Below are 72,089 nucleotides of genomic sequence, written 5' to 3' on the forward strand. Positions count from 1 at the left end.
GGTAAGAATAGAGAAGGAGGAACAGGAGAGAGGAGAGGCAGGGCTGGCATGAGTAACGCATGAGTAATCCCTCCTGTTCCTCAAAGAGAAGCCACTTGCAAATGACGGGATGAGCAAGGAGACCTTTGCAGGTGTGAGTGGGGAAGGGATAGATCAAATGGTTCCCAGCACAAAAGGCTCAGTGGGCTGTGTCTGCAGCTGCTCTTCTGCTGTTCTTAGCCATATGGCACCTAAAGGATGTCCTTAGGTGGGCAGGTGGCTCTGCAACTCATTCCTGATTTTGGTGGAGCAATTGCCCTTTTTGATCTGTTGTTTTTTTCGCCTGAGACCAAGTCAGTACACAGTGCAGCATTTTGTTTGGGTGCTTTGGTTCAGCAAAGTCCTCCCTGCCAAAGTGAGTTGTAAACCATAACAGGCTGTATAGTAACTCTGGAAGTTTCCAAGAAAAACTTAGTTCTGGAAGGTAATTTGGTTATTGCCTTCCAGCGAAAGAAGTAAAACGCAAACAGTTCTTGAATGAAAAATGTCTGAAGGGGAAAATGCAAAAGCATTTTCATCTCATATATGAGTTTCAGTTGTTTTGCCCTTCTAACTCAGAACAGAAATGAACAAATCCAGCATTTGGGGGGTTGCTATTGCCCCAGAGGCATGAGGAATGTCTATCACTCCCTTTGTCCCTGAGCCACCGAGGCAGCATGACCCAGGTCAACTAACTGCCCTGCTCAGCAGCAGTACTCACACCCCAAGCAGGCAAGGCAAGTGTCACTTGTTCCTTCAGTCACCCCAAGTGAGTGCTTAGCTGCCCCACTAAGCCACCTTCTTTTCTGATGACCACACCAAAACCTGCCACAACCACAATTGATAGCAAGCTGCTCTGCATGGTAAGCATATTTAGACCAGCCAAGAGTAGTATAACCCACAAAAGTGCAACCAGCCATTGATGCTTGTGTTTTTCAGAATATATACACTCGGGGGAAATCAAAGATTATTTTGCACTTTCTGCAGCTAAAGAAAACACAGTGATTTGCAACTCACACTGATTTATACTGACCTATTGGAGAAGCTACACACTGTGCCTCCCCTCACAGTAACTGATGGTTGTGTGGCATTAAACCCATCACGAGAAGCCCTTATCTGATGGGGCTGACATTGCTTAGAGAAGAACACGCAGGGCTTTCAGGGTCAGCAGGTTTCTACTGCCCATCACAAGCTAGCTGAAATGATTTCCAGGACATGGGCAGAAAAATCAAGTCACAGGAGAAATTGCTGCTAGTAAATCATCTTTGCTGCCTGGCTGGCAGCTGATGGATAATAGTTATCATCAGAAAGAGTGACTGATAATCAATTTAAGAAATATGGACAACATTTCAGAAAACACAGCCTCAGAGCAATTTTTTTGTCATGTACTTGCTAGTTACAGAGTAATCTCTTAAGAAATTAGTGTTCAGGAAACATGGCAATCGAAGGTGGAAACCGCAACACAGAACTCCAGAGTAGGTTTTCATATTTCTATTATACTATATTTTCAGTCCTAAACCAGGGGCTAGAAACTCTATGCAACTGCTCCTTGTCTTCTGTTGAGACTCAGACCTCCCCACAGGACAAGTAGGAAGTTTCCTAATCCATGTACAGGAAGAGGGAAACGTTTCACTTTCTCAGTTTCAGCCTACAACACAGTAGAATTAAGGATGCTGTTGTCCAACCTTTCCAGTGATTGCTGTGAACATTTCTAGGACGTGACAGGTCGTTCCCTGGTGACTTGGCTAGCTAGGAAACATTGAAGCGTTCCTTGATGTTCAGAGGCTACCTTCTGTATTTCAGTCTATGGCCATTGACTCTTGTCCTGGCACTGGGCACCCTGAGAGCCTGGCTCCATCTTTTTAACAGCCTCCCTTCAGGTATTAGGTCCACGATGGTACATGGTGGTAACATGGTGCTGGCTTCTCTCTATATCTGGGTACAATAATGATTTGAAGGGCAAATAAAATATCTATTAAATGCGTTCCTAAGGTGCCTTTCCATTAAGTAATTGCTTAGAACTGGCATAGGAAAATAATTCAGCAGGAAATGGTCTGTGTGACCATGAATAAGAACAGTGGCAGCAATCATTGCAAGCCCTGTAGTAAAAATATAGGAGACTTTTTCTTTTTTTCCAAAACGCAGGGCTGCTGAGTTCTGGGTTGCTTCAGAAGGGGAAACATTTCAGGAAATTGAAATTAAATACACGCTAATCCAATAAATACATGAAACAACCATTTTGGAGATGTTAAAAGAATTCCTGAATTCTTTGTACTGATTCAGCTATGGGGATGTTTCAGTATGAAGTCTGCTTTGCTTGAATGGGGGCTCATGTAGAACAGGAGAAACAATGGTTCAAACTCTGCCACAATCTTGGTAATTTCTGAAGTGTTATTAAAAATGTTAAAGCTGGTAGGGGCAAAGCTTATACCTCCTGCCTCCTGACAAAATTATTTCTGAATTTTCATAATTAGTTTTAACAAACAGAGCTAAGATCTGAGTGAAAAAAATAAAAGAAAAAAGGAAGAAAGAAAAAAGCAAAAAAAAAAAAGAAAAAAAAAAGGAAGTTGTTTTAAAAATGAAGCTCTCAAGGAGTGGAGCAATTCAAGGAAGATGGAACAGAAATGTTTAGGGACCAAAAATGTTGAGGTCTGTCTCGCACAGGAATTATCAGGGCTTTTGGTAGGATAGTCCTAACCAAGTTTGCCTAAATGCTTTTCATCTACTATAAAACCATGAGCCAACCCTGCCATTGCAAAGCCTACTGCAGCACAGGATGGCGCAGATAACTTGCAGACTTCAGTCCTGCAGTAACTAAAGCAGAGGGTGTCCCCAGAGATACGCGGTACCTGGCCCTGTACGGGAAGCATTATGTTTTCTCTTTATGAACCCCAAAACCCAGGCAGTGCTAAGGAATACATCACAGTTGCTGCTATTTTTCATTTTAAGCCTAATGGACATTTGACCAGTCCTGATTTCACTAGGACAAACATCCCAAAATGCAGGCCATTAACATCATCCCCTATCACTGGGAAAACAACAAGATGCAATGGAACTGACTCATTAAAGATGACAAATTAACCAAACCATGTGTTCTCCCCAGGGTGTTGCGTATGGCCAGCCCAGCACGAGCACAAGTGCCAGCACACAGGAGGGAATAAGAGTGTGCACACCGGCACGTGTGTATGCAGAGGGGCTCCAACTGCCTTCCAACCATACCCTGAATAACATGGAGATTTTTTGAGATGTTTTTGTTCAATTTTAAGTAATACTATTTATAACATGTAGATTGCATCAGCAGTCTATGGGATCAATCTTCTAGTTGAAAATTTTTCCAGCATCAAGCTATGCCTAAGTACCCAAGTATTTGTCCCTCTTCCCCTTATTACATAGGAAAATAGATTTCATAATGAAAAACCATCAAGGTTTTCTGGTACACATCTGAAAAAGTGCTTCAGAATGCCCAACTCGACCTCTTTGTGGCCAGACACTGAGATTTTGCTTCAACCCAAGAATTTATTAAGACTTACATGAAAATATTCCATCTTAACATAGTACACATTGGTAGCATCTGAATACATATTTACAGATTTATTTGAACTTTTCTGAACTGCAATTCTACAACCGAGCAACATATCCATAAGTGTTTCATAAACTTTCAAACACTTACATATTTATACATATAGTTTTTGCATATATATATATATAAAAATATTTTTGAGACTCAGGGACTGAGAATAGTCAAAAGGACATTATTGCTACATTTCCATATTTACAAAAACAATGCATAAAACCATTCAGAACACCAAGCCATTGCAAAATAAGTTTCAAAAATCCCCAAATTATAAAAATATAAATTTTAAGAACGAAAAAACCCAAACCTCTTTCAGCTAAGTGTCCATTAAGTACCGAGACATTTATAATTATAACAACTAGTTTGTCTACAGTTGCTCTGAAAGCCAACACACTATGAAAGAGCTTTTATAGCATTAAACTGAAAATGCTCAACAACAAGTATGCATAAGAGTGCCTCCAAACAACTGGCTAACTTTGGAAAGGTGCAACAGCCTATGTAAGTTCAGTGCAAATGGCTACTTTTTGACTAACTCTGAAAGACAAATTCCTGTAACAATAAACCAAATGCACAGGTATATAAAGAGTGTGGTATTCAACATTACCTAAAACATACTACCAGTGTGTGTATTTACAATTATCTTGCATTTGGGCAGTTAGTTACATATTTAAAATGCATGTAAACTCAACCAAAATCCTGGTAAAGTATAAGTTACAGAGTGCTTAAGTGCATTGTAAATAAATAGGTACTTAACTAGTACTCTGTCTCTGAAAAATGCTTCTCTCCATGCTAATTTCTAGGTGACAGAAACAAAGGTGAAAAAAAGAACCAGCAGTGTTTCTGATGGGAAGATAAAGGGGTTACACATTACTTAAGCACAACAGATACTGACCCCAAAGCCCCGTATCTGTCAAACAAGACCACAGGGATGTGTTGTTTTATCCCATTTAAAAATTCAGTGCTTCCCAGCTAAGCTCTTCTTCATTATGATCTCAGCACTACTATAGAGATAGAAAGATGAAATGACTTGTCACGGGGGGAATAGCCCTTTCCAGCAAGCATTATCCAAGCTGGCCTGTGGGAAATATTCACCTGGGTATGACAAGATAAGCAAAGGGCCCCCAGGACAGAATTTTTTGCTTCTGCTCTTTCCAAGATAAGATGACTCGTTAAACGGCCTCTCCTCCCAACACACCATTTACTGTAAGTGCCCCTCCTCCTGTATTTTGACCATCTCGGCATGTCCCACGTATCTTTGGTGAACACTTTGGGACACAGCTTTTATCAAGTATCTCATCCCTCTGGCTTCAGCTGTTGGGGATGCTCTGTGGTGGGATGTGACCCAGCGGGGACAGGCCAGTGGGATGTGGACCCACAGAAACCTAGTGACAGGTCTGCGTGGCTGACAGCACAGGTAGGAAATGAAGACTGAGGTCCACACTCTTTTCCTTGCCACTGGTTCAAGCCCCAGAGCCCTCTGGTGGGTCTGCTGCTGTGCAGACCACCACATCCTTTGGATGTACACCTCTCTTGCCCAGGTACCCACAGTCCCCTTGCTGGTCTCCGACCTGCAGTATCTGCCTGGGAAAGCTTCTCTGGCTTGTATGGATGTGGAAAGGGGTTTGCAAAGCAGTTAGCTTTATACGTTTATTTCTTAAATTCAACAAAACAAGATTAACTAGAAAGTGACTACATGCTTTCCAGGCATGGATCCAAAGAAGGATCGCTGCAGATTTGGTTTGATCTGTAGTCATCTCATTCCACACCATGGCTCAGGATTTTTTTTTTCCTTCAGATCTGGCGCTCTACTGCAAATACACACAATATAGCAAAATATATACAGCTTCAGTTAACATTGCAATGATGCCTGTAACCGTGCTCAACAGATTAAGTTTATGTGAAACAGTGTGTGGTAAAGAACAGTATTACAACGACATTTCAGCTACACAGTGGTAGTAGTGAGTAAAAGTAAGAGAAATTATCGAAGTCCTCCGTCTCTCATCCCCTGTACAATACAAACAGCGAGTACACTGGGGCTCCTCTTCTTCCAGGTGCCACTCAAACATCTTCACGTACCAGCAGAGGCTGAGTAGCTGAAGCACTGCTACCCACCGAGTTAATTCTCACGGAGTGATCTGTAGGATTTCCTTGACTGGAAGGTGGAGTTGAAAAGTTTGCATAGACCTGCAGAAGCCAAACACTGCTGTCAGTTCCCTGAAGATCGCTCTGTCCCTTCACATGTACCTGGAGAGCTCACCTTTGTGAGCCATCTCCCACTCTGTGCTACACCACCTGAGGAGCATCCAGCTCAGGTGTTTCTTTACAAATCTAAACACACAGTTTCAACAGGTTTTGGGCGTAACAGCATTTTTAAGAGTCAAGAACCCCAGTCTCCATTACTAAAACCACTGCAACATACTGTATTTATTTATTTATTATTACATTTAGCAGCATACTAAATTTAAACAACTTGAAAAAACACAGCTCTGGTTATTACTAGAATGCCCCCGAGAAACCTCGGTAATATTTTCTTCACATTCTTGTTTTTGTTTTAGTAATGCCTGCACCTGCCAAAAATATGCTACAGGATGCAATTGAACACCAGCAGCTTTCAGTTTCCTCTTTTCTCAAATTGTCAGGAAGCCATGCACTCTGTGCCCAAACAAGGCATCTAGAAGGTAAAAGGAAGCTTTATTTTTAAACCACAGTTTAAACTTGCTTTTCTAAAACCCAGTTACACTCACGCTTTTACTAGGGAATGGTCAAAAGAATGGTGAATACACTTGTCACAACATACCTCACAGATTATATAAATACAGCTAGGTGAAGTAAGAGGTAAGAGGCAGAGGAGCACCAAAAGCTCAACTCCTTCCTTCAGAAAGTTTTTCTAATTAAAGCTAAATATACTTAACGTCTTGAGATTTTTCCCAGATGAACAGATTTTCTCATAGTTTAAGATAAGATGAACCTAAGCAGTAGCACTACATTTTGTAAGATCAAAATTATTAAGTAGATTTTGAGTGAGAAACATCAACCATGCATAGAGTCTTCTCCAGCTGGTGGTCCCTGTTTCATGTACAGGCTTACACACCTACTGCCTAATGACACGAGAAGGAAAAAGCGAGTAGCCCATACGTCACTCCTATCACCCACACTTACGGTGCAGAGCTACATAAATAACACTGGAAAATTAATGAAGGTTCTTTATTCCTCTGAGTTCTGGTCTAATGTCTTGTTTGAAACTGTTTTGACTCCAAAAAACTGATGATCCGTACGGAGCCCAAACTTACCCGGGGAGCACTATCTGAAAGCTGCTGTTCTATCAGCTGCACGATCTGTTTAAATGTGGGTCTCTGTAAAGGATCAGCATCCCAGCAACTCTTCATTATATCATACCTGCAAAGATACTAAAATTAACTACTGCTGATGAGGAAACCTGAGAGCTTTTATCTCACCTGTATTGTTATTTGACAGAAAAATGTGACCCATTTGCACAGTTAATGTTGTTTAAATGAGTTTTAAGAAAAGAAATAGCAGTGCTAACACTCGTGCTTATGACAACAAAGGAGTCAGTGCTAACGAGAGTCTATGGACACAGTTTTCTTTGACAGCTTGCCAAGTACCAAGCCATTTACAACACAGTGAATTGGAGACAGCTCATGACGAAGGCAAGTGGCCAGTCCTCTTGCAGTCAGAAGTACAGCACAAACGCAGACGCTGTACAGCCTGATGATACATCTCACTGACTGCTTCATCGGAATTAAAAATGTGTAATAAATGCTGTGATCTGTCAATAACTTATTGACACGGAGCAGATACCAAGACAAAGTCATCAGATGGTACAAGGCATGAGTGTGTTACATTGCTTGTACCAGTACTGACATATACTACACTGGTTAGACTAAATGAATTATTTAAAACGTTAAAGAACTTAAAAGAAAAAAATAATTTAAAACAAAACCAAACAAAATAATAATAATAAATAATAATAATAATAAAAACACAAAACAATGGGACAGTATAAAGAGTCTTCATGCAAATGTGGAAGGTTCCCTTCCTTTGCATCGCTGCTTATGTGTGGTGACTGGAGGTGCTGGTTGCTCACTTACATTTCAGCGGGTGCACACTCAGGGCTGAACATCCTGTATCCCTCCTTGATCATTTTATAGAACTTGGAGTCCACGGGCATCCCTGGATATGGGCTGCTGCCTGTTGGGAGAACAGGTGAGCAACAGGGTTTCTACATATGGAGCAAAACCAAGAAGAAATGGAAATCCCTTAAAGTACAGATTTTGATGGAGCTTACCTAAAGAGAAGAGTTCCCAAAGCAATATCCCATAAGACCAGACATCACTCTCAAAAGTGTAAACGCAATTGAAAATACTCTCAGGTGCCATCCACTTCACAGGGAGACGAGCCTTTCCAGGGAAAAGGGATTAAATTAAGACGATGGTCATAAGGCATAAAAGATTTACAACATAAAATCAACCTTTTATACCTATTATGTGCTGTAAATATATGTGAATTCAATAGAAGAATCCAACCAAAAATGGAAATCCCTGGTTTTAGAGACTCCATGTGCTGCACTGTTGTTACTGATTCATCTCTCTATGGGGTCTACCAAACTTGTGCAGTTCCCTGCATTCTGATTTTCTGCTTGCTGGTTTATAAGGAATGGCAGGAAGTTAGAGGAAAATCATCTGTATGAACATGGCATGGTTTCTTATGCAAACACTCAAGTCTTCTGTGGACTGGCTACCTTACATACAATGCTTCAAGGCTTTAGCCAACAGTTAAGACATCTGCTTTATCCCCTTAGTGTATCAGAAAAAAAAAAAAAAAAGAAAATTAACCTGAAAGAAATATATATTGACATGTTTCATACATTTGTGTGGGAACAGACGAAGTCTTTCCTCTCCCTACTTTGCCCTTTTCTTGTCTGACTGTGGGAGCCGGCCAGGCTTCTGTCCTAAGCATTTATCCTGCCCCAGCACGCCTTCATCTGGGTTAAGATCAGGCCAGATGCAAACAGATGCCTTTTGCGGCCACTGCTTCCTCTCTCCCAGGGCAGCTGCAGCCTATCCTCTTCTGACCCTTTCAGGCTAAGTAAAATCCTGTTGTCAGACAACTCAGGAAACGTAAAGTGTGGCCTAGACACGTAAAATTTAATTACTTACTGCCCACTTCCCGCCTAAGCTGCGGATCTGCACTTCCCACTCCTACCAGCCTTGACGGATCAAGCAGCTCCTGACCTGACCCTGAGCCTGAAAGCAGCTTTCGTACAATAAATGCCACTCAATATTTTGCCAATACAGCCACTCCTGAATTATTTGTGTTCCCATTGTTCCCTAACCTCAGCTTCTAGCCATCCAGGGGCTGGTACCAACATTGTTGTCAACGACAAACACAAAAACACCTTCTCTCCCAGAGCCTACAGTGGGGATGCTGTAGGTACCCGGGACGTCAACAGACTGCTGGGTGACAGCAGAGCATCAGAGATACCCGAGATACCTGAGGGGCCATGAACCAAGAGGTTAACTGAGCGTGGCAAACCACTTCGGGAAGATATGTTCAGGTGTGTGATTTGCTCTCTTCATCAGCCATGAACACGCTGGAAACCTGGACAGGCAACCTTCAGATCACGTCAAGTCCCTAACAAGTGATTGACCCTTGACTGCTGAGCAGTCAGCTGGGATGGGGAGGACCTTCTTTTCTTTAAAAAATCGTGCAAGTGAGAGATGAGCGTACTGAAGGCAGTGGATAGCTGCACATGCCTGATGCAGACCTAAAACATTAATCCAGGCAGCAAAAATCAGTTTCAGATGCAAAAGACCTCTACCTCATAGCATACTTCTCCAGTTTTAATCACAGACAGGCTTAATTTTCTTGTGTAGAAGGGCTCCTTTTACTACTTTAAAGCACATTAAAGGAGACTTCAAGTACTGACAATGCAATCTGCATCGCTTCAAAGAGTCTGGTAGGTACTAGTGTAATGGGTACTCTTCTGCATAGGAGGTGTTACACTTTTTTCATTTGTTGTCTTGACAATATATGTCAAATCCTGTAATAGTACATTACAGGATTTGACATATATTTGCAAGTTAAAGCTGCATTTGTTATTCATACGAGGTTAAAATCTGTATAAGGAATCAGAGAAAATTAAGTCTTTTTAACATCTCACTATGCCCTAATCAATAAATTCAGACTTTAGAATCCAGTTTCTGTTGTCTGAGTGATGTTTTATAGCAAAAAACAGGATGTAGCCCTTGAATATTTAGATATTTCAAAAATAAACTATTTCAGTAACATACAAATACAGTAAAAGTTTCGAAATATTTTTTTTAGGGTTGACCTGTCAGAATATTGCAATACCAAAACTTGCAATTAGTCACAGAGCTGTAACTTCTGGTATATTCATATGTAACAGGGAGATGGTGTGTTATACTGGTGCAGCAAAAACATCTCCTCCACCATGACATGCATTCAGATGTTTTTTTCCAGCATAACAACATGTAAATATTAGGGCTTTTGTCAACACATGCATCTATGTCAGCAATTGCCCCTTTTCCCATTCCCAACCAACACAAACCTAACAGCAGGATTGGGAAATGTAGATTTCTGTCTAAGAAAGATTTTTTGCAAGTCGAGACAACAAGAACGCCCCTAACTTAAAACAGGTGGATAAAGTATCACGTATACTTACATTTCCTTTGACCACATAATTTGAGTCATTCCTTATATCTCTGGCCAGGCCAAAGTCACAGATTTTTGTTATTCGACCATGAGTGAGAAGAATATTTCTTGCGGCCAGATCCCTATGAATGCACTAAATAACAAACAGACAAATAAAGTTATTTTATAATATCCTTAATAGACTGTTGCTTGGTTACGTGCTTTCTTAGCTATAAACTTACTACATTATGCATTTTGTAGCAAGCTGAAAGTCATAATGAAGCCATATGTTAATAAGCGTACGCAAATGATTAAAAATTCTGGTGTAGTATGTTTACTATCATGACATTGATCCACACAGTTAGGGCTGCCTATGCATTTATTTTAGAAAAGACCACCTGCAGGCACTTTGAATTTTCCAGCAATTCACATCTGCAGCTAAATTTGAATGCCAGGGACAGAATTTTTTCTCCGACTTCTTATCAAAAACTAATTGGCCTGCTTCCTAACACGGGACAAATAAGAAGAAAATGTGGTTTGTCTCTAAAATAACTCCAGTCTTTTATTATGTGGCTACTGTGATTGAGGGGAAAGAGCTGAAAACTGGGAAAATTATGGTAACGATTCAAAGCATACAAGTTAGAAAACTGAATCCCACTTCAAAAACACTCCTCTGTAAAACTTAAGGTATTAAGTACTTTGGAGAGTTTAATAAGCAGGACTAAATATTTGAAAATATTGTCAATCTTCACAGGCCAGTATCTTTCTATGAACGTTACATGTTCAATGACCTTGCTAGCTTATGTTCCAGCATTCATTTGAGAAGTGTGCATGTTTGCCACTGCAGCTCTAGAGGGGTGGCTGACTTTTCCAGCAGTCGTGTTTTCTTTGTGTGCAACTAGAGTCCATCTGTATTTGTTAGAGAATGGATGTATTTCTCTAATGAAATGATCTCTTTTTCCATCTAGAAGGGACAGTGTTAAGCTCCTGCTGTGCTGATGGTATACAATACGCAGGGAAAGGCTGTCTAAAAAATAGCTGAATTGTTCAATTTTTTTCTGCATTTTTTTTCCTCAAAATATGAAACTTGTGGAATTCCCTACAAAAAATATATATTTAAAATATCAGGAAAGTTAAGCAAATAAAACTCAAAATGATAACTGCAAGTCACATAAGCAATGTAATCTCTGCCTCCTTGGCATGCTTACAGGAGGAACTATGTTTAATGACAATTAGTGTCCCAGGGGACCCTCATTGCATCCCAATCCATATCTTCACTTCACATATGTAAAGATGAGAGCATTAACTGCACTGAAGCAGTAAAGTGCTGGAATGGCCAAATGACCAGCTTCTCTGTCTTTTTCCTCCAGAAGCAGTGCAGTTTGCCTTGAATACAGACTTTGTCTATGGGAGGGAGAACAGTCTTGTGATCAAGGCACCGTGTGCTTGATAAGGGACTTATACCCCCAGGACAGACTCCTGTCCCCCCTCTCTCACAGAGGCACTTTTATGCCTCTGAGCCTGGATACAAGAACGAGTTGCAAAAGAGCAGCTGGCCGCTCTGTGATGCTGGGCTGCGTGGACCATTCCCGAGGGCATGAGGCAATCTGAAGCATCTTACCCATCATCCCAAGCCACTCTGCATTCCCTAGCTGAAGCTAAGAGCCTGTACGTACACAACGACTGAAGAGGCCAAGCACAGAAACTGTTAGCACAGTGTAACTTAATTGTGCGATAAAACCATTAATTCTGCACTGTCGAACAGATACTACACGTTACTTCCCAAGCTCATGGTGCTGTGGTGTAATATTCATTACCGCTTCTGCTACTCAACTCCACAGTGCCTGTTTGTATCAAGGGAAAAAATATAACAAAAACAATCACTGGGAATGATGCACAGTGAATCCTGGGGCTATTCTGGAGGAAAGTAAGAATAGAGAAAAAATATGTGTGCTAAGTACTGGACGTCCCAAATAGTGCAGAATGCAGGAGTCTGGTAAAGATCATTAAAATCTGTAATGTAACATGTTTGTCTGTTGGGTCTGTTTTGAAGCTGGCAACAGATAGTAAAAAATACTTCTAAGGGTTTGGAAGGAGAAACGGGGGAAAAAATCAAGTTTTATTGTGGACTTGCTTTGGAGCAGAATGAGAGCCACATTTCCCACTATTAATGCAGGTTCACAGAATTACCCTAAATTGCTCAAGGGTTGTTGTTTCGATTTTCTTTTTTTTTTTCCCTTTATCCAAGGTGCACCTGTACAATCCTGTCACAATGTTTACATAGTAAATAGCATTTTTGAAGAAAAATGTAGGAAACACCATAGAAAGATCGGAATTATGCAGTGTTTAAAACTTGTATTCTTTCTCAGACCCTTTCTGTTATGCAGTACCTCTCCCAAGAAACCTGGAGATGTCTGTTACGCTCAGTGTAGCCAATGAAGATCATTTGTAGGTCTCTAGGCTGATTCTATCTTTTAAGAAAATTAAAAACAAGATGTACCTTGTACATTAAGCCATAATGTTTTAAAAAAAAAGTATACAGTGTGATAACTCCCCTGTTTAAGGCAGTATTCAGTGTGAGACATGGAAGTGCAGCTTTGTTTAAAACTGAACAGATACTCAAGGCGCTTTTACGCAAACAGATCAGCCATCTCACTGTTCTTTAGTCTGTAAACTCTCCAGCAATGCCACAGAGAATGAATCTTAAACTCTCAAGATTTAATTGCTCTTGAGGATGTCCACACGTTAAATTTTTCTGGTCCTTTCATGAACTCCATCTATTTGCCGTACACCAGAGAAGCCTGAAAAACTAACTCCTGAAGGCTCACTCCTGCAGGTTTTGATGTCTCCAAAGCTATCAAAAGTTTTCACTTAACTACCTGTGTGCTACAGAAAACAAGTGAAGAGCTGAAGATCAAACCTGCAAGAATCACCTCCCAAGCTCGGATGAGTTCATCTGCTGTCTTCCAACACATGACATTAACTTACATTTTTAGAGGCAAGGAAGCTCATGCCCTTTGCCACCTGGTAAGAGAAGCTTAGTAGATCTTCAACATCTAGAGCAAGTTCATCATCTTCCAACATGGAAAGGGTAACATCCTGATCGGTGTAGGATCCTACACAATATAAATATCAACAGCTTTTGAGTGGACCAGGTATAATCATCTAGAAACAGTCTTATGTTAAACAGATCAGCGATCTGAATAAATACTACACTAGAGCCACATAAATAGCTCATTGCCCAAAAGCAAAATATAATACTGACACTTTATTTAAGTGTGGAAAAATAGAAGACACTGTAATTTAGCATATTGTTCTTTTTTAAGCCTTCTCATACTAATCCATGTTTCTTTAACTGTCCCCATCCATCAGAGAAAAGTATCATGAAAAAATCCATAAAGTCCTCCTCCCTACACTCCCAGCAGCAAACAATTTCTCATCACTGTACTCACCAGACTTTACTGGTCTTTTTTTATCAGCTTTTGGGGGAACTGCATATGACACTCCTGGTTTCATGTCCATGTACTCGTTGACAGCATCACTGCAGAGGCAGCAGATGAAATTAAATATAATTTAGAGAAAAAGGACCTCAAAAGCAATCCAAACAGAAAGATGACATTACACCGACCTTCTGAATACAATGCTTTACAGATGATTAGAAAACCATGGGCATGTAAGAAAGATGAGAAAAGGCTTGTACAGAAAGAGAGGTTCATCAGCACAGTTAACAATGCATCAGGTAAGCAAACAAAACCTTTCCTATGTATACTATTTATATAGACTTTGGCCTCTATAAACTAATGACCCAGTGTTTCACAGGACCTGCTAGGGCTTCCTTCTTCTGCTTGGGCCAGTTTCTACTAGCATTTCAGCAACTGAAGTGGCAACTGAAATGCAGAAGACAAATGGTAAAAAATATTAAGTTCAGAGCTTCCCGAGTCTCCGAGTGGATTCACATGTATTTCGAAAGGTCAGCCAAGGCTTGGGACAGTCATCTGCTGGTTTTTTTTTTGTTTGTTTGTTTTTAAGTTTTCTTATCGATATATACATTGCAACTGTACCAATTTTCGTACTGCATGGTTTATAAACATAAAGTTAGGCCCCTTTAGAAATGACAGATGCACTTTGGCATTTTTCACTTTCCTGCCATTAGAACTCATACCATAGTCCTTCTTTATCCTGAAGTATCTGCTTAGTTTATGAACGATAAATGCAGCCACATAGCTAACATGGAAAGTAGCTATGAGATCACTGATAGCTTTAGTCACCACCAAACCACAAACACATGTGAAACATTCAGCAGCTGCAACATTATGGTAAATACTAATACAAGAATTTGGTAAATACCCCCTCGTTAATACCTCGGTTTACAAAATAAGCCCAAACAGTGGTATCCCTGCACTAAGAAGAAGACAGACCTCCTATGGCAACTCATGGCTTTGAGTTCATGGTATCTGTGGTACCAACCTCTCTGGTATCACCATCTATCCATGCATTTATTGCCACAGTACAAACAGCTTCACTAGCACTATGCATTGCTGGGAAAAAAGGATGTTACCACCTCCTAAGGGGCTTCCTGGTTGCTTTGTGCCTGCCAACACAGAGTGATGGGCCCACTGGGGCAGTGAAGAGACTGAAAATAAAAAATAGGCAGGTATTGTAGCAGACCCTAAGTTTTGGAAAATTATGTCTCCCTCACTTTGCAAAAGGAAGGAGTTAGCAGGAAATATGCTTGGAAACATACTCATAAAGAACTCGGGCTTGATCTAAAACTGAACTGCTAAAAATATACAGATGAAGTAACTGAAAAATGAAAGTACAAGAGCAATCTCTGACATGGGCCGGAGCATCACACAATCCAGTGAGCTACCAGGGACAGCTTGCCTCTAACACTGTAAGGCACTGTTTTTGTTGTAGAAAGTCATTTCTGAAGGCAGGAACTTGTGAGAACCCAGAATATTAACACCACAACACTGGGGGGATTGTTATTCAAGCTGCTAAATGAGCACTGCCAATGTTGAACAGTAATGATAAACACAAATACATATGAAGACTGGAGCCAAGGAGCTGCATGAAATAACTACAGGAAATTTGATAAAGAAGTAAAACACAGAGTGTATACAATGAATTGAGCTCTGTTAGAATAAGCCACCCACTGTACAAATCATCTCTTTAACTAAATTGTTTCCTTACACAGCAAAGAATCTTCAAAGCCTGCTGCATGAAAGACTTCTCCCAGTTTTTCATCCCTAATGAACTTCGATATCCCCTCCTTCTCAATCTCCTGAAAACACAAGTACATTTCAGCAGGTCGCACTTACGCTGAGGGCTCTGCCTGGTGCAAAAGGTTCTCGTAAACAGCTGCTTCTGCGTGTTCTTCATGCTTTGGACAAATAAACGAATCTCGCTTCCGCCTCAGAAAATTTAAGAGATCACCATAGCAGCAGTATTCTGTAATGACCAGCGTGGGTCCTGTAGATGTACGTGAGGTTGAGAAAGCAGGTGAGCATTGTCTTCAAGGCAGAAAACCTTACACAAAGATAGCATTCAGCTAAGCACACAGGCTGGTCTATCAAAAATCACACTGCCTAATGCTGTGTAGACTTGAGAAGTTACAGACAAGCAACCCAGCATCTTCTCTTTCACAGATTATTGTCCAGCTAAAGCTGTGTCACTCCCAATTAATTTCCACCCCCCTCAATAGTATAGCATTGTACAAAAAATTAAACAAATAAGTCTTTTTCTCTTTCTTCATGTGATAATGTGTCTGGCCAGACACATCTGTTTGATTTTGCTCACTTCCTGAAGGAAGTTATTTGTTCCAAACATTCGAGTAATTCAAGCTTCAAACATTAATCCTTTTGATTCACTTCTGTTTACAGTAGAGCTTCACACTCCTTCAGTAATGTTTTGGAAATGATGTAGAGTGTTATATTCCGCAGTATAATAGGAAAAATCATTCAAACAGAACAGCCTGCTGCGACAGAAAACTACACTGCACAAGGTCTTAGAATATTAAAATGAAATCGGAAAGGAGAATCAAGTCATCTCCAGCACGGATGTTTATAGATCAAATATATGTTTTCTGAGTGAATGACTGCAGCTATGGCCCTTGAATATGTAATCATGCTGCATGTTATTTCAACTGTAAGGTTATTCTGTACCACCATCTCCTAACCTCAATAGCTGATTTCCATTTTTCTGCAGTTAATAATTATAGCTTTACTAACAGCAAAAACAGCATTTGTGGTGGGATTTGCTCACAGACCCCACATTTCTTCAGCTGTCTGAGACAGATATGCATTCAGGCCAGTGATTCTGGTTCACCAACTACTTAAAATTGCTTCATCCTATTTTTAAATCATTAGAAGTGAAAGTGAGAAACACTTTGCCTTTGTCTAAAGCTATGAATTTTTACAAGCTCCTTTTCTTTGAAAAAATGAAGCAAGAACTTAAAGAGCAAGTTCTTCTGTAAGGAACAACACCATTTTTCATACTCAAAAGCATGTAAGTTAAAAATACGTGACAGCATCACTCTGTATTGACACTTCAGCTGTTTTGTAGCTTTCATTATATATGAAAAACTTTTAAAAGCTTATTGTTTGTATTCATTTTTAAAGTTACTGAATATAAAATACTTGGGTTGTACAATGCTTCATTTGGGAATTCTCCTTCTCAACTTTCAAGTACTTAGACTTTAACTCCAGTGGTGTATTAATAGATACAGTTGCCATTCTATTTGAAAGACTGGAAGATCTGTTAAAAGGCTTTTGACTTTTCAGTCAAAAGACTGGAAGACTGTACAAGGTATGGCTGCTGATTTCCCCCTGAATACCAGCAAGTTTTATCTTTTCTCATTCGTGAGAAACAGTGTGGTGAACAAAAAAAAACCTTAAGTTATACGTTTTGTCACCTCTCAGCAAACTTCATTTTTAGCTGCAGCTACAGTGGTCTTGTCACTGTTAGCAGGATGAGCCTAAAACCTAGATTCAGGAATTCACAGATGATAGTCGTGATGATCTGCAACCTGCCTAAGGAAGACACGTATTTAAGATTTCCATACTTAGCAGCACTGAATTATCTTTGTAAGGTTCTTCCTTCTGGCAATAAAAAAAAGGAGCACAAATAATCAATATCTGCTGATAACCCTACCTCCAATAGTGCAAGCTCCAAGTAGATTCACGATATTAATGTGGTTACCAAGGTAACTGAGAACTTTTAGTTCTGACATCAAGGCTTCTCTTTCTGTTAAATGGGCGCTTGCTGTAAGGCAAAACGCAATGTTCAGTAAATAGCACACCTACCAGAAGGAAGTTAGAAAAAATTGGGCAGCGTACTACAGCAACTTACGTTTTAACATTTTTACTGCTACTGTCATTGCGGCATCGGATTTAAATAGACCATAAGCAGTGGCTTCTACAACTTTTCCAAAAGCTCCAGCACCAAGGGTTTTGCCTAATAAAGAAAAAAAAATCTTTATAAGAACTTGGAGCATTTCTTCCTGAAGGGTTCAGCATTTTATTTTATGATATTAGAGAAGATAGTGTATATACACCTGCTTGCTTTTTGTCCCCAGGTAAGCATGAGCAATTATCGCTATTTGCATTCCTGCACATCTTTTTGACAAAACCCTGCTGTGTTTAACCAAAGTCTCATATGAGACTTGAAGGTTTCACCTTGCAGATGAAGTTAAATAAATATAAACTAACCGAAACTCAACCGGTTTCTAGGAAATTCCCATTTGTGATCATAAGGAAGCTGTGTTGGGTCTATGTAAACATAGTTGTTTCCATTTATTTCTTCAACAACTTTCCACTGAACTTCATATTTGGGTTTCTGAAAAGGAAAGAGAACGGCTGTCACTCCTGAAGCTTCCCCAGGCAGCTCCCACACTTTAACAACTCAGGCAGAGGAGTTGCTGATTTTACCTGTAAATATATGTACACCAGGATCATGACTATGATGCACATCAGTCCAGCAGCGACTCCAAATGCGATTAGTAAAGGTGTGAAAAGGGTATGGGTACGTATTTGCTCTGGAAAGAAACAGAGAAAATCCTGCTTGAATACCAAACAAGAAAAGCTACATTTAAAATAATCAGGTGAAAAAGCTTTCCTTGATTCTTTCTTATGAAACACAGTCTGGGGCCTCCATTTTCCCAGATGCACTCCACATCCCTCAGAGCCACTTTTCCTGAATGACAGTGCAGGCCAACACTGGCACAGAAACCACACAGCGTGCTTCCCAAAGAGCCTCAGCTTCGGCAGCTCAGGAGGCACAACGCTGAGATCAATTAAGGGTGATTACAGTCAGCTTAGGGCACAGAAAGAAGCTTGTTAAGGGGACTTTTCCTAAATCCTAGTTTCTCCCCCCCCCCCCCCCCCCCCCCCCCCCAAATGTGTGATCTCTACAACCCAGTCTTTAAAAGCAGAGGTTGTACAGAGCAGTGAAAGAATACTGTTCTACCCCAAATCTGGCTTATTTGTTTATATGTTATATCTGGGTATAACAGGGAAAAAAAGCAGCAGCAGAACATGTGATTTTTTTCCAAAGCAAGCAAAGATTTACAAACACATTTCAAGTCATCTGTATTCTAGTGTTTTGTTGTGTTTTTTTTTTTCCTTTTTTCTTTTTCTCCTACAAACCCACAAATGCTGTTACAAAACTCATAAGCACTTCTGCAGTACGTTGCTGTTACTCCTTTTACAAAAGCAGTGCCCTTAGGCTCCAGTCAAGATTGGGACCACATTTTCCTGAGATGTGGTAAAAAACATTGAAAAATGCAGACTTTTCATGAAAGAGATGATGGCCTAAACATCCAAAACAAAGACAGGCAAAGAAAAAGGGACAGAGAGAAGGCAGCCTGGTGCCATGCTGCAGGTGCTTTGCCCCTGTGCCAGATCACACTGCATAGGTAGAAGAAAACAGCTAACTACTGCTTGGTAGTTTTGAAGCAGCAAACATACAATACCAGAATATTAACTGAATAGCGAAAGCAATACTTTGGCAGGCAGCACATGTACTGTAATATATTATCATACACTCAGCCACAGTACCATCAACATTATGGCAAAAGCAACGCACTTAAGAGATGAATTCTTGCATGACAAAAAGAGCTGAAAAGCACCAGCATTAACCATTCTTTCATGTTCACTGCCTTGTTCACTCCAGATAGTACCTTTAATAGCGAAGTTGAAAAAAGCAGAGCTCCTGTCACCATTGCTGGAAGCCTCGCAGCAGACGGTGCCGGTGCTCCTGAACATGCTGGCGTTAATGGTGCTCTCAACCAGGATCCTCTCGAAGGAAGGCAACGAGGAATTGCCATAACAGATTTTCACGTCCATGGGAGATATTGTTTGTGAATCAAAACACCTGGGAAAAACAACGCAGACAATTACCTGCTGTGGACTGCTACCTGAAATGAATGACAGGGCCTGTTGTGAAGGCAGCTAGTCACAGCCAGACCATCAGGTAATTACACAACACTACTCCACAACGGGACTGAGCTGAAGATTTTATCCTCAAAACCCAGCCTACTCACAACTCTCCTTGTCTCCTATGTAGTGGGTGAAACTGATAAAACAAGCCAAATGGACGCCAGGAGGTCTTTGCATTTGCTGTTGACTAGGGAAACACACAGGTCTGTAAGTCCACCGTGGGTTTTGTAACCATAAATTCTTATCTCCAGTTTCAGTTTTAAGCAGTCGTGGTCCATCTCCTACTCAAACACTTTCCCCAGGCATTGTTTTATTACAGCACAAAAAAATCCATGAAAAATCCATGACATACCTACAACACCACCAAGTTTATATGCAGCCAGAGAACAGCCAGTTTTGTTCTCTCAAGATGCTGCTAGTTAAACTAGTCAGAAGTCTGCATGCCTTTTTTAAAATTAACTGCAGTGTTAACAACGTCATATGTTCACTATATGAGCACACATTAAATAAATAGGATAATTATTTTAGGCATAAAACAAATTATGCAGGTAGGAGACATAACTTGCTAGTATGAGATCTGCAAGCACAGTGGAAGTCAACAAAATTCTTAAAAAGTGCTTCACAAATGCTCACTTCACAGTGAAACTCTACCGTCTTTTTAGAAGCATGGCAACTAGACATCAGGTTTTATTCATAATAACTCCAGACTTGTTTACTTGTCATATGCTTCATGTGAATAGAAATCTAATTACTTTATGTCTCGAAAAATTATATCATTACACAATAAGGCGAAAGATAACAGCCATATTCACAAGTGATTCTGTGATTGTCATTCTGTGAAATTGCATTGAGAATGTGTGTCATTTGGGGCCAAACTGATAAAAACCTTAGCTAGCCTGCAGCAGAGAGAAAATTTGGCTTTTATTTTTCCTCAGCAGAAAACGTTGATTATTCCCTCTTCAACAATGGAATACAAAGGGGAGTAATGAAATGTACTGCTCCCTTCCCCTCAAACCACTGCAAATAATGCAATACCTAAAATTATGAAAACAGTGATGCAACGTAACTGTTACCAAGTCATTTTTCAGTCTTAATTTTTAATCATAAATTGTGTATGTGGAAGGTAGAGTCATTTCTGGAAGCTCTGGTTACTTAACTCACCTCTGTTCAGTTCCTGGGCAAAAATACCAGTATATGGTAGGGGCTGGGAACCCAGCCGCTACACACTGGAGAACGCCATTGCTGAGAATATCCAAAGTGAGAATCTCTGGTTTTGCTGCAACAAACACAAACGAGAGTAACATTATTAGGGGAACACAGAATTTGCGATGCCATGTGCTCATCACGCTAGCAACTTGTGTGCATTATCACCTGTGGAGTCAGGTGAACTGAGCTTCCCACGGCAAAGGGCATCCAGGCCTGAACTGGTGTTCTGTGTCACTGTGAAAATCTCAGTTTGTACACTGGATGCATGGGCTGGATTTCAGAACACCTTACCTCCACCACGCATTGGGGTTAATGAAAGATCCTGAAACAACAGAGCCCAGAGCTTAACAAAACAGACGCATTTGTTTTGAAACAAGAAGGTAGTTCCAGTTCCTGCAGAGGATGACTTTACCAGCCTCTAAAAAAGAGTTTCTCCACAGTTGTACTAAATCTGTCAAACCGCATCTCTCCTGCATCTGCCCTCTTTATCAAATATTACGAGCATAGCCCGAAAAGGAACTACAGTGCAATGCAACCAGTACCTGTCCCCATCCCCACAGAAGGCATGCATCCCAGTAAAACACCACTACCGAAATGCCCAACTGGCTCACTTTCTGAAACGCTGCATGTAGAAAAAGCTAATATTTGACTGACTGTATTAGGTGTCCAAGCTATAATTCATGATTGCTCTGGTAGTTTACAAAGCTGCCTGGTTCCTCACGCCATGACACTGCACTCTTGTACTGCACCGGGGCTGGTGCTCCACGCACCTTAGAGCTGCTGGTTGGAGTATGATGGGAAAACAGACGGGCCTTCAGGCAAGGACAACACCTACTTGGTACTGGCAAATATTAGAAAGACGTATTTCTTGGGGAACTTGAATTAGAAGCCTCATCTCCCATAGTTATCTTAGCTTCCTTGCAAATTATGTTAAAAAATAAAGTTAATGGCAAAACCAGACTATATTCCAAAGATGTTGCTCACCTGGTACAAATTAATAGTCCATTATTAGTTAATATAACTTTACAAAATGTAAGATGAACTTCTAATGTTCTAGAAAGTTGCGAGACTGTATTGATGACAGTGGAAGAAAGCTGATTTATTTCAAATAAAATCCACACGCAAGACTGCACGGTGTCAGTTTTTAATGAATATTCTACTCACTGATTAAATTAGAGGCAATAAAACACACGTATACTCTCAATCACGTAGCATCTCCTCATGACTCATGTTACAGGAACCGAATGTTCTTTCGTTTCTAAATCCAAATGTTGTGTTTTATGCAAACCACCCAGAACCGAACATTGTTGCAAAATGTTGAGATGGGTTTTCAACATTACTCATTTGGTGCAGAACTTTATGGTAGCACGCAGCATTGTACACAGTCTTAGCACTCATGGAATATACATAATTCAGCTTTCTGAAGCTTCTACCAACATGGTTAAATTGCGGAATTGTAATTAGCCATGTGCAAACAATTTGTTTAGGTATACGCTATGTGTTAGGCAACGTTACAACATGATAAAACTCTGGCTGTGCGTCTGTCCCAGCACCTGTAGCACTTTCTTAAAAATGTCTTGAACTTCTAATCTCACTGAGTTTATGAATTGCTTTTCAGCTCTTATTAATGTTGATTCTGAATGCAGCAAAGAAGACTCGTAAGAGGTCACTTCTGTTTTAACTCAGTGCTCAGTATGACAACACTGTGGATTCAATTGCTTTTTATTACCAACTTCATCATCATTAGCACAGATAAATAAATGTCTACAAAATAGCATTTAATAGGTATTGTCTATTATCACAGTCAGAGAGCTTTCCTCCTGCAGTCACATTTTCTGGACTGGATTGTATCTTTTTGTAGTATCATGGTGACTCCTTGTTTGCATATTGCAATGACTTGATCTTGGCTTCTCTAATGCCATGGCCAGTTTTCTCCTTGCAGCATGAGCCCCAACTGCACAGATAGTGTTTTGTTGACTATAATTAAATCCAGATATTATTTTGCACTAAATACAGAGATACCAGTTTGAAGATTCTTCCACTAATTGCTAGATGCACAGTATCTCGCCACTCTGGAGATTTCTACAATTTCTTAATTGTAACTCAGTTCAGCATGCTGCTTGTCAAGTTGTAATTTTCTTTTTGGCTCCTAATGTCAGAACTCCTTCCTTCCCTACTTTATGTCACACTTACTACAACTGACTCCATTTTATTTTAGCAATTTAGTATTGTTTCAGATTAGCATATGCAATTGCTAAATGTGTTTAAATGAAAAGCAAGTATTTCTGCACAGGGTTTTTCATGTCTTTCAGCAAATGTTTCAGCATCGTTTTGTGTTTACGTGAAGATATCCTCCTGATTATGAATCCTGTTTTACCTGTTTGATTGCTTTCTGCTGATTACGTGCCAGAGCCAGACTTGTAAACACCAGAAGCTAGATCGCAGCTATTTATGCAAAATCCCAACTGACAACAATGCCAGGTCACAACACACGATTAGACCAGTACCTGGCCCACCCACACGACTCACCTTTGGTAGTTACTCTGCTATTTCAAAAAATATGTTATTTTGCTGTGCAGTTTGGGTTTCATACCTAAACAATGAGCATCTTACACGCTACTGAAAACAGGAGGTTATTTTTCCTAAAAAAATGAACCCTCAGAAGGATCAATCTGTTTCATCTCCCCTTTTCAAAATGAAAAAGATATTTGGAGTAGTTGCATCAAAATGCCAAAAGAAACTCTTTCTGAGTCAAGCGTATCAAATCTGTTTCAGCAGTGTCTGTAGTCAGCCAGGGCCACACTGAATGGTAAACAGGGCTCTACTGAGATGGCTTCAATGCCCTCACTGTATCCCAAGGCTGATCTTACTGCTTACAAGACCAGTAGCTGAAGCAAGGAAGGAGACCTGAACGCTGATGGTCGTACAGACAAGCCATTCAGAAGAACTACACCACGAACACTCTCCTGCCACAGCCATACTGATTCACCGTGTTGCTCCTAGCCTGGTTTCCTAGCCACGACCCACAGGGGTTTCAGCATTTATCAAGCAGGAGATTCCTCAAAAGCAGCAGCATGGAGCTCTGCACTGAGAACTGACATCTGATGGTGACAAACCTGTATTTATTTTTTTTAACGGTATTTTGCCCAGCCTGCTCCCAAGCAGCCTGAAGAGCCCACAGCCCCTTGCTCCAAGCACATATATGATGCCGCAAGTTGGAAAACATCATCCAGCCTCAAGGGAACTGATGGCTCCACGGGCAGCCTGCAATTTCTTCCATTCCTTCACAGAAACCAAACTTCTTGCTCAGCACTGTGCTCCACTATGCTGTACAACAGTAGAATTCCCCCTTGTGACTCTGACCCACTCTTACCCAAGGTGGCAAAGGACATTTGAAGTTGCCAGTGCCCTCAGCTCAGAAATCACAGCTAGGGAACTGAAGTGTACAACACCACAAATGACATTCACAGAGAAAGGAAGAAATGCCATGTTCTAAAAGGAGCCTAAGTGGCATTTCTAGACCCAAACTACAGCATTGCAAATATTGACACTACAAATGTTGACCTTCAGAGATAAATGGGAAGAATTCAGAAAGTAGTATCCATAATTTTATGCAGTTGTGGAAGTTTTAATGGTCCTCTGTATCAGCCCATGCCCAGAGAAGGATCTATTACTGCTAAAGCACTGCAACAACATATTTGCAGCACATCCGCTCACTTCCTACACATTTCATTGTCCTAGGCTTGAAAGCAGCACTGTCTACCTTGCCTTAATTTCTCCTTTCTGCCTGCAGTCCCCTCAAGCTTTGCCTTTAACAGCTGCCAATATTTGTCTGCTGAGAGCATGAAATTCTCTGACAGGATGGTTCTGCTAGGAAGGATGGAGTTCCCTGGACGTTTCATTTAATTCATTCTGAAGCTTAGCTTTTGTCCTGAAGAATGCTGCTTGAAACTGAGACTGATGCTTTTTTTTTTTTTTACAAGCATGTAAAGATGACAGCATGTGTGTTTGTAAAGCTACACAGATTTCTCTAAAACAATGGAGATGTACATTATTATGCAGATGTATTTAGATACCAAAAGGCACAAGTGAATAATTCTTCTGACAAGTTTTCAAACTTTGCATCCAACTCAAACAATTTAAAGAAAATTAATAGCTTATCTTGGCTGCCAAAAATGCAAATTATATGTATACATATAATCTCTGTATATCCTGATCCACGTTACATTATCAAAGTTTTATGGTGCATGCTCATTTTTGAGACCATCTTTCCAGGTGTTATAGTTTTTTTCCTGTGTAAACTATCTAACTGCTCTTCAGTAACCTCTGGAATACATTTGCCAGAATGTAAGGTCATGCTGGATTGTAGGTGGATTTGTGTAAGTACTCTGCACTTTTGTATCTTGACATTTAAATAGTTTTGCAGCATGTGCTTCACTTCAGAAAGCCTCTCATATGCTGAACCACACTGTGACATCTTGTGCATACATTATGTTGTATAAAATACAATGACTGTGATAATGAAATATTTCAGACTGTTCACTTTACTTACTTTTCACATAGACATTAAATGTTACAGAGGAGCTGGCATCTGAATTGGACACAAAAAATGTGTAAATGCCTCCCTCTGTTCCTTTTAATCGGGTAAGGTGAAGTTCACTCGTATAACTGCAAAGAGAAAGGAATTATTAGTGATGCTCACAGCCTGTGGTCAACGGGCAAGTAACACGGAATTGTTGCACAAAAAGCTAAGGTGGGAATTATTAGTGCACTTTTTTCTTCTGCCTGCACCATCCATACAGACACACTTACCACGAATTCACACACCGCTTTTGCCCCACAGCACTCAAGACTTATTTTTTTTTCCCCATGGGATTTTTGGAGGTCCAGGGCTCCAGAAAGGAACAGTGCATGGCAGAAATAAAAGCATAAACTTTTGTCCGGAGCATTGTGCTCAACTGTGGTGGTGGACGGTGTTTGTGGACACAAACTTTGAATTCTTTAACTTATTGAGCACAATGACATCTTGTAGGTGAATTGTGAGGCAGACTGGTCTCTCAGATGGTGCGCTTAACACTGCTTCACATCCAGGCTAGCAAGACTTCACACCCATCACTGTGGTAAGCCACGTGTATGGCAAGACCTTTTAAAACACGATTTTCTTGCCATCTACATTTTCATATTTCCAGAACAGACTCTAGTTTGCTGTTTCAAAGGGAAATCGATAGCACTTACAGCCATTCTTATTACCTGTTATTGCCCACAGTCTTGAACTTGACATAATGGTCCGATGAATTCTGCAGTGTTTCATTCATGTACATCCAGACTTCTTCCTTCGGTTTTGGATATGCCTCATATTCAACTGTTAAATTTCCATTTTGTCCTGCATTTATATCTATTGTGGTATTCATTGTTGCAAGCAAACGGACAAATCCTTTAGCTGATGGCCATAATAGGAAAAGAAAAACAATTTCAGGGCCATTTAAGAGATTGCCACTACTCTAACCACACTTACACTACTTCAAGATCAGTGATCAAATGTCCAACTGTGAAACGGGAAACCTTATCTACAAGGCAGAACTTGAACTCTCACCTGCTAAAACCAAGACCACTAGATATATATGGCAATGAGGCACACAACTTAAAGCAGCCTTGCATGCTTTAACAAAAAGAATTCCATCTCCTGGTGATAAATACCCTTTATTTGCTCTTGGAAAAATGCAAGCACATGCTTGATTCTACTCAAGTGTTTACATTTTTCAAAAAATCAGTCACTAACTGTATGGAATGAAAGAAACAGTAAAAAGGCAAGATAAATTGATCACTTATGACAATATAGTAGAGTATTTAATGATTCTTTGTCAAGTGTAATTAAGAACGACGTTACAAATGAAGCTATTAAAAACTGTAATTAGAGAAAAATGTACTACGTCGACAGGCCTGGATAGCAATTGTCTTAAACTAAGGCATTTCTGTTCATCTACTGCTGGGTCTTAATCTTTTCTTTGGCAGATACCATTTATCACTGGGTAGTTCTGTTCCAAAGTATCATGTGGAGCAGCATCCTTACTGCAGTGGCTTTAATTTCATTAATAAACTCATCAGCTTCAGGATTATTCACTTTGAAAGACAAATTTTTCAGTCCTATTACAAAAATTCATATGGGAATTACCAGTTTGACAGACAGACTACAATGACAAGGAAACATATTTCCTGGGAATGCTTGAATTTAGCCCCAAAATCAATCTCAGATCTCTGCCTCTCTCCACTTTCCAGTGATCAAACTGCTGTGGCCAGCTGGGCACCTGAGCTCATGAAAACTGAAGGCAACGGGCCTTGGTGAAAGCATATGGAGCTGACAGAGCACTTGACAGATGCTTCCGAGAAGAAAAGAAGACATACACTCATATCATAGCAAGCAGGTATGATACAAAGTGCGCTCTATTGTCAAAAAGGAAAAAAAAAAAAAAGGGTTTTAAATCTGGAAATTTAAGATTTTTAGTCCCTCTGAGACCTTTTTTCTATTTTCTTTTTTCTATTTTTTTCTATTTTCTGTGCAAGCACAGAGCCCCTATGCAACCCACATTCAAAACTGTGCCCAAGAGAGTGCAAAAAACATTTCGTAATCATGCTGTCAATGCCCAAAACAAAGTTCTATAAACAGTTTATAGTTAGATAAACCATTTTTTATAAAAGTAACTAAAACATTTACCAAAATACCACTATTTCTTAGAAACCTTTTTGCTAACATTAAAGCTGCAGTGATTTAGATTCTGATACAATCCAGTATGTTCTATACACCACTTCCCATGATCCTGGGAGCTGGCACGGTTTAGATAAATATAGTCAACTTGACAATGAACGGTGAAAGGATCCAGGAGACAGAGTTTATTTTATTTTAGGTCAAATTTGAGAGGGTGAGGGGAGAAAAGTATCTTGAAAATGAAATATTCCAGCTTTTCTCTGGCCTTTTTTTTTTTTTTTTTTACTAAGTACAAACTTTGTTTTTTTACTAAATACAAACCTGTTGCTTTATTTTCTACATTTTATAATGCCGTGCTTTATTTTACTCACCCGACTTTCCAAAGTCAACCCTTTTTAAAACCACATTTGCATGTGCAGTAGTCTTTAGAATTCCTCTAGTTAAGAACTTCCCTCCTTTTATAATAAAAGCTTTCACATTATTCTCCTCAGGGAAAAGATTTTCTTTCATACTTAACACTGTTTCACTCTTTTACATATGAATCTAATCTCTTTTGTGAAAAAAAAAAAAAAAAGAATATTAGGAAAACACGTTAAGAGCCCTACCCCCTCAAATGGTGTAGCAAGGTTAAGTGCACTCAAACCTCCGCAGCTATGCTGGAGATCTGACCCACAGAGGTCAAGTGCTTCTGTTTTCTTTAAGTTACTTGGGAAAGCAAAACAGGCTATGTTGCAGGGGTATTTGTGCACCAGAAAGAAAAATTTGGTAGGGAAGAGAATACAAGGCCTGGCACACAAAGAACAGAGCAGTCTCAGTTGTCCTCAGTTGCTACATCCTTGAAAGGTGAGGAATTTTAACTATTTTAGCCAACTACACAGACTTGGTCAGAATTATCAAGCGTATGTCCCTAATTAGACTATCAAATTAGCACTTTTGGCAGCTTTAAAAATTGAAAGGCCTGGTGTATCATACACGCTAATATACACCAGCTGAGATCTACATGAGTCTGTTATTAAACCAGGGGAGGAGGGGAGTTTGCTCACTGTTGAGGGATATTATCCCAAACCTAAGGAAGTGATGGATGGTGGATTTACCATGGTGGCGAGCTCCAAAGCAATTTTCGTGCTGCCTGTGCACACTTCAGTGTTCCTCACTGCATTATTTTAAATAGAGATACATATATAACTTCTCCCACATAAAAAAACATTGACGTGCCGACACCAGCGAAATTTCCAGTGCTTGGAAGGCAGGTACTGAAGATACGCTTTGTGCTTGTGCTGCCAAATTACTAAAGCGTAGGGATAGTACCAGGCAAAGGTAAATTACTTGCTTCATTAAGACTGGATTAAATTTAAAATTAAACCAGAAAGGATGAGAAAAACCAGAGAGATGGAAACAATGTTGGGTGGTTGTTCTAATACTGCAATCCAATCACATGCAAAGTGCTACAGAAATTAAAGTAGTTGCACACTCCATAGCCCTTCCTGAACCATTTCAGTATGATACCAGTCTGCAGTAACCTTTTAATAAAGCAATTTACTCATTCAGGTTTGGGGGAAAGGAGATAGAAGGAAGGGAAAGCTAGGAATCTTAAGATTTCTACAAGAACTATTTACCTAATGCTTTCAAGGTTACCGTGGCATTGGTTCTTCCAAAAGGGTTTTCTGCTTGGCATGTGAATTCTCCAGAATCATTAACTCCCACTGAACGGATGTTCAATGTTAATTTCCTTTCGTATCCATAATCACCCAAATTTCTGCTTTTGCTTGTAACAATCTGTCGGTAAAAACAATTAACATCTAAAACACTGTGTATGCAGCATCTTTCCTCGATAAATTAAAAATAGAAGTAATTATAACTTCGCTATATTAATATTCATAACTTTAAACCAGAATAATAAGCCATCACGACAAACCTGTCACTAGAATCTCTCCATGCAAAACAAGTGTGTGATCAGCTGTCTTTGTGAGATAATACTTCCTCAAGTACTAGCCCTTTTCTTCATTCTTTCTTTTCTTCTGAACTGCACTCTAAGGCACCCTTCTGCTGCATTTCACTAGGTGAACTGCCCAGGTTCCCACCTGATGTTTCAAGGCAGAGAGTGCTTTCAGCTCCAAAAAGATCTGAGGAGTCCCAAGGGCACACACCACCTTGTAGTCACATTCCTCCCTCCTCAGGCAAGAACAAGTGAGGCGTGTTCACCTGCCCTGGAACAGACCTGTCCAAAATACAAAGCTGACACCCAAATTTCTTCAAATACTTCAGTCCTGTGGAAAGAAGGGTGTCATGCCCGCAGCCAGATTCAGCTCACTCTGAACTTCTAATGCCAATGACGGTGAGGACCAACAGAAGGTTTTATTTGCACTAACATTCTTAGAATCATAGAATCCTGGAATGGCTTGGGTTGGAAGGGACCTTAAAACCCACCCAGTTCCAACCCCCCACCACAGGCAGGGACATCTCCCACCAGACCAGGTTGCCCAAAGCCCCATCCAGCCTGGCCTTGAGCACCTTCAGGGATGGGGCATCCACAGCTTCTCTGGGCAACCTGTGCTAGCACCTCACCACTTCACAGTAAAGAATTTCTTCCATATAACTAATCTAAATCTACTCTTTTATTTAGTTTAAAGCCACTGTGCCTTGTCCTGTTGCCACACTCCCTGATCAAGAGTCCCTTCCCACCTTTCTTTTAGGCCCCCTTTAGGTACTGGAAGGCTGCTATAAGGTTCCCCAGCTCTCTCAGCCTGTCTTCATCAGAGGGGTTGAAAATGACCATTGTGCCTTGATTTTCATAACGTTCAGAGGCTTCAGCTATTGTGAAAAGTGGCTGCAACTCTGAAGTTTGGTTCACTACACAAGTGGTGTCTAAAAATCACTGAACTCTCTAATGATTGCAATGCTTCCCAGAGAAATACAAGAGTGAATTTAAAGTACTGGAGCTTCATTTTCAACTGGGTCACTTTATGCCCCAAGTCCTCATTGCAGGCATACTGCAGAGAGACCTGCTGGCAGCATGCTTTACACAGCATCCTTTCTCTGCAACCCACTCTGCTTCTCAGTCCATAGCAATCCACATTTGCTAATCTTACAGGCAGCTGGACACTTCTTTTTCTTTCCAAAGCACTGAGTACATGATGACTCTAAGTCTACATACATGTGCTGGAACTAAAGAAAAAATAAATAATTTAGTTGTTGACTTTTTTTTTTCTGTGAGATTGTTCAGTGTGCATGGAAAGACTGATAAACTCACAATGATTAATCCAAATTCACTTGCTATGATTTTCTAGTAGAGTGATTTCAATTCTTGGAGGTGTCAGGAAGTGCTAGATGAATTTTATTTTCTCTACACAGTTTTGTTTCCTTCTGAGTAATAATAACCACCCACAGAAGTCTGTTTTATATGGAGGTGCTTGCTTACAGCAAGTCTCCTAATTTTCAAAAGTGGTGATAACCTTTGTCACACGAAGAAAAAGGTGTGTAGTTTTTTCCTTTAACCTATTCAGGTAAAATTCTGCATCTGTTTAAACATGAATTTTATGTATTCTGTTTCAGTACAAAATTTAATTTGGTAGTCAGTATTTAAAAGACAGCATCCCCTGCTATTTACCAGAAAGGACAGAAAGGTCAAATTTACTTGGTCAAAAATATTTTCCTCATGGCTTTTACTCATAAAATGAAAATGAAAAAGCACGAAAACATAAGGGAAGACCCGGATTTCATCAGTCATAACAAAGAAAAGCAGGGGGAGGAACAAGAAAAGTAATGTAGTTCTCAAATGAAAGACTTGCGGTTGACCTTGGCACGGGACCAAAAGCCCCATCTGCAGGTCCCACGCTGCCTTCATGTCACCGAGAGCTCAATAGCCCTCGGAGCCGCGAGGTGGGATTTGTGGAGCAACGAGCACTTAGTGAGAGAAGCTGTGCCAGATACCCACCCCAGGGAACCGGCCTCCAGTTCGCTATTTGCCTGGGGATACGTGATTTATCCAAACATCACAGCATCACAGAGACCTTTTTTCTGTGCACACATAGACTAAAAAATAATGTATTCTGGTCACTACCAGTAAAACTAAAGGTCCAGCCCATTAGCATGGGAGTGTATACGGGAGGAGTTACCAACAGGTCTTCACAATGGCTTTTAATCATTTAAATTTTGGGGTATAGCCAGAAGACTAAAACGTGTCCTTAAACACAAACCAGTGCCTGCTGATGCCTGGGCCTGCTCTTACTAACAATTTTTTGATACGCAGCCCTGTGTTTCAAGCACCGAGCTGCAGGACACGCCGGGTGACCAGGGGAGGGGACCTCTCTGCTGCTGGCCTTCATCAGAGCTGCGCTGCCAGTAACTAACTCTCCTGGAGTATTTATTTTGCTAATAATTTAATTTGGGCATGTCGGGCAGCAACTTCAGCGATCACTTCAGACAGTTCCCTAGTTCATTTTTCAGAACTTTCCCAGTTAGTGAAGCACACCATATAATTTAAATGAATTAATCATTCCTATGAATGCTTACTACTATTCCTGTCACATACAATCCCATGCTAATTAGCAGGTATTTCACTGTTAATGATAACGACTAGAATATGTAATTTGCAGTCCATGTGTTGATATTTGCAGCTCCCATTGATTGCAATGTGATGTGTAGGCACTCTGTGCTTCCGTATTTAGGCAGCCCAACAGAGGTCACCTAAACTTCACATTGAAGTGCCTAACTTTAGCTTCTGTTTGGAAAGAGCAGCCAGCACTGATAATTTCCCTCCCAGAAATTTTCAATGATCCTGGAGATTTACATGGGCACGGGCCAGTCGTTGGACCCTCACCAGTTTGTAGGATGTTGTATCTTTGGAAAGGCAGCAAATCCAAACCGATACCGTGTCAGGTATGCAAGACAAGCACACGAACATTTACAGACAGGCAGTGTACCGTGCTGAGGCATACATGATGCAGCTAAAGGAACTCACCCCACTTTTGTGAGAGATCCAACTAGCTTGTACGCTGCTATCCACATCCGTGATTATGCATGTAACTTCAAATTCTTCCCCTTCTTTGAGAAGCTCATAGCTTTTGGATAAGGTAATGACTGGAAGAGCTTTGTGAACTGGAAAACAATTTATAAGTGCATTACTTTTCATTACCTTTGGAGTTTCCCAGAGGGGATAAAAATCAACAGTCATTAACTTTCCAATAAAATTTCAGGCCTCCAAGAGATATTCAAATTTCTTTAACATATTACACAGTTGTTTCTTTACAACAAGCACGTTTCAGCTTCAATCTCCCTTCAAATTAAACTTAAGGTTAGACAATACTTGTTAGAGCTTAGCAACTTGCATGAATAAACTTGAAAATGTTGAACCATCAATGAGACGATGGGACATTCCATGACAGTGATTAAAATGTTGCACTCTATAACTGAAAACACAGCCAGGATTGGTCACTGAAGAACCACAGCCTAACATTAATTGCAGCTTTTAAATACAAAATAGAACAGCTGACTCAAAGTACTGTCCAACAGGTCCCTGACAGGCCTCTGGTGGACCTTCTTGGAAGCTTCTCTCCCCATGTAGGACAGGTACAGCTCAAGGCGTTCAGCACACCCGCCTCTGAAAGCGCCACAACCTCTGCCCACCATGAAGGTTCAGAGGCAGGGATGGCTGGAGCCAGGACCACTGACAACTCTGTCACCTGAAAGGTAGGTGGTTACAAGCAGCCAGGACTGTCTGTTTTGAGAAATACTGCAGACCTACTGCCCTGTGGGCTAGCTGTACCCCTGTTGTGCTTTGGGGTGCCTTTTGACAAGTCAAGTACTCTTGAGGACTACGCATCTCTTAGCAAAGCTTTTCAGCTCTGGTGCTTCCACAGTTTTCTTCTGTTTTCTCAATCCTTTCCTTAAAATTTCCTCATTTGTGAGACTCCAGGCTTGCACCAGTAGAAGTGAACCTTCCACCAGGGCTCTTATGCAGGAAGACTCAATTTCAAACTGTGACTGCAGAAAATCAGATAAGGCATTCTAGACTCTCTTCCTGTCTCTGACACAGACTTTGTAGTTGTATTAAGCAAATTACATGAAACTTAGGAAAATGCCATGCTTTTCATCCATTCATATTTTAACAATAATGTTTTCCTCATGTTGCTGCAAGCGGCTATGGAAGGGAACAAAGAACCATGTTTGCTCTCTTCAGATATAAATGCCCACATAAAAATCACACCACAGCAGCACCCAAGAGACATGAGGAAGCCAGTGCAGAATGCATGCTGTGTTCTCACCCACCAGCAACTTCTAAGGAAAAAAGAAAAAAAAAGCCATAATGCCCCTCATTGTTTAGAGAAGGGCTGGACATAAGCACTCCCTGTGTTACAGTAACAGGGTGGTGTATGTTTGAGTACGCCCGCACAGTTCCCTGTTTCACGGACCCTCTTCTGTCATTCTGCACCAGAAGTTCAGGCTACAGGGTTTAAGTGCCATACTTCTGATTACAAAAGCATTGCCTACAAAAGGTGAACACTTAAGTCTTGAGCTAAGGAGAAAGTGGGGACTGGTACGGATTTAACACTACAGCCCAGTTATTACAACAAATGACAACACCACAGTACTGCCTTACTGCTGGTGGCCTTCAGCAGATGCTTCCACTCAGTGCACACTTCCTCCCAGATGCAGAACATGGGCAGGCTGCCCAGGTCCTCCAGGCCACCTACTGCTGCCCACCATCAGTGGGCTGCTGGCAATGGATGCCAAATTAGTGCCTTGTCGTCTGAAGTCACCATTGTATTAAGCAAGTACAGGCTTCTACCCCATAAAAAATGAAATAGTCCAATATGACAACTTGCATTCTTCTATGTCAGAGACATGACAGTTGTATCAATCAACTGTTAAGCAGTTTCTTTCTTTGGCCATTCCTGAAAAAACAGTTGGAAAAAAAACTTGTTACAGAACAAACACCAGAGACAGCAAGAATGGACTTGAATTTTTTTAGTCAAAGGAGAATGCCAGAGATGCCTGTATTGATTAAACTTTAGTTCTCTTCTCATTAATTAAAATTTCTTATGATTCATTAGAAGCCATTAAAATTCTCCCTGTTAGATTCCAAATCACCAGGAAGAAGATTTCTTCAATTTGCCATATCAAGCTGCAGACTTGAGTCGGCACCCGCTGCCAACCCCTTCTCACCGCTGAGGAGCCCAGGACTGAGCAGGGCACACCACCAGAGACACGAAGAAGCAAACACCACTGCGTCACCTCCCTCACAAACACGAGGGGCGATGCTTGCTGTGGCTGACCATCACCCTGCTCCTAACTGCACATGTGGAAGGAGCCAGGGGGAACCCACTGGACACCTCTCTGAAAGCACAAGGATGACCCCTGGGATCCCCACCTCACACTCCCTGCTCAACAGCCACCACCCCAACGTGACACCTTGGCCAAACGACAGAAACACACTTGCAGTGACAGAAACAACACAGCAAATGTCTGCACAGGCAAGGGACGCTCCCTCGCTAGGCCTCACTGCAGCTCCAGCATCGCCCACACGCGCTAAAGGAGACACGCTATCAGCTGGAGCAAAGGATATTTAAGGAGCCCGAGAACTACATGGAGAGTAAACTGTTGTACTTGCCTCTGAGGAAACACCGAGACAGTCTCTCCCTCCGTTTCTCTTGGGAGTATTTATAGAGCAGATTAACAACATGTTGCGTGATCACAGGCTCTAAATCGTCCACACAAAGCCTGCCTGTATTGCACTGTGCAGCCAGGCATGGGGCTTCTCCTTCCCAAATCCACCTACCACCCTGCCCTAGGGCACAAGGGCATGTGAAGGTGAAATACAAGGCCTCATCAAGGTGTTCGCAGAGCTAAGCGGTGTATCTGGCTGCCCAGCCACATCACATTCCTCATTTGTACTGGGAGCACAGTTGCTGTCATGAACAGCCTCACTTATAAAGATGGAGACAAATGATGACCCTGTGCTCCCCCAAGATCTGTCTCTCTGCTGAATCCCTCTTCTTCAATGTGATCTATCGGTTCTTCCTGCTGTCACTTATGGGCAACAGGCATGTGAGTCATGAATCCAAATCTCCACTTTGCCTGCACAAGCCTGTCCAAACCTCAGGGCACTGGTTTGTCCCCCAGGTTTAACAGCACAACCCAAATTTCTTAAATGGTGAAAAGAACACCTGGAAATCACCTTGAACAGGAAACATGAATAATTGTGGCCAAACCTGCCCAGCATAGCCACAACCCATGTCTCACATTACATCAGCACCCTCACAAAACTTGCCCAGAACAAGCTTCCACCAGCTTTCTCTGGGCTGCCTACAGCAGCCAGAGGTGCCACAAAGTAATCCCTTGGTGCTGAAGCACATCTGAGTAGAAGATTCCAGAAGTCTCTACATGAGCCACCACCTCCAGCCTCCCTGTGGCAAGCTCAGGACACAAGGGGAGATCTCTCTTTGGAGCACTTCCCATCAATTCCTGTGAAGATGAAAATCAGGTGCTCTACAAGAGGACAAAAATCCTGTGTTACCTGGCCTCACATTCAGGAAGATGTGCTCTGATATTTTCTCGACTCCATTATGCTTTGCCAGGCACTGGTAGCAGCCCTTGAATGACCTCTGTACGTTCTTTATAATGATGCCTTTCTGTGGATTAGGAATGAATGTCATATTTTTGGGGAGAGGTTTGCCATCACATTTTCTCAGGGTGAAATTTGAAACATCTGGATCTGTTAGGGGGCACACCAGCAGGATGTCACTGTCTTCTTTTCCGTAGATGAGAGAATCAACAAGGAAGAGAACATTTGGATCTGTGAAGGAACACAAAGACCTGTAAGAATAGCTGACATTGCAGTGGAAACTTCTGATAACCTTAACTCTGCAGCTGGGCACGTATTTCAAAGAAAGTTTTACATTTAGCCAGTAAAACTGAGTATTACCCAATTCATGTTTACTAAGAGACATTAACTTTTGTCTTAAAAGAGCAGCACAACAGGAGATGTGCAGTAGCATTCAGTACCAGACACGCTAAAGAATAATGTGCACTAAAAATAAACCTACTGCTTTTTTTACTGGGGGATGGAATTTTTTTTTTTTTGCTTTGTGTAGTTCCAAACCCCCATCATCCACCCCCAACAACAGTAAACAGATTTTCACAGACCATTAAAAGTAATTTGCTTTTAGCTTGTGGCAGGGTTGTAAGGTTTCATGCCCACAGGAGGATTTTGAAGAAATTTATGAGCAAATGGAAGTTGAAAAGCACCAAAATTATGGTTTTCACTTCTGTAAAATACATAATCTAAATGAACACACATTGCTACTAGAGGAAGCACCAAACAATTTCTCTCTCTCTCCTCCCTGAAACCAGGGGTATTTTTAGCCTCTGTAGAAAAACCTAGGCATAGAAACGGCATATCTGATTGAAAAATCATCATGTAATCTTTCACAAAATAACTTTTCTAAAGCATTTCATCTTGGCCAACCACAGTACACAAACATACAGTAATTTAAACACTTTTACAACCAATATTGAAGCCCATGATAGCTGATGACCTTGAAACACTAAGAACCTGGCCATTAATAGCAAACACAAAAATAAGGGATGATGTGGTGACAAACACTCTGTAAAAGCATATTTCAGCTCCCATCTGCCCTCTCCACAAGGTAGCATGAATTAGAATTTTAGAAACAGTTTTCTTTCTTCTTGTAAAGTGGCCTTGAACAACTTGAGTCTCTAGAGATCAACAAACTATGACTTAACAGAGAAAGACTGAGAAGTCTGTTAAGATGACAGATAATATGCATTTGGTTTAAGACAAGATGTATCAGGCTGAATATGAAGCATGGGACATTTAGGTAGGCCATTAGGGAATGCTTTTTATCACAAAGGTTGTTCATTACAGAACAGAGAAGTTAGTATCTGGTTTCTAAGTGAGTGAGGAGTAGTTTTAGCCCTTTCAATACTGCTGCCCAGGAAGAAACCACCAACTAAAAACATAGAAAACTGATGCTTTCATCAGTCTACAGCTAGAGAATGGAGACTACTAACAGAAACGGAAGTGTAAAGTACGTCTGAGCAGACCTGAAGTGTGACATTTTGCACACAGAGATATGCTACAAATAGCTGTCACTCCTAAGCTAGAAAACCGCTTACTGGAAGAGCTCATCTAAATGTCCCTAGTCTCAGCAAGTTTACTGATTAGTTTCCTCACAGTCCAGTTCCTCCCCAATACAGACAGCCAAAGTATCTTCACTGTACAGAAAGCACGGCTCACTATGGAAAAAATCAGAAGTTCTTGAAAATAGAAGAAAGGAGCAAAGACCTGTTTCACCAACAGTTGAACCTGCAGGGAAGGCCTTGTTGGGGTAAGCAGAATCACTGAGGAGCTCTCCTCCCATCTTCCATCCCCCTCTGGAAGGGAAACGTCATGGTCAGAAGACATGGAAGGATTTGCCATAGGGAATCCAGGCTCAAACAAGGCTGCTCATAGTCATGTTCTTTCCTTCACAGCTTCCCACCCCAGGTACACATTGGGAAGCACCTGCCTTCTGGGCATAACTCAGGTTCCCAGCACAAGTTGTGGAGGTGCTTGTCATTGCTCATGTCTGAAAAGACTTAAGATCAAGGGATTTTTCGGTCTTACCTAAGTGTCTGAACTAGCTTGATCTTCACTGAACTTATTTGGACAGGGACACAAACTGCTTCTGTAGATACAACACAGGCACTTTCTGCCAAAGCAGAAAGGTGAAAGAGGCACATGCCTGAAGTCTGTCAACACTGTGTCATCCTTGATCACAGGAACACAGAAAACTCATTGTTAGTAGATCAAAATCAGCATAAGAGATAAACACCTGTCACCATTTTATGTGCCACTTGGGACTGTGGAAGACTGAGGCTTTCCTTCTGCAGCTTTACTTTTGGTCCTGTTTTCTCTTCATTCCCAGCTGTACAAGCAGAAACTGTGTGGGTGCTTGTGGCAACCTCACAAGCAGCTGTGCTCATGGCACTATTTTCAAGGTGTCATAAGATGTCACTGAAACGCAGCTATAAAGGCTGCCCTATTAAAGGCCTTATTGCAAAATAATGGCCAACATCACGAACATTCATTTTACCACCAAGAATCTGTCAAAGTGAAGCTTGCACATTTTTCACACAGTTAAGGCACAGAAGTTAACAACACACTGCATGAGGGCCACACAGCTTCTCTATGTTTTGGTAATCATGCTCAGCAGGAGGGTTGCCTGCTATCCTAAGGTGAAGGAGTCATTTGAGTAATGGAAGACACAAATGTATCTATGATCACAGCTGTCTTAGATAATTACCATGACCTTGAAGAAAACAGTTGTGGAAGATAAAGTCAACAATGTTTGTCAGGTATGGGTAAAATACATGCCAGATTTCCTTTGGTCATAGTCTCAAAGAAACACAAAAGGTCAAAAAAATCATTCACGGTAGCTGCATGGCTATTTGGACAACTCAAGGGCTTTGCACTTTAAGCTGTGTGCCCATCTGATACCTTCCCTTGGGAAAATACTCCTCACTGTGCTGTGCTGGTATCTCCCCACCTTGGAGAACAACTTTGCAGTAATTCCTAAAGGACTGGTAGGGTTCAGGGGAAGCTCTCTGAGGCAACCTCTGCTGAATCAGGAATGCTGTCTCCAAGAACGTGAAAGCTGTAGGACTTCTTTCCACCAACAAGGAAAATCACCAGAACTATGTAAAGCAGAAGCAAAGCAACTGTCTTCCTTACAAAGGAAAAGGGAATGCCAGGCATGGTAAGCTGGCAGCTTGAGGACAGCTGATGAAGCCACAGATTGGGAGCAAACAAAAGAACAGAAGAAATATGAAGAACACACTGGACAAAAAGGAAGATTTAGGAAAATGTGTCAGAGCAGAGGAATTTTTTCCCCATCTAAGATGTTTCTGAGCAGACACATGGTAGATCAGGAGCTAGAGGCAGAGGAACCATTTGCTGCCTGCTGGACTAACCCTGAGAGCGCAGCCTCAAAAAGCCAAATCCTATAGCTAACTGCCTCAATAAATCAAGAGCTTGGGGTCAAACCTTACATGACTCCATACTGATGGATGGCATTGAATTAAAAAAGACATTTCCGTACATGCTTCTTGTTTCCTCATGGTACAACTGACTCACACAACTGATTTAGGTCTCTTGACTGGCTTCTACATAGAGAGCTCCGGTATAACATCTCACCACAAAACAACAAGGATGTAAAAAGAAACTCATCCAGAAATTTGCTCTGGTGAAAAAGCCATTGCAAGCAAAGCTGGGAGTAAGTTTTCTTTCTGCTGGGCAGGGAAGAAGTTTTCTCCTATCAGTCTGTGCTCTCCCCTTGTGCCTCAAACATGTTTCCTCCTCCAGCATTTATGATCCTGTTATTTTGGGAGTGAGAAAGGATGGGGGAAGCAAAAATAAAGCATTCAGTAATAGTTACCTTTAACAAAAACATAAAAAGAGGTGACAATACTCCCTTTGCTTTTGCATATGTATCTGCCTATGTCTCTGACTGTTGCATTTTTGGTGTACCACTCTTTCTCGTTGGAACTCCTTGTTTTTGCTGATGGGTCTGAGTTCTGGAAATTCCAAGTCACGGGTCCATCCTTGTTGCACTTCAGCCTTAATTCCTCCCCTTTATTCACAACCAGTGAAGATTCTTCATGAGGCAGTGAACCACCTAAAAAAAACACACAAAAACACAAAATACAATGCCTGTCAATACAATGCTCTCTTTTTTTTTTTTCTGCAATGAAATTGTTATTTATAGTTATATACATACAGTTAATATTGTTGGAGTTGTTTCTTAAAAGTACTAAGCTGCAATGACACTCTGTGCAAGTATACAGCCACCTTTTGCCTTGCAAGACCTTCTGCACACATAGCAAATAACCACTGCAGATGGAAAATGGCCTTTAAAAAACCTCTTGAAACTAGTTTCAGATGCGCCAGTTTCTGCAATGGTTTGGCTTTTGAATGGGAACAGACCCAAGCTATTTAAAAATTAAATTCAAGAACATATGAGCCTGATTCTACATGGCAGCACTTTTAATCATTCTTTGTCATTTACTCAGTATGTTGCCAAGAACTAAACTTTCCTTGCTTAACAGTTATCTTTTTTTAACTGCTCTCCCGTACTCAGAAGCTCCACTCACACAGTTAGAAACGTCCAGTTTAAGAAAGAAACCATCACATACTTTCCGCACTTTTTCTTGGGGTAGTAATTTGTCATTTGTTAACAAAAAAAAAAAGTGAAATATCCTTCAAGCTTCCATCCCAACACTACCAAATCATTGTCACCAAGGCACTGAGCTCCCAGTCACTAACACCGCTGAAAGTGAGTTGTTACCATCTCTTTCACTGAATATACCAAAACGCAACTTTTTTTAAGTTCTCAGAAAATAAAGGTGTGTAAAATTACCGGCCTCAATTCACAATTCCCAACCACTTCCCAGCTTACACGGTGTACTTGGAGAAAGAAGCACTTTCAGGCTTCCCTGGCTCCACTATTTACATCAGTCAAGCAGAGGGTTGCTGTGTTAGCGTACCCCGATAGGGAAGTCTTAGTGAATGTGCAAAATGGAGTTCATAGCTGAAAAAGCATGTAAATTCTTACTACTAAGTACTTGCTTGAATATCCAAATGATGTACATAAGTACTGAGGCAGTATTGAGGAACCAGCCCTTCCTCTTCCAGAGCTGCTCTTTTGTCCTACAAGCAACCCTTAGCTTCCAATGAGTGCCGTTAGCTAACGTCCCCCTCATGTGAAGCACAGCTGTGCATGACTGTACAACATCCACATCTAGAAGCAGAGTCACGCCACCGAAAACACTGTCTGCATTCAAAAACACTCTCCGGGCTCATTTCTGAGGCTGAATTTCCCTGCCCACACAGATGACAACAGACGCTCAAGCAAAACAATCGGATAATTAGCTGGGATGAGATTATGTAGTCCAGACTTAATTCACTTATCTCACAGCTTTAGTTGTTCTTAAGGTGCATACTGGAGTGAGACCAGGTCAGGTAACTGCTCCCCTTCCTGACAAACCCAGCAGCTAGGACAGAGTGAGCTGCAAAGGATCGTCAGACCACCTGCACAGTCTAATTACTTTGTTTGTGGTCTGGGTTTTGCAGGGAGCCCTCATTCTCCCCCCACCTTCCTCTGATTAAAATTCATTTATCAGCGCTCAACACAACAGGCAGTTATTTTTCCAGTGTCACCAGAAATTTTCCACGTGAAGCCCACTAACCCTGCATATACATTTCCATGACTGAATGCATAAGCAAGCATCCTAGAAATAATAATTGACCAAAAAAAAAAAAGCAGAAAAAAATCACTTCTAATTTCAAACCTGCCACCTCAAAGAGCAGGTGTGAGCCTGTGGCACGGCAGCTCAACCGAGGAGGGTAAAACTCAGCATCTCAGGAGCGAAAGTCCCAGCCAGCAGTGGCTTGGCAGACAGGAGGGCAGAGGCGACCTGAGAGCAGGGCAGAGGCAAGGAGACCTCTGATGTGCAAACCCCTCAGATCAGAGCAAAATAGCAAAAGTGCAGGGCTTTATTACCCACTCTGGCACTAGATTCTCAGGCCGCAGCCGTGAGACAAACACCAGTGCTCCCCTCCCTCATGCCGTGCAAGGGCAGCCCTCCTCCACGAGTACAAGGGGCGATGCTTGCAGAGGCCCAGTGTCACCCTGCTCCTAGTGCCACACGTGAAAGGAGCCAGGGGGAACCCACTGGACACCTCTCTGAAAGCACAAGGATGACCCCTGGGATCCCCACCTCATACTCCCTGTTCAACAGCCGCCATCCCAACATGACACCTCGGCCACAGGGACAGAGACACACAGCGACAGAAACAACCCAGTGAACTTCAGCACAGGCGAGGGATGCTCCCGCGCTAGGGCTCACTGCAGCCCCAGCATTGCCCACTGTAATGCACTGTGCTGCCAGGCATGGCGCTTCTCCTCCTTCCCAAAACCACCTACCACCCTGCCCTAGGGCACATGAAGGTGTAATGTAAGGCTTAATCGACGGGTTGGCAGAGGTAAGGGACAGACCCAAGGCAAGTGGTGCATAGACTAAAACCATAACCAACCTACAAAAGGAGTGTGGATCTGTCTGAACCATACAGATCACTGTGGTGTGTGCAAATGCTGAGGGATACTGCAGCAACAAACCTGTCCCCTTCCGAAGACCAGCTCTTTAATCCTAACAATAACCATCACCTCGTGCCCCTCTAACGTGTAGCACAATACGGCACAGTTGGACTTGACATGTGACATCCATGTCTGAAAGAGGGAAACGTTTCTCAAAAAACATCCCCATTTGCATTCAAGAAAATGAGTCTTTTCATTTCTGAGGCTGAATTTCCCTGCCTGCACAGATAACAACAGATACTCAAGAAAAACAATCAGATAATTTGCTGGGACGAGATTACGTAGTCCAGACTTAATTCACTTATCTCACAGCTTTAGTTGTTCTTAATGTGGATTGAGAGCGGGTCAGGTAACTGCTCCCCTTCCTGACAAACCCAGCAGCTAGGACAGAGTGGGCAGAAAAGGATGGTCAAACCACCACAATCTAATTACTTTGTGGTGTGAGTTTTGGAGGGAGCCCGTCCCTTCCCCATCTCCCTCTGATTTATATTTGCTTACAAACTGACAGGCAGTCCAACAGCAACTGTTTTTCCAGTGCCACCAGAAAATTTCCACACAAGGTCCACTAATCCTCTACACAAACTCACACGACTGAACACATAAACAAACATCCCAGAAATAGTAATTGCCAGAAAGATTAAGAAAAACATCATTTTGTATTTTTATGTGATGTTTGTGACGTTTACCTACTCTTCTCCTTAGCATTCCTCATACCCATTCAGGTTAGGAGTTTAAATTGTGTAACATTTATTACCAGACCATCTAGCAAGTTGGTGGGTAGTTTTTACAGGTGGTAAACAACACAGCGGAGCATGACTTCATCCAGGGGCACAAGAAATACATTACATACTGGAGCCAGGGAAAGAAAGGCAAAGATGGAATGAGCATACTGTGGCACCCCACAACACAAGCTACAATATTGTAGTTGAAGCCATCATGCACATTTCAAGACAATGTTTTTACGGTTCCTTTTACACAGCCTACAACTTCTCTGCCAAACAATTTACAAATTGATTTAATGCCTTGTGCAAGGAATTCCCACAACCTAAAGTTTACCTGTCACCTTCTGAAACAAGGTGTCTTCAGGAGAAGGAAATATGGCAGTGTAAAGACAACAGGTGGCAAAAGGAAGGACTACCAGATGTGTTTAGTGTTATGCACCCAAATATCGCCTATCTTTAAAAGAGAATTAAAACAGTGCTTAGAAAGAAGGGAATGACTTTGCATCTTCTTTTTGCAGGAGTAATTACATAGCAGAAATCTGAGAGTTTAACCACCAACTGTAATCCAGTGTATTAATCCCCACAGCATATGTTCATCTGCCATCTCTTGATCTTTTCACAGACTGTTAATGCCTCATGTCTGAGACTGCTCCATTTGTACTGCACCTGAAGAACAAGGGTGCTCTTCCAGGCTCACTGCTGCTCTTGTGCACTCCAGTAACACCAACTATAAACACATAACCATAATGGTAACACTAATAACTTGGGAATCATGTCTGTGGGCATCCTATATGCTAAGGATGGTAAGAGATCTCCAAGTGCAGAACCCCATGGGATGCAGTCTGCTGTCTCCTCCCAGGGCTCCATGTTGACCCCAGGAAGGACCATGACTTTACCAGTCACCAGTGGGACTGTCAACTCTCTCAGCAACAAGATGGAGGAACCCACGGCTATGTCTCAACTGAAAATTCCCAGGGGTGGGTCAGGTACAGAGAAAGGATGCATCCTGGCATGCTGATGCTCTCTCCCTATCTCCTTACATCTTGGAAAAGGAGGTGAACCACAATCTCATTATTTAGCTGAGTGTCCCAACCTCAGTGATGCCCACCTGACCACAGGGGCCCCACAGGACAAGGGGAAGAGAGGAAATCCATCCTCTGCTCCCACGGCTCCTGTAGACTACCAGGGACAGATAATTGTACTGTTGGCCACGGTCCCACCATGAAACATACAACCCTCCCCATGCACTGCATAGCCAGAACACCACACTGGGGCTCTGAACGACCCTCTGGAGTTGTCCTCAAGGGCAATCAGCAGGTAATTATGCTAGCAAAATAAATTGGCAATGACAAATACTTAATAATTAATGATGTAAAATAAAAATAAAAAATATGCAAAGCTCAGAGCTGGACAGCCCAAGACTCATTTTGGATGTTCTAAATCTGTGTCCCACAGCCAAAACCAGTCAATTCCACCCTAGCTTCTCCATGTAAAATAACAAATTTGAGGTAAGAACTACAATGCTGGGATCACTCGTGAACAAGGCTGTGTAACTGTAAAAAGCAGCAGAATACATGAATGTATTACAAGCAGTTTCCTAAGCCCTAAAAACGGAGGGAGGGGGAGGAAAGAGGGGGAGTACAGCACTGGTGAGTTTTGCCTGCAGAAGGAACATCTGGAAAACCAGGCTGGAGGAATTAGAAAATGAAACGGCTCTAGATAATACCAATAGGAAATTCAGGTCAAATTGCAGGGATATGATTAAGGACAGCAGAATGTTCCTGTAACAATTAAGGGATGTGCAAACACAAAACCTTTGGCTAAGGAGTACACCAACCTGGAAAAAAGTTGTTTTTATGCGGGAGTTTTTTCAGCCTCAGCCACAGGGCTGCCATAGCAGGGGAAAGCACATCAGGTGCACATCCCCATCACGCTCGTAAGCAACTGGAGATCGTCTCCAGCTGCCAAGCAAACAAAGGACATGGGACTGCCATGGGATTAGCCGAAGAGTCACACAGAGAGGATTTTATTCCTAGCTCTGCCACAGGTTTCCTGCAAAACCTTAGGCCAGCAGCTTAGTCCCTCTGCTTCCTTTTTCAACTCTTACTTAAACATTAAAAGGAACAAGTTTGTAGCATTTCAACAACACAACAGATAGCATGCAGAGAAAAAAAAAGAAAAAAAACAATAACAACTACCAAAAACTGTGCCTTATCCCACTCCCTTCCAAGTTAAACTTATCTCAAACATCTTCCAAGATGAGGGCACAGCACAACTTCACATTACAGCCACAACATATGAATACCTCATTGCAAGGACCCCTAATCTTGCTATTGTCACGCAGTGTTGTTGTTTAAGGACCCCCCCCCACACACATTTGGAAACCCAGCCTTTCTCCAGCAGCTGCAGGTGGAGCAGCACAACAACAGCAGAGCTGGGCACTGACTTCGTTTCAAGAGATATCACACAGACTTCACTCATTGCATTTTTCAGTTTCTCATCTACAACAACATAAGAGAGCAGAAATGAGAGATAGGCTTTATCAGTTAAAGTAGTGGCACTGTTGTAGATACAGTGGTCTGGGGATATCAGCACAACATAGCTTGCAGGGAGGTAATATCCTCTTTCAGCATGCCCGGTACTGCTGGAAAAATGAATATGTTTTCAAACACACAATTCTCCTGCAGGTCTGAAAGAGCAGAAGCAGAAGTGACTCTAACTCACATGCAAAAGTCACAGACAGAAGAAGCCTCTTTTTCTGTATTAGTTGGTCTAATTGAAGAGTATCACCTTTCCAGCTCCGTCTCTTATTTGTTAAAGCCACTAGGCACTTGATATATGTTATTGTACAGCCAAATTTAAGACCATTTCAATAAGATTTTTTTTCCCTGCCATTTTATGCCCCAAAGAAACAAATAAGTGGAAAACTCACATGTTAATCACACTGAAGGAACTTTAATTTACTCTGGTGCATAAAAATCTCCCAGATTTTTTCAAAGGAGAGATGCTATCATATGCTTACTTGTTTTGTTCCACTTCACCAAACAGACACTCTCCCTTATGCTAGATGAAAAGTTTTGCAATGGCAAATGTCAGTTTTCAATGATTTGATCTGAAAGCTGCATCACATACCACTACAGCTACACTGCGGGGGAAAACAAGGCTAGCAGTATACCCTTTTACTTTGCAGAAGAAACCATCCACACCAACACCCAGGCTAGTGTTTTCCTCAAAGACGTAGACCAAAAATAGACCAAAGACATGATTGTTCCTCACAAGCATAGCTGACTCTCAGGACATATGAATGCCACACGAATGCCATAACTCCTTACTAACAGAAAGACTGACCTGCCCCTCTGCCCCAGTTTCACTTTGGAGACTGAAAACTAACTTAACCGTCAGCAAGCATGTATTACAGGGTTTAGACTGATTAGGCTGCCCTGCAGACCCAAGTGTTTTGCTTCTAACTCATCTAACAGAGTCACTGCCATCTGCAGACCAACAGACTTTTCAGTGTTGTGCATTTCCCAAGTAGAAGTGCTCTCCTTCCCAGTGCCTGTGCTAGCACTTGCACTGAAGTTTTGCATCCTCAGAGGCTCCAAGTTACCAAGCAGAAAAACGGGGGAGGATGAGCAGGGGCTTTGGTGTTTACCCAGCTGCATGAGGGCAATCACTGTCTTTTCACACAGCATCCTCATCGTCCCCTCCCCAGTCCCAAGCCCTTCACCCTGCAGGGGCAGAGGGGCAGCATGGGCTGTGGGGAGGGCAGGAGGAGGGAGCTCGACAGCCCAGTGCTCAAAGGAGCAACCAAAGAATTCTTCTGCAGCCAGAGGAACAGAGAAATGGGTATCTCCCAACACAAAGAGCAAGTGTGAAGCCAGGCGATTCCTACCCATGATAAACTCCAGAGAGGAAATGGAAGGAGCCTGGAACAAAGGTTGTCTTTATCATCCTTGAAGGCACAAGCGTGAGGAACCACAGGGGTGGCTGGACCTTGGCTGCAAGACACCCCTGCCACGCCACGTCCGTGTGCAGTGCCATCCCACAGAAGGCATCAGCTCTATGTCCTGGGATTGCTCTTACACAGAACTGCATCACTAAGCATCTCACACCCTGGGAGGGGACTCCACAGAACAAATAAAAAGCTCTGAAAACTGCTCAGATAACTGAGAATACACCTGTTTACTTCCAAAGAGAGATCATCTGCCCTCCGAATGACATGTGGTTAATCGGAAACAGAAGCATCAGGGCCAGGTGGCAACACATGGTTGGGCAGAAGACAAATCCAGCCAACTCTCCAACCCCCTGCATACCCCACTCTCCAAAAGGGACATTGACAGGAATGTCAGGCAGGACAAGCATGAGCACCCAGGCTGATCCCCTGCTTGTGGGCGGAAGCCAGCAGGTTCTCCTGCAGGGTCAGCAATTAGCAAATGCAGCTAATTGTACTTTGCTCCCTTATTTCAGAAGCAGGCCGAGCAGACCAAGCTCTGCACATGACCTGCAAAACAAACGTGCAAGAGATGGCTTTTACAGAGCAAAGCTTGCTCAAGGCAGAAGGCTGGGGGAGGTACATGTACCTTCCAGAGGCAAAAGACATACATTCCTCTTCCCCCAGCTTTGTTTTTCCTTGCTGGAGTGAGGAAACTCAAGCCATGCAAACAGGGCACTTTCCCCGTCTACCAAGAAGCTTGCTTGCCCTTTCTGATTGCCATGACTTACTCTGCTAATACAGCTAACAGAGGCATTTCTCAAAGGCAGACACGAAACTCTGGTTTGGCACACATACCAAATCACCTTGGCAGCATCAAACATCATGCTTCTCTCCATGGTTGTACATGACACCTCCCTGAATATTCTTTTTCTGGGTAGTCATGGCTTCGGGGCTGTTTCTTTTTGTAAGAGCATGATATGAACTATAGCAGCCTAGTCATTCATCTTGAAGCACAACGAGCAGCAACCTATTCTAGGTGATTAATCCATTTTATTACATGATGTTGACACGCTATGGTCTCCCGCACCCAAACTTCCTACCACAGAAGGAATCTACAAGCAACGTGTTCACAAGCAAAACCAGACTTAAGATTTTAAACAAAACGAAAGGTCTGATCTTAAAGCGACTACCCGCTAAATCTTATTCAAAGTAAAATTACAGAGGACAGATAAATAAATGTGTATACACACATTTAAGTAGGATTTACAGAAAGAAAGAGTAATTGCTTGCCACAACGCTTGTCAGTTTTGAGAAATATACAGCATTTAGACTGATCCTTACTTCTACACAAATATTTCTTTTTTCCCTCTCTAATTTCCAGAATTAGTTATTAAACAGCTGTTCCCACACTTTTTGCAGCTGGTAGACACATAAAATATACAAATTATAAAGTAAGTAAGGAGAACAATTAAAGGGAATCAAAAAGTGCACTAATATACGGTATATTCAAATTCAGCTGTCATTCATCCAGTCTGTTTCTTTGATAGCTTTTTCTTCTCACTTCTCTTTGCTGACATTTACATTAAAAGGTGCAGTATCTTTCAACTTCCATTTTGAACAAATGTTCCTTGTAATGAACAACATGGGCTTGAAAGCATGTTTTCCGAAATTCAGTGAAAAGGTAGTTTTAACGAAGATAAATGAGAAAACTGGAGAAAAGTGAATCGTTCTGCAATCTGAACTAATTCCTGTTTGGAACAGGCTCAACTGAGGAAGGATATGTAAGACTTTTGGCAATGCAAATTATAATTATTTAAAATCTTGGCAGTAATTTTATCAAATAGTAGCAATTTCATTAAAAGGTGCACTGGTAATCATCTACATAAGGCCTCCAGAGGGGAAAATATACCAATAATTGCATAATTATGTTATCATTGCTCTTATGATGGACCACATTAAATACCACAAAGAGGAGCATTGCTTTTTACTTTCTCTAGGTACTTAGTTCAGTACTTTTTCCTAGAAGATTGCAGCAATAAATAAGAACTTCAGATTAATAAACATGCTCACCAAATTTTGCAGAAATGGCAGAGCTACTTTTTATGCACATATTACGCTGTATTCTCTTTTCCCTCACTGAAAGAACTGGCAGAATCATGAGATAAAATTTGTTTTCAGTGATAAGGTGGATAAGGTATTTATATAGCTCTTACTGCAGTACAAGTCATTGCATCACACGTAATGCATCCGTGTGGCAAATTAATGTATTTGAGAAGCCAGTTTTGGCATATTTCCACATTTGTCCATATAAACTAATTTCATCCATTCAGTGATTTCTAATAAGCCTGAAATAAGTTAGATTTCCTTCATTTAACTAGTGCACAAGCTTTGCTGCTAATTAGGATGTTGTGAAAAAATTGTGTAAAAGCATTATCTTACCAGCAACGCCAACTCTAATACACGTATTTTTAAAGGGGGACATAGCGTTAGAGAAATATTCTTGCACATGTCTGTTGAAACTGTGAGTACAAAGACTTCTGGAGGATTCATTCACAGGTTCTTCAGAACCTCTGAGGGTGAAGAAATCCAGTTTTGGGTAATCATGCTAACACCAAGCAAGACTGTCAGTGACAACGTCTTGGAAGTGCCTTGAATATAGAGATTAGGATATATTTCTGACAATCCAGTTTCATTTCTCAAGTCATCTTCTAGCAAGGAGATACATAACTCAGCCTTTTAACTTAATCTCCTGTGTCCGCAGAAGTCCCACATATATTTTTCTTGCGAGTTGTACTTTACCTCCTAGTTTATTAACATAGCCCTACCAGAAACTGCATACATGGCATACACGTAGGAAGCTACTTACTCAAACAGTTGTCCTCCTTCCTACCACAGAAAAGATTAATGGACGTGCACGAGATGGCATCCTGCTGTGAGTACGGTTTGAATACCTGCCTAAGCAAGGAATCCCATTTCAGTATCTTTTTTGATGGTATCTAGTTTATAGGAGGAGACCAGAAATGCAGAGTTTACTCCAGCAGCTCCAATCTGACCTCTTTTATTGTGCTGCATACCCAAAATCCTACATATGATGATATTAGCATTATTGCAGAGTCAGCAATTTTATATATAATACCTGGAAGTCAGACGTGCTATGAAATAGGAAACGTCAACAGCTTGTGTTACAATGAATGCTACTGGGAGGAAGCTTTTATTTTGTTGAAGATAACATGATTTCTTCCCAAAGTTATAAAGTTATGCTCATCTAGGCACAGAAAGTGCTCCTATGCCATACAAAATAGCAAACAAAGTGGCAGCAAAAGTAAAGAAAAGAATCAGGCAGTCACTAAGAAGCAGAACTGAATGCATCAGCACTAGCTGCTAATGCAGGAGAGCACCTATATAATCCTAAGGCATACAAACAGAACCATTTCTGGCAGAAATACCACATTAATGTGCGTTTTTACTTTAATACTACATTAAAAAATAAAAATGTGGCATTTTACAGTGCATATTTTCCTTTTAAAAAGTAAAAATATTCAAAACTAACTTTGAAACTACAACATGAATTAAAACTTACACCTCCTATACTCCTTGAAAAATTAAAAGGCATAATATTATTCAAGCTTTACATTTGCTGCCAACATTTTAAAGATAATCAAACAATTGAATTGATGGAAGTCATTAACTGAGCACCTCTAGATAGGTTGTGCAGCAGTGATAAACCAGTCCTTGGCATCTGGAGTTTCCTTGCAAGTGCAGAGAAAATATTTTCCTTACTTAGTTCATTCAGTCCAACTCAATTAAGCAACTTGCCCATTCAGAAATGAGCTAGTGTAAAGGAGCTGAAAAAAATACATGAATGTTTCTTTCCATTTCCATTCTAGGAATAAAAAGAGGATGAGATCGACTAGTTCTGAAATTTTTGCAGCATAGTGACTAGAAACCGCCAGTTTTGACTACAGATAGGGCTTTCAGACATTAATTCTTTATTTCAAAACATTTCTCAATGAGTTTTTTCTTTGGAATTGGCTGGCTTCTCTGTGGTGCTCTTTATCTAACAGAAGAACATTTCAGAATTCTGGTTTCCTCCATTGTAATTGATGCAAATCATAAGTAAAAAATCAATTATCTAATACATAAGAAATGTCAACACTTTCTGTCTTCATACTGAAACATACACATGAAGAATCAGAATAAGTGTGTATGTAACAAGCTACATAATTGCTTAAATACATGCACTGTGATTAATCAAACTGAGTATAACATTAAGTGCAAAGGCTATATTTAATTAAAACTATCTCAATGGTAATAAAGGAGGTTAAACCTTTCTTTACAAAATGATTAAGTACAAATGCAAAACAGTTAGAATGAGGCTTACTGTTGGCTGATTTAAATCATGATTAAAATCAGATTTACAATGCTTTGAATCAAATTGCAGCACACTACACAGGGAAATAACTATCTTGTTAAACCTGGAAGCACTACATTTCTTTTCTGGAGACAGGTGTCAATTTTACACATCGTCCCTGGAGGTCATGCAAACGAGTTGGAGAGGGCTGAGAAGAACAACAAGATGAGGATGAGTTACAAAAGACGCACCAAAAGAAAGGGCTGAAGAAGCTGTACTTGTTCATCATAGAAAAGTCAAAGGTGTGATGTTAGTTGCCGATATGCAAAATGCTATCATCAAGAAGATGGTGATCAGCACTTTACTATGTCCACAAGAACATGGGGAAAAAAGAACGGAACTCAGCAACAGCAAGGTAGCTGAGGTTAAATATCAAGAGAAGCTTTGAACTCCGACAATTAGTTAAGCATTATAAAACAAAAACTAGTGGGAAAATCTGTACCACAAGTCTGTCTTAGAGCAGCCAGCCAGAAATCTGCCTGGGAAGATCTGCTATGCCTGACCCTGGTAGAGAGCAGGGGACGGACCAGATGACCTCTGCAGGTCCCCTCCAGCCGTACTCTTACAGCTCTGTGGAAGCTTTCTAATATTTGTTCTGTTTCTTAGAAACCCTGCTGCTGGAGTCAGGTGAATGTGTGAGAAAGTCAGATTTCATTTAGCAAAGAATGAAGTTTCCAGTCCCGAGGGCTGTGGACAAAAGCTTCAACCCGTGACGTTGGTGCACCCATTAACTCCTGAACAACAACAACAGAAAAAAAGAAAAAAGAAAAAAGAAAAAAAAAACAGATTGAGAGCGCCAAGTGCCAGTTTTTAATCTCATGATGCTGTTCAGCAGGAACCTAGTTAGTTCTGAGTGGCCTAGGTATGTGAATACCCAAAACACTGCTGACTTACATAGCTCATTCAGGCCATTTCTGCCCCTCTGAAACATGCAGGCTCTGAATGACAGGGGGATATTTGCACAGTTCCTTTCATAACCGGCTAGTTTCATTCCTTTTTCCAGTGTGGCTTTTGCACAAAGCTTTTTCTAGAAGTCTGCTTCGTATCGTGAAGAGCATGGTCACCCAGCACGAATGGAGAAGCACTCAGCATAAGACAATGACTGATGGGAAAGGAAAGTAAATGCAGAACTAACCTGGCATTTGTCAGGTCTCAAGGAACATACAAGAGATGCGTTATGACTTTCCAATTTTTCTTCCGCAGTTTTCATCTCTTCTTACTTTAAATCAGCCCATACATCCTCTTTATCACTTAGATTTACAGCTGTCAGTGCTTAGCAGACAGTACTGAGTTCTTCTCCGTATCAGGTATTTAATGATTATATTACGTGATCAGGGACTCGGCTGTCAAATGACATTTAAAATCATAGACTTTTAATGTTGTCAGCCCCACAATGACAAAACTCCCTGCAGTTGATAACATTACTAAATGATGCTTTATTTTAGCTACAGTCTTCAGGAAGGATCTGTACAGAGCAGCCTAGGAGTTGCACGGCACGTTAGCAACATTAGAAACTTATCTGTTATTTGTGTGCCTGTTTGCTGTAAAAGATAACATAACCAAGGGCCTTACATGCCGTACAAAATAATTCTGTTGTGACACGAGAATGAACATTAAAAATCCATTTAAGGGTCTATCTGAAAACCTATGTTTTCAGAATAAATCGATATAATCCCCAAGAGTAAACCCTCTGAGAGATTAACACTTACTGTGTTTTCTAATTGGTATAACCTAGAAAATAGGAGTCGCTCTCTCCCTTCAAACACAGATGTTTACATTCCTCTAACGCTTTTATCACTAACTGCAGCAATCTTGGCCAGTGGACAAACAATACACTCCAGTTGCCATTACGTCTGGCAACAAGCCCATGAGACTACTCACACGCGTAAAATTACGTCCATTTCTGGCCGTTTGCGGGTCACATTGTCATAGAGGGTCAGGCACCCTTTGGAAAATCCCTTCTTGTCTCCAAAAATTTCCTTAAAGAGCAAAGCACAACACTTCTGCAGTAAAATAATATAGACGACGAAATTTCAAATGCCTTTTGTGTCAAGTTGTAGTAATTTGCATGTGCATTCTCTTCAGATTTTCTTTAATAAATGTCCCAAAGACATAAAACACTTAAGTTTGGTTTGCCACTTTCTAATACCCTTGGTCTTTAGCATCAGATCTCTTTGGCCTAACGTCACAGCGAACACCTCAAGCTGTCCTAGGGCTCAAGAGACTCAACAGGGGGAGCTGAGTTTCTGAAGGACAGAAACAAGTGCAGGTTTTTTCCTGTGTAGGGGAATATTCAGAAGGTATTAAGGAATTACAAAAAGGCAATATTTTATACTTAAAGTGCGAGGGTTCTTACAGTAACTACAATGCGTTAGGACATCAGACCTCATTTCCTCCAGCCATTCTTTATACGGCTGACGGAGACTTAAGGAAATGAGTCAAAATCCTGGAAGATGTTTGTACTACACAAGAAAGAAAACAACATCTGTAAAATAATGTGTGTCACATACGTACAGCAAGACAATGTGCAGCGCTTGAGCTCTGCAATGGCATTCATCTTCACGGACACAGAGAGAAAAAAAAAAAAACAGCTGAAAAGTGTCTTAACCTTGAGCGATTACTGCCTCTCTTCTACAAGACCGATATCAGATTGGATCGGTTGTCATGTATTGTAGATAAACATATATGTTGTTGAAACAATCTGATGCTGTGCAGTTCTCGTTTCATCCAGAATTTGTTATTCCTTACCCTCAGATTACACCAGCCTGTTTACTGAAAGTTCAGGCTAGAAAGCTTTCCTTCAAACTACAGATGCGTAATATTTGGTATTTAGCTTGGCAGCTACAGCTATGCCTTAAAAATCTTGTGAATAGATTAAGAAAAAAAACAACACAGAATTACAGTTAAGAATACAGCAGGCTGAAATGCAGAGAATACAGAGGTATCATAGAGCCCCTCACTACAGACCAGAGAGAGAAAAGGCCAAGCTCTACTGCAAGAAACTCCTGACTGGGACATGACTCAGATGTTCCTCCTGAGATCTGCCCCTGGCTGGGGCTTACATGTGCTTAAGACATATCCTTTCTGATTCCACCTGTGTCCTGGTGCAACATGTCCCTGCTTGAGGTGCGTCAGGACCCTCAAATCAATCCACACACCTGCAAAGCAGCATTATTGTTTCGGCAGGCAACAGTAGGTTTCTGGTAGAAAGCCCACCAAGAGCCAGCGTAACCTAAGCGCGCTGCAGCTGCGCTCGTCTGTTGACGAGAGCCTCTTGCTCGAAAAAAGAGCACAGGGAAATGCCTCCAGTCTCTGTGAATGGTACTTAAACTGGCTGCAAATGCGAGTCTCACTTCTTGCCAAATTTATCCCAGTCTTCATTATGAAGCCTGAAGAAAAATCACTTAGGCACTTGCTCGGAGAAGGTTCCCGGTTGTAACGGAAGGAAAAGAGTTGAGTATTGAGCAATCTTTAACATTTCCACTCTGCTCCTGGCAGTGGCCTTGGGCCACGTTTATGCACAGGGGAATTGGCACTGCTGCAGGGGAGGGAGGAGAAAAAGGAGAGGTGGAAACAGGGATGTAGGGAGGGCAGGGTGTTCAGATGGGCTGAGGGGGTCAAGGCAGTGACTGAGCGACAGCAATCAGAAACCTCATCAAGTTCAGTCTTTCTCCTTCAGCCCTCCTCCCCCACAGCTGACAGGTACCGGGGAGTGTTATGAAAGCAGACGTTCTTCCCTCTGGGCACGGGAGAGCCTCCTATTGCTCTGCAGCTGACTGAAAGGAGGGTATATTGATGGATGCTGGAAGGAACCATATCCAGTCTTCCATGACCGCGGGATGGAAATGCCGTGCAGGCTCTGGCAGAGCACGGGGGGACGGGGAGAGCCTCGGGGGAGGACAGGAGAGGCACAGAGCAAAGATCATTTCAGAAAAGTGCATAAAAGGAGAACCAAGCAATCCCCACTTGAAAGGAAAAGTGGAAGCATATGTTAGGACACAAGAAAAACAAAGAATAGGAAGGGGCTGTGGACAGAAGAGATGAATGGTTTACTCCGAGCAGCTCCTTTAAGCTTTGTTTTCTACATCCTCCTTCCCTATCTGCATCCAAAGGAAGAATCTCTTGACTAAAAGCCAAAAAAAAATATACTTAATATAAGTTTGCATACGAATAAACAATAGGATAGCGGACAGGTCTGAATGTGGACCGTGGGAGCTCATCCAGCCCATGCATCTGCAGCAGGGCAAGCACAGTGATGTGCTAACTCCGGAGCAGTCTTCGAGCAAGTCAGCTCTGCCAGGACACGAGCCTCCGATCCGATACCTCCTCCTGTGGCACAAAACTAGCCCTGGATGTCATATGGCTGTGCGATGCACAGGTGTTACAGGCAGTTGTCTTTTTTTGGCAGCAAGACACTTCTACCTGCCACACCATGTATTTTTGGTCTACACAAGTTTCCCTAACGTGCCCCAGGGGGTGAAATGTCTCCCACTAGGGTCTGAACCCAGAAGCAGACGAATGATGGAGAGAAAGTTTCTCCTTGCCCCTCCGTACTCTCACAACCTCCAGGAGACGCTGCCAGCTTCCCAAGTTTTCCTGAAGGCCAGTTTAGCCATAAGAGGAAGGATAACCTTTAAGGGCAGACAACAAGTACGCGAAGCAAAGAAAGTTGGTGGCTGTTAAATCCAACACGTCTCACGTCCCAAAGCAGAGCGCTTCACGACAGAGCCCCGTAAATCGCCACGGGAGCTGTTCCTGGTTATTTTACTCGTACTCCCTTCCAGCACAGTGGCCGGGGGGGAGGACAGAGCCCGGCGCTGCAGCCCCCAACATCTGCTTCTGCCTCTCAGCAATGTGCCAGCTCGTAGGAGGAGCACAGCCCGTGCTTCCCCCCAGCGGGGCGTGCAGCTCCCCAGCAGCCGCCTCCCCGGGCACCTGCCGAGCTCCGAAAGCCTCGTGCAAAGCCGCCGAGCGCCGCAACCCCACGCCGCGCCTCCGATTTCCAGCCCAGCGAGGTCGAGCCAGGGGGAACCCCTTTCGCCGAGCGGGCAGCCGGGATCCTTCGGGTCCCCCGCCCGGCACACCGAAGTTTTGGCGCCCCCGAAGCCCCTCTCGCTAGGAGGCGGCTCGGTTGTGCTCAGCAGCCCGGCTCCGACGCCTCTCCCCTGGGCTGCACCGAGCCGGGCACCGAGCCCACGACCCCCGCGGCCCCCCCGCGACCCCCGGGCGCGCTTCGCCCCGGCAGGGCAGCGCCGGGCACCTGCCGGCGGCGGCCGTCCCCTGCCTATTGTTCGAGCAGCGCCGAACCGCGGGGACATTTTGTACTGATGAAGAGATAGTTTATTGTCAAAACAGCCCGGCCCGGAGAGGTTGGGGGGGGGGGGGGGACAACACTCCTAGCCCCCTCCCAACCCCGCAGAACCGCGCAGCGCAAACAAAGGACTTTTTTTTTTTAATTACGATTTTTATTTTTCCTACGGGGCGTCCCGCGAAAGCGACTGGGGTGGGGGGGGGGGGGGGGGCGATACCAAACGCAACCGAGCTCTCTGCCTCCCCCCTTCCCTTTACCTCCCCCCTCCCTCCCCTCCCCGGTGTCCCCTAAAGTTCCCCGCCGCCCCCTGCCCTCGGCTCCCACCTGCGGGGAAGAGGCTGAGCAGCAGCAGCGCGCCGTGCGCCAGCAGCTCCCGGCCGAGGTGCGCGCCCTCCATGCCGCCGCCGGGCCCCCCCCGGCTCTGCCGCTCGCACCGCCCGCCGCTCCGAGATGCCCGAGCCCCCGCGGGAGGGCTGCGGACTACAACCGGCCCCGCCGCCGCCGCCGCCGCCGGCCCCGCCTCCGCCGCCCGCCTCCCCCCCTTCCCCGTCCTTCCCCGAGCCCCCCCCGTTCCCCCCCCCCCCCCAACCTCGGCCCGCCCCGACGCCACGGGTATGGGCGCAGGTGAGGGGGGGAACCCCCCCCGGGGGGCAGGGGGAGGCGTCGGGAGCCTCGGTGAAAAGAGAGAACCGCTCCCTAACCCCTCCTCGATCCCCCCCACTTGATATCATTATTATAATTTTTAAGGAATAAGGAACCCCCCCGCGGGGAGGGGCTGGGGTTGGGGGAGCACCGGAGGATGCACGTGGTCCTCGCCCGACGCCCCCCTGGCCCAGCCCTTTGCCCTCCCGATGTGCCCGCGGCGGTGGGGTGGCCCCTGCTAGGGGTGAGGAGCGAGCCGCAGGTGTGCCCCGTGCCACAGAATTAAAAGATCGAAATAACCCGGTGTGGTACGGAAAAGAGAAAGCTGACAGGGAGCTTAAACGTGGAGAAGAAAAAGGTTCTTACAAAGAAGATTGCGAGCAATTGTTTTTCACGTCCCTCAAGGGCAAGATACAAAGTAATCCATTTAGTTCTCAGCAAAGAAAAAAAAAGAGAGGAAGAAATAGCTTAAATGTTAGGAAAGCACTTGCAAAGGGGAAGGAGAATTTAGTCTCCAAACGCATCGTGGAGAAGAGGTGGTGGAATCCCACAGAGGGAGTTTTTTAAGCACCGATGAGACAAGTGACGAGGATCCGGGAGCACTTGCTTATTTCTGCAGCTACGGAGCCAGAGGGGAGCTGCTCTGCAGGCAGAAATAACGCGAACTGCAGAAATGTCTGCCTTAACACTGCTCTGTCAGCCAGTGCCACGCCGCCGGAGCGAAGGAAGGCAGGCACTGCGTGATCCTGGTCGGTGCTGGCAGGGGGACAGCCCATGGCTGTGGCCAGGGTCCCGCTGGTGGTGCCCGAGTGGGCAGCAGGGCAAGGCCACGACTGTTGGCACAGCCACGGCCACGGCTCCGAATGTGCAGAAGGGGTAGGGGACACATGGCAAAGCCTTCACCCGTGGCAAAACATAAATGTAGACTTCTTGAAACGTGTCAGTACAGATCAGAAAAGTTATTGAAGGTAAATTATTCCTTTTTTTTTTTTCTTTTCTTTTTTGGCACTGTCAGATTTTTTTCCAAGGTTAATAGCACTGTCCCATATGGTCCAGCATTAGATGAAAGTCTTGTCTTATATGTTTAAAATGGCTCTCTCTATTTCTTTACTCTCTTTCATCTCTGACAGCCAGTCTCTTTTGATGGGTGAGTACTTCCCTCGCTGCAAAACGGAATACATTTTTGTTAGCACTCTGACAATTTCAAAATCAAACATCATTTTTTAGTCATATTTCTTACTAGGTGCTAGCCTCATCAAATTAATTCTGGGCAGTGAAAAAAAAAATAGCTGAAGTACTTAAAATTTTAGTGCACTCCAGATTTTCCATGTTTCTTTCTGTAGGAGAGAAAAAAGGACTTTTATACACATAAATGCTTGGAGCATTTACGGTTTAATTTCATAAGATGCAAAGGCAGCGAAGAATGAGAGGTTTCCCCTAAAACATTATCAAGGAACATGCGATGTTGTTTTTGTGTCAGGTTTCTCCCTGCTCTGCTTGATTAGTGCTGTTTCGGTTAGTCCGAATGTTTATGTCCTGCACATCCCCAATCACATGAAGCCCAACTCGCGTGGCCCTACATCATGTGCCTCATCTCCACAAGCATTAGCTGAATGTTAGACGTCTCAAAATCAGAATGGCAACAATATTCTCCATCTACTTTGCCTGGCTATAAATAGCTATCATAAGAAGGAGACACAGGTGAACTGGCTTTAACCTTGCCACTTCATTTACTTTTAATAATCATAACGATAAACATAGTTGCCCTTTTCACCTCATCCCAATATATTGCCCTGAAAGCTGTGAGTTCTCTTGTCCGTGTTCTTTTTGCATTATAGAAAGAAAAAAAAAATAATAAAAAAACTTTCTTAAACAGTGAAGGACACTCTCAGTTCTTTTACTACTCCTGTCTGAAATATGTGAGCTTAAGGCAACGTGGTTCTTGTCTGCATTTACACCCAGCCTCGCATGTTCCTCTTATTGTCCCCATAGCACTGTGGCCGTATGTTGGGATAGGTAACGCCATCTCCTCGCATTGTCTGCTGCAACCAACTTGCAGTAGGTGGATGTGCTAGAGCAAAAAGAGAGATCCACAGACTTTGCAGAGAATGGATACAGATTTGGAGATAAAAATGATAGGCTTGGAGAAATATCCGAAGCCCTCTACTTGGAAAGCTGACTTAAGCTTGAAATCCTTGAAGCGATTTAACATTTGTGGACCAGCTCCTTCAACTAGTCAATTCACAAGATTGCTTTTACACGTCCGTGGGGCTGCTCACTGAAGTAAACATTACCCAGATCGATAACATTGGTAAGATTAAGCTAATGCCATTGAACAACGGGTGACCTAATGAAGGACTTGCATTTTTTCTATATCTGAATGAAAATCCTTTTGGAAATTAACTAGTTTGATGGCTTCAAACAGTCTATTTGCAAGGGCTATGAAAACCTTTTTATTCTAAATCTTTACAGCATAAATAATCTGTGGGATCTCTTTTATCTACGGCATAACATATTTAATGAGAAGAGAGGAAAACACCCTTCTGATACAGCCAATTGATGCCAGCAAGAATCCCTCCTGATAAACAGCAATAATGAATCCTTCTATAAAGCTATATATTCTGTCTCTAAATTGCAGATTAATAGATTTTACTGTGGGACATCACTATTCCACGTAAAATGGAAGCCCCAGCAAGGCAGGCAGCTCCAGAATTAACTCATCTGTGATTCCTGAAGGCTTTGAGAAATTATGAGAAACATCTATCGATTTACCAATGCTGTTCCAAAAGCTCTCTGGCTTAAACATTGGCTAATAAGTTTGCTTCACTTCTGTAAAGTGAAAAGTGATTCACTTTCTGCCTTCTGAGTGCATCTGAAACAGCAGCTCTGAAGCTTCGTTGTCAGGAATGTCATATGACCACCATGCAGAAATTCATATGAGTCACTCTGCTGTATCTTAACTTTAATCCACAAAAGTGTATCTATGAATTTTCCAAGCCTCTTTTATTTATTTATTTAATGAATGAATTTAAAAAAAAAGTGAAATCTGCTAGTCTAACCTGTTGCCACAGCAAGTTGTGTTCTGTCTGGGCCTGTTTTCTAGAAGGCCTGAGGTTTCAAGATGTCCCACTGTCTTTAGTTTTATTGACTTCCAATCTTCTGTATCCTCACACTGGAAAGTAAGGGTGGGTGAGTTGGGAGAACTGGGGGGTTTGACAGGCATAGGTCTTCAGACTTCATCTATATATAGTAGGATTTTAACATCTTTCATGCAGCTTTACAGAAGGAATTTCTGTTATTTTTAGCAGGAAAGACTCTAAAATTAATGCAGATAAAGTGGACAGCTTTATCTCATTCCTCTCAGGAATATGAGCCTTCAAATTGAATCCATTCAGTCTTACTTAAAGTGGGAAGTATCTCTTACTCCCGTTTTAATCCAATTTTGTAAAATATTCGCTAAATCCCATTGTGCACGTGATCTTAAATCTGCATTGCTATCCTAGTTAATTAAAGAGTTTTCCAGCATCAAATGTCAAAAGCCTAGATACAATCATCACTGAAGCTTGAAATATATGCTGTTTTTAAAGACATCTTGCATTATCACATGCATAGCACACTATTGTAAAAACTGTCTTATCAGTACAAGCTTAAGTGGAAAATAAAGGCTCTAATCTTCTCGATGGCATTTTTGTTAGTTTATAACCTACAGTCTTACTAAGAAAAAAGATTTGTCTTTATGAACGGCTGAGTACGATTCTCGCCTTTATCACGTACTGCTTTGCTTGCCCCAGCCACTGCTGCGAGCTACAGCTGTAGGATTTGTTTGTAAACGTGCTGTAACTCCATGCACTACCGTAGCTTGGAAGGTCCTCTCAGGTGCTTTCTTGTCTTATTTCATTTTGTCACTGGGTTGGTTTTCTGAGTGAGTGTAACATACCAAATTAATTGTAGGGAAACATGTGATTCGGATTCCTGAAAAGCCTCCTCTTTTCCCAGCTAGCTGCTGTCTCTATCCAACCTCCCCCGTGTGGCAGCTTGACCTGCGAACCCGCGGAGTCTCTTCCTTGCCCTCTCGGCCTGCTCCTAGCAGGATATTAATTCCTCAGTTGCTGGAAACGTATCCCGGCTCTGCATCTTGTGACAAGAACCAACTTTGCTTCGCGGTTCATAAAGAATCCTTCTGTGTTTTCTCACAGCCCTTTGTTATATCTGAAATCTAAATACATGTCTGGAAAGGGGCTTTGTCAGGCGTTTCTCTTCTGAGGCGATTAAAGCCACATGAGATCCAGTTGACTCCTTTGGCATTTTTGTTAAAATGCAGTGTTTTGTGTACGATTTTGGGGGTCAAATAAATAAGAAACTGCATCCACCTGCATGTAGACTAAAAGAAAAGCCTAAGACCCACCTTGGTTGAGATATTATGTGTCTAAATTGTGCTTTGGAGAACAGGGAGTTCGTCGTGTCTGTACGCCCTGTATAGATGAACTGAGAAGCTTGCTTGTTTTATCACTTCTTGCTTGTTGCATCACCTCTCCAAGTATCTGTGTTTACCATATTTTAATTTATCATTATCAAACTGTGTCAGAATTTGTCTGGGTCCTTCTGAGCCTTGTCGGGCACCTTCAAAGTTCACAAGGTCCCCTTTTGTTTACATCCCCGTGTCCTTTACGGAAATGTGCCGGCTGCCCTTTGCTCACCTCTAAACTTGTCGCTAACCTGGGCTGTGCTTCAGGGGCAGATTCCCTCTCTCGACTCCCTCGGCAAGCACTTCTCTCACATGTCCAGCCCGAAGCCCTCAGTCTCTGTCAGGGGAGCATCATGTGAGGCTCCTGTGCCCTCCCGGTCCCAGATTCAGTGCCTGCCCTGCTGGTCTCACTGTGCACAGCAGGGCAGATCTGTCCCAACCCTGCCACCTCATGTGGAACAAGGGCACCAGTGTCTGCCCTTCAAAACGACCAGCATTTATTAGCATCAAAGCCTTCCAGAGATGGAGGTTCTCAAAATAGTAGACAGCCAGCACATGTGACCCACTTAATATTTCTCGTAGAAAGACCAAGAAGCCTGCTCTCCCTATCTGCTTCTCCACAAATCTTGTTGCAGTTTCTGCTCAGTTTTGTTCCATTCCCATGAAAGTCGTGGGCAACAGAGCTTCTTAGAAACCAAGGCACTTTTCTGCTAGAGCAGTGGTCTTTGAGGTGGTAACAGATGAAGTACCCACAGAGCTAGCAGCTTCTCCATCGCCTCTCTGTTCTGTCCCTGCAACTGTTTTTGAGGAACCAATACTAAACTGAAATATTGTATGGATGTCCTACGGCTGTTGTTACCCTTCTGTGTGTGGCAGGCCACCCTTAGCAAGGCAGTGCCGCAGTGTCCCAGAGTACCACGCAGCAGGTACGAGCCTATTTATGTTTTCGTTGCAATCTAACTTCACAGCTCTTGCTAACCAAAAGTCTCCAAGAGATTATTTTCCTATCAGCCTTATTCCATTTTCATACAGCTATCTTGTACTGCCAGGGGCCTTTGGGGCTTTTTGTCAGCTATGTCTATTTGCTAATGCAGTGTATATTATAATCCCCAAACCCCTAGAGCTGATAGGTGGCAGGAAAAACATACATGCCACTGGTGGAGTAAGGGGGAGCCAAGGGTGCATCCCCTATTGGAAGGTCATGCCCATCACATTTGTCATCCAATCCTCAATTATTTTTTTTCTTAACCTGTAGAAGTGTTTTTCAGCCTTTTTGATACGTGCATCTATAAGAGTTTTCAAATTGAGATGATTCAGTCACCTTCGGAAATTTCCATTTGCAGCCTGTTATTCAGTGTAAGTGAGCTTTTGCAGACACTTTTGCCCACCTCCCCAATGGATGTTGGCTGTCCCAGCATCCTGGGAAGGATGCCTGGAATTGTCACTTGATGAATTTGCATTTTGATGGCTTAGTTTGTCCAGGCTGGATAGCCAGAAATAAAAAGTCAGTTCATGAAGATGCCCAGGAATCAAAATGGTATTTGTCACTGTGAGACAGGTGTCATAAAGCAAGCTGATATTAACGAAATCATCTAGTTTTAGGAGGCTTTGAATTTGGACCTTGAGAGGCAATATTCTGTTAAATGGAATGGCCACCTCTCCATTTTTTCTCCTCCTTTTCTGAGTTTAAGCAGATTTAGTGGGGCCATATCAGTTTAATATACTCAAATTCAGTCAAATGAGTTTTCGGATACATTTTCTAGGATGCTTTTTCTATTTTATCACAGTTCTCTTAGGGAGTTGATATTGAAATGATGCATTATCCAGGTGCACAATGTTTATGTAGATGTTTCTGCACATTTTTCTTGAAGTATCTGATATAAACAACCGCATTAGTGTAAAAAATATATTCTGAAGACCATATGTGTTGGTTTTTTTTTTCGATATGTTCAGCTGTTTCCCTCTTATGTGCCATTTCTACTCCCAAATTCAAGAACACTGCTGGCAAAACCCTAATCCCAGCTGCTGGCCCTGCATGGGGCCGGACCCCGGCTTGTGCACAATTTCCCGTGCTCGGTGGCTGCTGCTTTTAGGATGTGACTCCCAGCATCTGTACCAAGGTGCATCCTAAGAGATCACCAGGTCTTCGTGCTTGCAGCGTAAAAGCCCTGCTTTCACTTCTGCCTGTCTTAAACCTTGCAGATGTTTATACCCATAAGCTCTCCTTCCCCAACCCATGTGCCAAAACACTTTATTAAGCGAATATAGAGTGGTCTGCCACTGGGGACAAAGCTGGTGTTACCTGGCATCACACAGGACCACTTTGGAGCAGGAAATTATCCCACTAAAACTGAGGTTTGGGATTCTTTGGGGTTCACACAGAAACACATAGCATCCTTTGCCATCTGCTCCTGGTTGGAAATAATGCAAATGTAAAAGTCAGGTTTTGTTTCAGTTTAGGAGCCTGTTACCCCTCCAGGCATACAGCCTTTCTTGCTGAGGGGACGTGCATCCCCTGGGAGTTGACTTACACAGTTCATAGCATGGTTTCTGCCACAGCCTTCCTGAACTACTCCTGTATCATTCAGGCCTGTGTTTGTCGCATCAGTTTGAGAGACACTGGCTGCAAAATGGGCTTAAGAAGGTCCTGACCCTTCTCTCCCTAATTCTGTCCCCCGCTGTGACACTTTGACGTAAACAAAGAACTTGCTAGTTCTTTGTTTTGCTGCCACAGCTATTTTGAGGAACCTCAGAAAAAAAGGTTATTTTTCACCCTTAATCTACTCTGTGATCTGGTTTACCGTGTGGCTTTTGCAAATAGGTCTGCTGCCAAAGTGAGGGAGGAAAAGTAATGAGAACAAGCAGTGAGGAGGAACTTGGGCTGGCTTGCTGCCAAAGCCAGCCCCGCGCAGGGGTAAACCCTTTTTATTCTGCACGGGTGAGCCTGTTAATACCAAAGCAAATGCCGTGATGCCTCTATCTGAAGCTGGGGGTGAAGGTACTTACAGGTGATTTCCCCATTCCGGATGGGCACCTGGACAGGCAGGGCTCTTTACACAGCGCAATCCCCCCTCCTAGGGCTGGATATCTTGGTTATCTTGGAGCCGTGTCCCCGCCTCACGTCAGATTGTTCTGTGCCCAGTCTGGGCTGCTGCTGCCTTTATTTATCCTCATATTAAACGTTACACGAGATGTCGGCTGTAGGTGCAATCTGTGAAATGCGTGGTCTCTGCTGTGCTAGCGACCCTCTTCGTGCAGACCACATATGGCCCATTGTTAACACAGATGTCAGCCCAGGAGCAGCTTGTGTACCCAGCTACATCTCAGAGAGCGGCGAGCTCCCCCCTCCCAGCTTTTGCCTGAGTTCATATGTCAGAAAGGGGATCATTCGTTTGGGGCTTCGGGGATGAAATTAGTATAGCAATTAGAATGTGGTGGTGGCAAATGTCCATTCATTAGTCTATGACAACGTGCTCAGGTTTTATGGCAGTGGCAAGAAGTCAAATAGCATGGTAGGATAGCTCCTTTCAAAGACAAATTTAACAGGTGCTGTTTGCTGAACATGAGTCAGAGTCTCAACCTGGCTTAAAACTTGGGGACATCTTATATGTAGAAACTTGTTGCCGTGTTAAAAATTCTCATTGTGCAACCACTGTACGTCTGATAAATAGAAGTATGCAGAAACATGGTAAATAATATTCAGAATTCCTCTTCAATTTTGTTTCACAGGTGATTTCTCAGTTTCTCTAACATGATCATATGATGAAACGTGTCATTTTGACCCCTGAAAACCTGGAAGAACATTAGCATCTCAAGTTCCTCTCCAAATACTTCAGAAATCCTTTCACAAACACTGGAGATATCCAGAGCTAGCAGCAGCTCACAGCCCTTGGTTTAATAGTTGGCTGATGCTATCAGCCACCAATAAAACAGACAACTGCAGCCGATGTCCAACGTGATAACAGGGACCTGGATGTCAAATACCCATTCATTTTGTATTCATGACATATTGCTGTGTGGTCGGCTACCTTGGATAAAATGGTGTTAATTGACAGTTCATTGACTTTTGCTCCTCCTAGTTCTTTAAAGAAGGCAGGATCCCTATTGTAAAGAGCCAGCTGTGGCTGAGGCTCACTTGGGTGTAGTGAGGGGCTGTCTATATCCAGTGCAGAAATGCAGGCATCTGTGGAGTTATAGTTACCCAACCTGAAGCAGAGGAGATAAGTCACGCTCTGGAGATGTCTTTCTTCTCCTCAGAGGGAGTCTAGCCGACTAGTTTCATCAGATACCTCACTTGTAGGTGGCTGAAATGATGTGAAAGTTGCATATGCTATTTAGTCTCAAGGGTTAACGGTCATTTCTTTTAGGCACCTACAGCCAGCAAGGTGGATTAAGATGATCAATGAGGAGTTTCCTCCATAAATAAATCTGAAACAGTGCTAACAAAATATTTAGACATGGATTCTCCATCACAAGCATGCATCTATCCAGGTCTTGCATCACTACCAGCTACATGGTCTTCACACCACTTCAAGGCTTTCAGCTGTGGATGGCACAGCATTGTGCAGGTCTGCAGGTTCCCTGGCTCAGTGTGACACAAAAAGGACCTGCAGCTACCATTTGGAACTGGGATTTTGGAGAACGTCAGTGAGGCTTCTCTGTGCCACAGTGTCTCCAGCTATAAAGTGCACTGACATCCTTCACAAAATCCTTTGTGCTCTGCAGCTATTGAGGGCAGCGTAATAGCAGTGTACTAGCCTCCCAGAGAAGTTAACTGAGCATCTCCAGTTTGTACCATTTTCATTTCCAGTATGCCTCTGGGCCTCATTAGCAGGCTGGTATGCATTCCTCCCTGAATCTCCTCTTCTTTCTTTGCATCAAGACCAACATCGCACAAAGGCTGCAGGTTGTAGATGCCCTCTTGTGCTGTTTCCAACTAACACCCTGCATGAATTGTCATCCTTGCCTAAACAGTGGTACGGAGCAAAGAGAATTGCCAGATGCAGCCAGCAAGCCCAGTAAATCCATTTGTAGGTGAATTCCTCTACTGGTGCACACTACCTTGCTTAATCCTCCAGGAGCACTTAAAACCCAGAGAGAGAAAGTAACTGGGCATTTGTAAGCTGGACCAGCAGCAGTAGGTGGTACCAGAGCCTTCTGCATCCCTGCATCACCAAGATGCCCCAACACAACATATTCTCAAGCTGGTTGTGCTTCCCTTTCCATAAGTTACTCATGCTTGGCTTTCTTGCCCTAAATTGTGCTGGGTAAAGTTGTGTGTGGCCAGTCAGGGAGCTAACATAGCTGAAGTATCTCTAGCCATAACACAGAAAAGGGAGGTGGAGAGCAGAGTTGCTGAAATTAACCCCACTGCCAAAGAGGTGCACAGCGGGCTGCAGCCCATGCAGTTGTTTTCTAGGTCTTTGTTGTTTCCTAAAACGGACAACTTCTGGCCGCTGCCTCTGATAAAGTTTTCGGTTCCTTCATCTGGACTGTGGTTCCACATAGATTTTTTAATTTCCTTCTACCAAAGATGTCTGAGACAAATTGCAGCTTCTCTTTCATGGGCATGTTAAAGAAAGAAGGCACAGGGAATGCTCTTCCCAGCTCATCTGCACTGAATCTCCTACTGCTGGCAGGTGCACAGCATCCCCCAGCAGGATGCACCTTGGGGCAGGAGAACAGGAGGGGATGGAGATGACTCCTCCAGCAGTTAGAAATGCTACTGGATTACCTTTCCTAAAGCTACAGCAATGGTCTGGCCTCTGCACAATAGGCAGGCAGCATTAAATGTTTGAAAAAGCAATTTCCTCCTGTCCCTAGCTGTTGAGTGTGCTCCAGCATATACCCAAAGCACCAGCATCCGCATCAGCCGGATGGCTGGGAGCAGAGGCTTAATGCTGCTTGTGCTCATTTGCATGGTCCCACTTGCAGGGGATGTTACCAAAACACTGTCATCCCTGGCTGTATGACCTATTTGGGTGGATGCCACTACAGTAAATAGCACCTGTCTTGGAAATGAACCATTTGTACACAGTTTGCTGGTAGACACTAGCACATTCCCTAGTATAACGTTCTTGAAAAGCCTCAACCTATATGTTACATTTTCCACAGACAACTTAAATTTATATTCACAGCCTATGTTTTCCACAGACAACTTTAATTCATATTCATTCATAGCCTTCTTGTACTATTTGATTGACTGCAGCTGGATAAAAAGGAAAATGTTTGCTAACTCCTTTTTAGACAAATATGCAACAGATATAAGAAGTGTTTCAATTTTAACAAGCAAGCATATCTTTAGAGAGCATCTTTTTGTTAAGCAAATTATTGTAGATTTTTCCCAATCTATAAAAGAGCAGTTTCACTGTTCTTCTGATTCTCTTTTACTTTTATGATAATCTAAACATTTATAAGAAAAGATATCATTTAGATGTTCAAAATAGAATCATATTTTTGGACCATGACATCAGTTTTTATGCCATTTCACTCTATTTTGAGCTACAATTAAAAGTTCTTTTTTAAACAAACTGTATCTAATTTCTGTGCTAAATCAAACCAGGCAGCAGGGAATGTTTTTACTTTTAACTAGAATGTCATTAGAGTCAAGACATGCAAGTACAATGCAGAATTGTAAGACATCTCTGAAAAAAAAATGAATTCACTGCAAAGTCTTTGTCTACCCCAGAAGTGGTTTGTGTTTTCTTTTTTCTTTTCTTTTTTTTTTCTTTTTTTTTTCTTTTTTCTTTTTGGTAGAGACATGCCAGCAAACCCTCATGAAAAACCACCACTTGCACCAAAATAAAGTGATTTCCCAATAGAGCTTGTCTCAGTTTTCTGAGCAGAAACAGCAATACCAAAAACGATTTTGCCAGCCTAGCAGCATTTGCTAGCATGACTGTGCTGCTGAGGACTGTGCATTATTGACTCCTCCTTGACATAATTATTCCAGCAAAAATTTTGGACCCAGATAAATGCTGCAATTAGTAGCTTAAACTGACAGAATTATCTAATAAGTGACATTCATTTTACACATGGAGTGAGTATGCAGAAAATGGGCAACAAGAATATTTTTCTTGTAGGATATTAAGTTTGTAGATAGACTGTTGTTCCAGTTATTTTTGCAAAATTACATGCTGGGCCTGAATTCCTTTACAGTATGCCTTTACAGAGCCACACATTGCATATATATAACTTCAGTATTGCTTCAAACATAGCGTTGTTCTCTGAGAACATAGCCTGTGGCAAAATTGAAGTTCTGAAAAGCAACTTGCTTCTTGGGTTTTCTAGACAAAAAAACAACATATGACCAGTGTCTCTTGTTGTAAACAGTGCTGCAGTATTCCCACTCAACTAGCACTGCTAAAGCTTAAACCACATCTAGCTGAAAATCCTCCAAAATAGTTTGTGCAAAATTTCTCAGCCATTGATGACCCAGGTCAAAAATTCATCCCCTGTGGAACTGTTGTCTTCAGAATGATGCTGAGACCTCAGGGCCCCAAGAAAGGTTCAGTGTTGAATTCCTCCCCCACATGGTAATAACGAAATGGAGCATTACCTATGACCTAGGGGAAGGCCGCAGTATCTGGGACTTTGATGTCTCTGGCACTAGTCAGCATTGATTAAAGACTGGATATGAGCTAAATGAGAGGCACATGACTGTGCTTGGTTAGCTGTAGAAAGAGACAAATAATCAGAGCCTAAAATTATAGCCTTAGATCTCTACCTTTAGTACAACCCATGACTCACGGGGAGGCTCACAGGGTCACTCAACTCCCTCTTGCATTACTGCAGGTCTTGCATTACTTTGGGTCTCTGCAGCTCCTGCTGCCAAAACACCTCTTACTGAGTCTGTCTCGGGTTGCTGGGCACACCCTGCTCTGACCCGTGCCAACCCCGGGCAAACAAGACCTGAATTTGATTAGGCAAACATAGGTGTCAACAGTCTGATCACAGAGATGCCTTGTTCTTGACCTGAAAAGCTACAGCAACGTAGTTACCAGCTACCAGCATCAAAAAAGAAGGTCGCCATAATCAGTAACTTTCAGGAGCTAAAAGCAGCAATGGCTTTTCCCAGGTTATTTCAACAGCTGATAAATAAGAACAGCTCTGTGGGCATTCAGGGCAGGATGCTGCTCTGAGCAGCATGGGAGAAACTGCTCCCCATCCTGCCTTGTGGTGTACATTCAGCTTGGAGAAAGTTGTTCCCTGTTTCCAGTACTGCTAGCAAGTCTGCATCTCTGCCAACCCTAGGAAATCTTTCCCAGACACACATGAATTGCCTGCTTTGTTTGACCTCTTTCTTATCTGTTAAGGAGAGTGGACTTCCCCCAGTTGCTTCTTGGTTTCTTTCATCTGTTGGTTTGTTGTTGTTGATTATTTTTTGTTTTGCTTCTCTACTCCATTATAAACAAGAATTTCCTAATTATTTCTCATATAACCTTTTAAAAGTTTCACGTGATGATGACACAGTAAGGAAATGAAAAAAGGAAGATATATTTGTAAATTGATCTGGTCACCCTCCGGCTTTGAAGTGTGAAAAATTTAGTTCTAGGCAATCCATTTCTGAAGCAAATGTTTCAGCCATATATCTGGAGCCCCTATTAGCAAAGGGACAATCTGTCATAGACTCTGTCTAGATGAGATGCTTTGTTCTGTGAGGAAAGAGTTGTAAACACAGGAGGTGACTATTACATTGAGGGATTGAAAACACCACTAATAATGATCATTAACGGAAAGAGAATTACTTTTTTTTTTTTTTAATGTAAAAGGGGAACAGAGATTTGGTTTTATTGATATCTACAAGATTAAAAAATAATAATAAACATCTATTAAGTCTACAGATAAATAAATTTCCTTGCAACACGAGATGTGTAATTCCATGGAAACAAACACATAGACATAAACTGCAGAATGCTTGGGGGCATTTTTAACTTATCAGCGTAGGAAAAAGGGAAAGTAAGTATAAATGTCACAGAAGCTATAACCAAAATGAAAAGAGCATGCATAGTGTTTAAATCTTATGGATAATGTGCTAAAGATTAAGTTGAATACTAATAACACAGCACACATTTTAAGCTGGCAACACAAAATCAGGTGAAAAGGACAAAAATTTAGTAATATGATATGTATTATGATCATGCTAATATGGATTTGTAGGTGGTGAAATTCCTGCTCACATTTTTACGAGGCTGTTAATTAAGAAACTATGGCATTGCATGCTTTTATAAACTGCAAACAAAAGCCAAGGCCGCAGTTGTGTGTGAGAAGGATTTAACCTCTGCAAAATCCCGCTGGGCACATTAGACAGACAAAGTTTACTAAAACTGATGTCAGATTATAGAAATAACGATTCTAGCAGATACTTTTCTGGCTGATGCACTTTGGCAGCATTGTTTCATTGTTAATATCATAGGACAGAGCTGCAGGAGCTTCCCCATGGGAATCCCACTGCAACTTCAAACATTAGCATAAACAGCTGAGTTTCTGCCAGGCTTGGTGACCCTGCGAAGAGCTGCTGCAAGCTCGCTCAAGCTTGGAAAGCAGCACTGTACTGTAAATGAGACACTGATCGTTTGTCCTGGCCTCTCGTACTCCTTGCGCAAGATTGGAATAAAGCAGGCTAATAACTACATGTATTCCTCCAGATGAAATAGAGGAGCCTGTGGGCAGGTATATTGCCTGAATCCCATTTACTCAAGTGGATTGGAATTTTATGGGGTCATTTTAATGAGTAGAACTGTGGCTGGTGGCAGGAACATAGATGTTTACATGGAAAGGCGGCATTAATTTGTACATGCGAACTGCACATGGTCTTTCCTCACTTTTCTATTAACTCC

The 72,089-nt window shown here is 42.3% G+C and overlaps 1 protein-coding gene across 3 annotated transcripts; it reads right to left on the bottom strand.

Moving 5' to 3' along the window:
• Nucleotides 1–3,514: 3,514 nt before the first annotated feature.
• On the bottom strand, nt 3,515–57,662 carry KIT (KIT proto-oncogene, receptor tyrosine kinase). Of its 3 annotated transcripts, none has more exons than XM_083835933.1 (21): nt 57,468–57,662; nt 40,048–40,287; nt 36,126–36,404; nt 32,571–32,707; nt 29,227–29,386; nt 26,158–26,347; nt 25,460–25,575; nt 20,863–20,977; nt 19,443–19,636; nt 18,193–18,299; nt 17,974–18,100; nt 17,615–17,719; nt 17,417–17,527; nt 15,586–15,736; nt 13,717–13,805; nt 13,253–13,380; nt 10,296–10,418; nt 7,899–8,010; nt 7,702–7,801; nt 6,883–6,988; nt 3,515–5,776 (listed from the first exon to the last, which is right to left on the bottom strand). In XM_083835933.1, the coding sequence occupies exons 1-21, from the start codon at nt 57,538–57,540 to the stop codon at nt 5,651–5,653; spliced, it is 2,889 nt and encodes a 962-aa protein (XP_083692059.1). In that variant the 5' UTR covers nt 57,541–57,662; the 3' UTR covers nt 3,515–5,650. The 3 variants fall into 3 exon arrangements, with proteins under 3 accessions (XP_083692059.1, XP_083692058.1, XP_083692060.1); XM_083835932.1 differs by lacking the exon at nt 57,468–57,662 and adding an exon at nt 41,224–41,275; XM_083835934.1 differs by lacking the exons at nt 3,515–5,776; nt 57,468–57,662 and adding exons at nt 5,798–6,263; nt 41,224–41,275.
• Nucleotides 57,663–72,089: the final 14,427 nt, after the last annotated feature.

This window comes from Anser anser (genome assembly GCF_964211835.1).
Source record: "Anser anser genome assembly, chromosome: 4".
NCBI lineage: Eukaryota > Metazoa > Chordata > Aves > Anseriformes > Anatidae > Anser > Anser anser.

Excerpts from the sequence above, each read along its gene's own strand:
- KIT (XM_083835933.1), bottom strand. The coding sequence starts at position 57,540 with ATGGAGGGCGCGCACCTCGGCCGGGAGCTGCTGGCGCACGGCGCGCTG. Across the intron at positions 29,387-32,570 it reads GGATCTCTCACAAAAGTGGG|ATTGTTACAAGCAAAAGCAG; the intron begins GTGAGTTCCTTT and ends TTTTACCGACAG. Across the intron at positions 20,978-25,459 it reads ATTTAATGTCTATGTGAAAA|CAAAACCAGAGATTCTCACT; the intron begins GTAAGTAAAGTG and ends TGTTTGTTGCAG.